This window comes from Saccopteryx leptura, chromosome 6 (assembly GCF_036850995.1).
Source record: "Saccopteryx leptura isolate mSacLep1 chromosome 6, mSacLep1_pri_phased_curated, whole genome shotgun sequence".
In the NCBI taxonomy this organism is placed as follows: Eukaryota; Metazoa; Chordata; class Mammalia; order Chiroptera; family Emballonuridae; genus Saccopteryx; species Saccopteryx leptura.
The window spans coordinates 133,082,738-133,154,119 of NC_089508.1; the positions used below are offsets into that span (position 1 = coordinate 133,082,738).

General features: G+C 44.4%; 1 protein-coding gene across 7 annotated transcripts; it reads left to right on the forward strand.

Annotated features, from left to right (window-relative positions):
• Nucleotides 1-12,761: 12,761 nt before the first annotated feature.
• P4HA2 (prolyl 4-hydroxylase subunit alpha 2) lies at nt 12,762-60,001 on the forward strand. Of its 7 annotated transcripts, XM_066341811.1 has the most exons (18): nt 12,869-13,219; nt 13,401-13,538; nt 15,033-15,199; nt 22,242-22,341; nt 23,018-23,114; nt 23,903-24,054; nt 26,531-26,668; nt 37,381-37,620; nt 38,944-39,137; nt 39,949-40,125; nt 44,944-45,014; nt 45,242-45,341; nt 51,051-51,104; nt 51,542-51,601; nt 51,651-51,716; nt 53,463-53,531; nt 53,903-53,999; nt 55,948-60,001. In XM_066341811.1, exons 3-18 carry the CDS (start codon nt 15,143-15,145, stop codon nt 56,016-56,018), a joined length of 1,743 nt encoding a protein of 580 aa, XP_066197908.1. In that variant the 5' UTR covers nt 12,869-13,219; nt 13,401-13,538; nt 15,033-15,142; the 3' UTR covers nt 56,019-60,001. The 7 variants fall into 7 exon arrangements, with proteins under 7 accessions (XP_066197904.1, XP_066197907.1, XP_066197908.1 ...); XM_066341805.1 differs by lacking the exon at nt 51,542-51,601 and having other exon boundaries at nt 12,870-13,219; XM_066341806.1 differs by lacking the exon at nt 51,651-51,716 and having other exon boundaries at nt 12,870-13,219; nt 55,948-60,000.
• Nucleotides 60,002-71,382: the final 11,381 nt, after the last annotated feature.

The window sequence follows — 71,382 nt, forward strand, 5'->3', positions numbered from 1 at the left end:
ATCTAAGCTGCAAGGACAAAAGTAGATTCAAAGGGAAAGGTTGGAAAACAATACTCTAAGCAAATAATATCCAAGGAAAAGCAGGTGTACCCATACTTATATCTGGCAATGCTGACTTCAAGACAACAAAGGTCACCAGAGACAAAGATGGACCTAATGATAAAGGGGACATGGTATAAAAAAGACATAACACTTCTTAATAGATATGCACTGAACCTGGGACACCAAAATACATAAGACATCTAGTAACTGATCTAAAAATAGAAGCAGACAAAAACACAATCATACTTGGAGACCTCAACACACTATTGAGGGTAAAAGCCATCAATGATGGATCATCCAAACAGAAAATCAATAAAGAAATATTGGCCTTAAATGACATTCTGGAGAAAATGGACATAGTAGACATTTATAAGACATTTCACCCCAAAACATCAGATTATACATTCTTCTCCAGTGTGCATGAAACATTCTCAAGGATAGACCATATGTTAGGTCACAAAACTAACATCAACAAATTCAGGAAGATTTAAATTATAACAAGCATATTTTCTGATCATGAGGCTTTGAAATTAGAATTCAACTGTAAAAGGAAGTAAAGAAACCCACAAAAATGTGAAGATTAAACAACATACTTCTAAAAAATTACTGGGTCAAAGAAGAAATAAAAGCAGATGTCAAAAGATATATACAGACAAATGAAAATGACAACACAACATATGAAAATTTCTGGGGTGCAGTGAAAGCAGTAATAAGAGGGAAGTTAATATCATATAGCTTTATAACAAGAAACAAGAGAGATCCCAAGTAAACAACCTAACATCACATCTTAAGGAACTAGAAAAGGAAGAACAAAGGCAACCCAAATTAGCAGAAGAAAGAAAATAGTAAAAATTAGAGCAGAACTAAATGAAATAGAGAACAAAAAAAGAGTATAGAAAAAAATAAATACAACAGAGAGCTGGTTCTTTGAAAAGATCAATAAAATTAACAATACACTGGCTAATCCACTAAGGAAAGAAGAGGAAGGACTCATATAAACAAAATCTGAAATGAAACAGGAGAAATTATCACAGACATCATAGATATACAAAGGATCATAGTAGAATATTATGAAAGATTATGTGCCACCAAATTCAACAACCTAGAAGAGATAGATAAATTCTTAGAACTATACAATCTCCCTAGACTGAACCACAAGGAAGTGAAAAACCCAAATAGACCTATAAGCAGGAAGAAAATAGAAACAACTATCAAAAACCACCTCCAAAACAAAAGTTCAAGACCAGATGGCTACACTAGTGAATTCTACCAAACTTCAGGGAAGATTTGGTACCTATCCTTCTCAAAGTCTTCCAAAAAATACAAGAAGCAGCAATATTCCCCAATGCATTTTATGAGGCCAACATAACCCTCCTACCAAAACTTGGCAAGGACAACACAAAAAAGAAAACTACAGACCAATATCTCTAATGAATACAGATGCAAAAATCCTCAAAAAATAGTAGCAAATCAAATACAACACGTTAAAAAAATTATACACCATGATCAAGTGGGATTCATTCCAGGAGCACAAGGATAGTTCAACATACAGAAATCGATCAATGTAATACACATAAAAACAAACAAACAAAGAACAAAAATTATATGATGCTATCAATAGATACAGAAAAGGCATTTGATTAGATACAACATCCCAGGGAGAGAGAAGATGGCGACAAAGTAGGCAGATATTCCAACTCCCACCTCCCAGAAACAAAGTGGATTACAACTTAACTTGGGAACAATCATCTTAAAAAAAACAACTTTGCACTAAACTAAGAGGAATCTATAACCAAGGATCACCGAAGAAACCACACTGAGACTAGTAGGAAGAGCAGAGTTGTGGAAAGGGTGGCCCCACTCCCAGGAATGAGCGGCAGCCTGGAGGGTCTCTCACAGCAGGGTGGGAGGTTGCCCAGAGAGTTGTGGGTCCTCAGTCCCAGGACTGGAGCCCAGCATAGAGCCCCAGAGACTAGAAGAGGTGTATGGACAGTATTTAGCTGAAAGAAAAGCTAGGTTACTGTTTGCAAGAGGGAGACAGAACTCTCAGACACAGGCTCCGTCTTAAAGGGACCATGCAGAAAACCTTGTTCATAGCCACTTACCCGAGGCTCCTGGAGTGAGGAAACTGAGAGGACTAGAGTTGCAAGAGGAGAGTGTAATCTCAGAGGAACAGGGAGGGACACTGTGGGGGACAGCCACCCTAACCCCTGTGCTGAGTCACTCCCCAAATCAAAAGTGGCCATTTCTCCTGGGAGAAGCAACACCAGCAAAGGGAAGCAATTACCCCACCCACTGGAGACTCTCCTACTCCAGCCAGAGCAGGGAGTTGGTTGGAAGCAGGGGGCACATCAGGGACACAGGTTTTGAGTGCTGAGGTTGGGGCTGCACCTCCCCCCTCACACTGCTGAATACCAGTCAAAGATGGGTGGGTCCAGCAGCGGCATGGGCGGTGGCAGCAGCAGTGCCCACACCAGAGTGCTCATGGTGGCAGTGCATCCTGCGACCAACCCGCGCACCCGGTGGGTGGGGCCCACACCCAGTGAGTGTGGCCCACAGTGGCAGTGGGCCGGCACCAGCAGTGCCCATGACCAGACACCTGAGGAGGTGGCGGCAGTGGGCCAGAGGCAGACCAAACCTCGAGAACACAGAGGGCACGCCAACTGGCCAAGAGTAGATAAAAGCCAGCCTAGGAGTGCAGCTGATATTTACAATGGCACCTGAGCCTAGCAGAGGCAGCCACAAATTCTGGATCGCCTGTAGCTCCAAGAAGGTTGCTAAGGGCCAGTCATAGGCAGTGACTCCCACTGGTCTGCACCAGGTTGCAGCCAGGGAGGTCCAGCGCTAGAATATTCAGTGGCCAGATATGGAGAGCATCAGTTCAGGATCTAACAACCCTTGTTAAATGGTGTCTTAAGGAAGGGCTCCTCACACCTAACTCAGCTTAGGCATAGAAAAAGCTGACACAAATAGCAAAAAGAAAAGTAGCAGCAGACAAGTAACCCACAATGGATTACAAACAACAGCTGAGGCCAACCCTAGAAGATCAAGAATCAACACAACAGAAAGCTGGAGGCAGAGAACACCAACCCTATACTCAGGTAGCTACACAAACAGCACACCTAAAGGAGGAGTCTATACACAGACAAAATGGGAAGACAGAGAAATGCAATCCAAATGAATCAATAAGAGAAATCCCCAGAAAAAGAACTGAATGAGATAGAAATAACCAAAATACCAGATGCAGAGTTTAAAATAATGATTGTTAGGATGCTTAAAGATCTTAGAGTAACAATGGACAGACATAATGAGCACCTAAATAAAGAGATAACAAGCATCAAAAACAACATTGAAATCATAAAAAAGAATCAGTCAGAAATGACAAATACAATATCAGAAATGAAGACTACACAAGAAGGAATTAACAGCAGACTGGATGAAGCAGAGGATCGAATCAGCAATTTAGAAGACAAGATAAGCAAAAGCATGGAAGCAGAACAGTAAAAGAAAAGAAGCTCAAAAACTCTGAGGAAACTCTAAGAGAGCTCTGTGACAATGTGAAGAGAAACAACATCCGCATCATAGGGGTTCTGAAAGGAGAAGAGAAAGAACAAGGGATAGAAAACCTGATTGAAGAAATTATAGCTCAAAACTTCCCTAAATTGATGAAGGAAAAAGTTACACAAGTTCAAGAAGCACAGAGAGTCCCTTAAAGAGAACCCAAAGAGGCCTACACTAAGACACATCATAATTAAAATACCAAAGCTAATAGATAAAGAAAGAATACTAAAAACTGCAAGAGAAAAGCAGTCAATCACCTACAAAGGAGCCCCATAAGGTTGGCATCAGAGTTTTCAACAGAAACACTTGAGGCCAGAAGGCAATGGCAAGAAATATTCAAAGTAATGCAAAACAAGAGCCTACAGCCAAGACTTCTCTATACAGCAAGGCTATCATTTAAAATTGAAGGAGAAATAAAAAGCTTCCAGACAAAAAATACCTCAAGGAATTCATTACAACCAAACCAATGCTGCAAGAAATGTTAAGGAGCCTGTTGTAAATAGAACAAAGGGAAAAAAAATCTAAATCTAGAAAAAGAGAAACGTAGATTTAAAGAATAAAATGGCAATAAACAACTACATATCAATAATAACCTTAAATGTAAATGGATTAAATGCTCCAATCAAAAGACATAGGGTAGCTGCGTGGATAAGAAAACAGGACCCGTACATATGCTGTCTACAAGAGACCCACCTCAAAACAAAAGATACACATAGACTGAAAGTGAAGGGATGGAAAAAAATATTTCATGAAAATGGAAATGAAAAAAAATAGCTAGGGTAGCAATACTTATATCTGACAAAATAGACTTTAAAACAAAAGCTATAGTAAGGGATAAAGAAAGTCACTACATAATGATAAAGGGAGCAATCCAACAGGAAGATATAACCATTATAAATATCTATGTGCCTCATATAGAAGCACCTAAATATATAAAGCAGATTTTGATCAACATAAAGGGCGAGATTAACAACAATACTATAACAGTAGAGGATTTTAATACCCCACTAACATCAATGGATAGATCCTCAAGAAAGAAAATTAACAAAGAAACAGCAGCCTTAAAGGACACATTAGATCAACTGGATTGAATAGACATCATCAGAACCTTTCACCCTAAAGCAGCAGAATATATATTCTTTTCAAGTGCTCATGGTACATTCTCTAGGATAGACCACACTTTAGGACACAAAACAAGTCTCAATAAATTTAGTAAGATTGAAATCATATCAAGCACCTTCTTTGATCACAATAGCATGAAACTAGAAATCAACTACAATAGAAAAACTGAAAAACTTTCAAACACTTGGAAACTAAATAGCATGTTATTAAATAACAAATGGATTAACAATGAGATCAAGGAAGAAATAAAAAATTTCCTTGAAACAAATGAAAATGAACATACAACAACTCAAAATTTATGGGACACAGCAAAAGCAGTCCTGAGAGGGAAGTTCATAGCATTACAGGCACACCTTAAGAAGCAAGAAAAAACTCAAACAACTTGACCGTGTATCTAAAAGAACTAGAAAAAGAACAGCAAGTAAAGCCCAGAGGAAATAGAAGGAAGGAAATAATAAAGATCAGAGCAGAAATAAATGACATAGAGGCTAAAAAAAAATACAGAAGATCAATGAAACCAAGAGCTGGTTTTTTGAAAAGGTAAACAAGATTGGTGAACCTTTAACCAAACTCACCAATAAATAAAGAGAGAGGACTCAAATAAATAAAATTAGAAATGAGAGTGGAGAAGTAACAACTGACACAGCAGAAATACAAAGGATTGTAAGAAAATACTATGAAGAACTTTATGCCAAAAAATTAGACAACCTAGGTGAAAAGGACAAATTCCGTGAAACATATAGTCTTTCAAAAATCAATCTGGAAGAATCAGAAACATAAACAGACCAATTATAACAAATGAGATAGAAATAGTTATCAAAAAACTCACAACACACAAAAGCCCTGGGCCAGATGGCTTCACAGGTGAATTTTACCAAATATTCAGAGAAGGACTAACTCCCATCCTTCTCAAGCTTTTTCAAAAAAATTAAAGAGGAGGGAAGACTTCCAAGCTCCTTTTATGAAGTGAGCATAATCTTCATTATAAACCAGACAAAAACACTACAAAGAAAGAAAACTATAGGCCAATATTCCTGATGAATTTAGATGCTAAAATTCTCAAGAAAATATTAGCAAACTGGATCCACCAATACATGAAAAAAATCATACATCATGATCAAGTGGGATTTATTCTTGGGAGGCAAGGCTGGTACAATATTCACAAATCAATCAATGTGATTCATCACATAAACAAAAGGAAGGAGAAAAATCACATAATAATATCAATAGAGGCAGAAAAAGCATTTGATAAAATCCAGCACCCATTTATGATCAAAACTCTCAACAAAGTGGAAATACAGGGAACATACCTCAGCATGATAAAGGCCATTTAAGACAAACCCACAGCCAACATCATACTCAATCGGCAAAAATTAAAACAATTCCCTTAAGATCAGGAACAAGGCAGGGGTGACTCCTTTCACCACTCTTATTCAACATAGCTCTGGAAGTCCTAGACACAGCAATCAGACAAGAAGAAGAGATAAAAGGCATCTAAATTGGAAAAGAAGTAAAACTATCATTATTTGCTGATGACATGATACTGTACATAGAAAACCCTGAAGTCTCAGTCAAAAAACTACTGGACCTGATAAATGAATTCTGCAAGGTGATAGGGTATAAAATTAATATTCAGAAATTAGAGGCATTGTTATACACCAACAATGAACTGCCTGAAAGAAAAATTAAGAAAACAATCCCCTTCACTATTGCAACAAAATAAATAAAGGACCTAGGAGTAAATTTAACCAAGGAAGTTAACAACTTGTACTCAAAAAATTATAAAACATTGATAAAAGAAATCAAGGAAGATACACACAAGGAGAAGCATATACCGTGTTCATGGATAGAAAGAATAAATATCATTAAAATGTCTATATTACCCAAAGCAATCTATAAATTCTATGCCACTTTTATTAAAATAGTAATGGCATACTTTAAAGATATAGAGCAAATATTCTAAAAATTTATATGGCACCAAAAAAGAACACGAATAGCCTCAGCAATCTTGAAAAAGAAGAATAAAATGGGTGGTATCACACTTCCTGATATCAAATTATACTACAAGGCCATTATACACAAAACAGCTTGGTCCTGGCATAAGAACAGGCATATAGATCAATAGAACAGAACAGAGAACCCAGAAATAAACCCACACCTTTATGGACAATTGATATTTGACAAAGGAGGTAAGAGCATTCAATGAAATAAGGACAGTCTCTTTAACAAATGGTGTTGGGAAAATTGGACAGGTTCTTGCAAAAAAAAAAAAAAAAAGAAACTAGACCACCAACTTATACCATTCACAAAAATAAACTCAAAATGGATAAAATACTTAAATATAAGTCATGAAACAATAATAATTTTGGAAGAAAACATAGACAGTAAGCTCTCCAACATCTGTCGCAGCAATATATTTGCTGATTTATCTCCATGGGCAAGTGAAATAAAAGACAGGATAAACAAATGGGACTATATAAACTAAAAAGCTTTTGCACAGCTAAAGACCATATGAACAGAATAAAAAGACAAACCACACAATGGGAGAACATATTCGACAATACATCTGATAAGGGGTTAATAACCAAAATATTTAAAGAACTTGTAAAGCTCAACACCAGGAAGGTAAACAATCCAATCAAAAAATAGACAAAAGAACTGAATAGACACTTTTCCAAAGAGGACATACAGATGGCCAAAAGGCATATGAAAAAATGTTCAACATAACTAATCATCAGAGAAATGCAAATTAAAACCACAATGAGATATCACCTCACACCTGTCAGAATGGCACTCATTAACAAAACCACACAGAATAAGTGCTGGAGAGGGTGTGGAGAAAAGGGAACCCTCCTACACTGCTGGTGGGAATGCAGACTGGTGCAGCCACTGTGGAAAACAGTATGGGGATTCCTCAAAAAATTAAAAATGGAACTGCCTTTTGAATCATCTATCCCACTTTTAGGAATATATCCTAAGAATACCAAATCACTGATTCAAAAGAAGAAATGCACCCCCATGTTTATTGCAGCATTGTTCACAATAGCAAAGATCTGGAAACAGTCCAAGTGTCCGTCAGTGGACGAGTGGATTAAGAAGCTGTGGTACATATGCACAATGGAATACTATGTGGTCATGAAAAAGAAGGAAATCTTACCTTTTGCAACAACACGGATGGACCTGGAAACTATTATGCTAAGTGAAATAATCCAGGCAGAGAAAGAAAAATATCATATGACTTTACTCATTTGAGGAAGCTAATGAACAATGTGAACTGAGGAATGGAATAGAGGCAGAGGAGGGATGAAAGGGACCACAGGGAAAGCTGTCAGAGGAAAGGGAATGAGAGGATGCGATCAGAGAATGGAAAGAGATTAGTGAAATTATGTATACATAACACAGCATTATAGAGAGCAGGACAGCAAATCCTGGAGGGAAGGGGGGAAATGTGTTGGGGAAGGGGGGCAAGAGGGGTGTCAAGGGGAACACGGGGTTGGGGGGGATATATTTGGTGGGACACTTGAATCTATGTAAACACAATAAATTAAAATGAATAAAAATAAAAAAATAGATACACCATCCCTTTATGTTCAAAATACTCAATAAAATTGGAATAGAAGAAAAGTACCTCAACATAATAAAGGCCATATATGACAAATCATACGTTAATATCATATTAAATGGTGAAAAATGAAGGCTTTCCTTCTAAAATCAGGAAAAAAGATAAGGCTGCCTACTGTCTCCACTTTTATTCAACATAGTTCTGGAAGTTTTAGCTAGAGTGATCAGGCAAGAGAAAGAAATAGAAGGCATTCATATCAGGAAAGAAGAAATAAAGGTATCACTTTTTGCAGATGACATGATCCTGTATATAGAAAACCCCAAAGACTCCACTAAAAAATTATTAGAAGTGATAAGCCAATGCTGTAAAATCACAGGATACAAAACCAATATAAAAAAGTCCACTGCTTTCCTATATGTCAACAATGAAACATCAGGAAATGAACTAAAAAAACCCAATTCCTTTTACAATTGCAACAACAACAACACCAAAAAAAAAAAAAAAAAAAAAAAAATACCTAGGAATAAACTTAACAAAGGATGTGAAGGACCTATATACTGAAAAATTACAAAACATTATTGAAAGAAATAGAAAAAAGACACAATGAAATGGAAAAATATTCCATATTCACGAATTGGAAGAATCAACATAGTTAAAATGGCTATCTTACCCAAAGCAATATATAAATTTAGTGCAATCTCCCATCAAAATCCCGATGTCATATTTTTTTTTATTTTTTTATTTATTCATTTTTAGAGAGGAGAGAGAGAGACAGAGAAAGAGAAGGAGGGAGGAGCTGGAAGCATCAACTCCCATATGTGCCTTGACCAGGCAAGCCCAGGGTTTTGAACTGGCGACCTCAGCATTTCCAGGTCGATGCTTTATCCACTGTGCCACCACTGGTCAGGCCTGTGATGTCATATTTTAAAGAAATAGAACAACAACAACAAAAATCACCCGGTTTTTACGGAACCATAAAAAACTCCAAATAGGCCCTGGCCGGTTGGCTCAGCAGTAGAGCGTCGACCTGGCATGCGGGGGACCCGGGTTCGATTCCCGGCCAGGGCACATAGGAGAAGCGCCCATTTGCTTCTCCACCCCCCCCTCCTTCCTCTCTGTCTCTCTCTTCCCCTCCCGCAGCCAAGGCTCCATTGGAGCAAAGATGGCCCGGGCGCTGGGGATGGCTTCTTGGCCTCTGCCCGAGGCGCTAGAGTGGCTCTGGTCGTGGCAGAGCGACGCCCCAGAGGGGCAGAGCATCGCCCCCTGGTGGGCAGAGCATCGTCCCTGGTGGGCGTGCTGGGTTGATCCCGGTCGGGCGCATGCGGGATCTGTCTGACAGTCTGTCTGACTGTCTCTCCCCGTTTCCAGCTTCAGAAAAACAAACAAAAAAACCCTCCAAATAGCCAAAGCAATCCTGAGGAAAAAGAATGAAGCTGGAGGTATGACATTACCTGACTAATTATACTACAGAGCCATGATATTGAAAACAGTATGGTATTGGCAGACATACAGACCAATGGAAGATAATCGAAAGCCCAGAAATAAAGCCACGTATATATGGACAAATCATCTTTGACAAAGGAGCCAAAAACACACAATGGAGAAAAGAAACCCTCTTCAATAAGTGGTGCTGGGAAAATTGGAAAACCACATGCAAAAGAATGAAACTTGACTACAGTTTGTCCCCCTGAACAGAAGTTAATTAAAAATGGATCAAAGACCTAAATATAAGACCTGAAACAATAAATTAGATAGAAGAAAACATAGGTACTAAGCTCATAGATCTTGGCCGTAGAGAACAATTTATTAATTTGACCCCAAAGGCAAGGGAAGTAAAGGCAAAAATAAATAAATGGGACTATATCAAACTAAAAAGCTTCTGCACAGCAAAAGAAACTGACAACAAAACAAAATTAGGCAGCCAACTAAATGGGAGATGATATTTGCAAACAACAGCTCTGATAAGGGGTTAATATCCAAAATATAAAAAATGAACTCACAACGCTCAGCAACAGATAAGCAAACAATCTAATTAAAGAATTGGGAGAAGACCTGAACAGACACTTCTCCCAAAAAGACATACAAATGGCGAACAGATATATGAAAACATGCTCATCTTCACTAGCTATTTGAGAAATGTAAATCAAAATTACAATGAGATACCATCTCACACCTGTTAGATTGGCTATTCCCAACAAGACAGGTACTAACAAGTGTTGGAGAGGCTGTGGAGAAAAAGGAACCCTCATTCACTGCTGGTGGGGACACAGTTTAGTACAACCACTATGGAAGAAAGTATGGTGGTTCCTCAAAAAATTAAGAATAGAATTATCATATGACCCAGCAATCCCTCTATTGGGTATGTACCCCCAAAACTCAAAAACATTGGTACGTAAATACACATGTAGCCCCATGTTCATCGTAGTATTGCTCGCAGTGGCCAACACAGGGAAACAACCAAAGTATTTCTTGATAGAGAGATGAATAAGGAAGATGTGGTATATACATACAATGGAATACTACTCAGCCATAAGAAATGATGACATAGTGACTTTTACGACAACATGGACAGACCTTGAGAACATTATACTGATTGAAATAAGTAAATCAGAAAAAACTAAGAGCTGTATAATTTCACACATAGGTAGGATATAAAACTGAGACTCATGGACGTAGATAAAAATGAAGTGGTTACCAGGGGCTAGAAGATGTGGGGGAGGGGGAGGGTAGATAGGGTGCGGGGAAGGTTGTAAAGAAGGACAAATATATGGTGATGGAAAATGATTCAACTTTGGATGATGGGCATACAACATAATCAACAGTTTAAATGCTATAGAAATGTTTACCTGAAACCTATGTACTCTTATTGATCAATTTAGTTAATTGTTAAAGTTAACTTAACTTTACTCATCTCATGTTAAAATGAATATTCTAAATAAAATTTAAAAATTAAAAATTAAAAGTAAAATATCACTCTGCTTGTGTAGTGCAGGAGGGCTGGAGGGAGGAGCTGAGTAGAAGCAGTGGGCCAGGCTGGATTGTCTAGGAGGTGGAGGTGGTAGTGTCCTAAATGTGGGCTGAAAATGTCTGAGAGATGTTGATTTCAGTTCCTGAGGTAAGGGAAATGCTGAAGCAGAAGTATTTTGGGTGGTGTGGGGTAGAGGTAGCATGTGGGAAGATGATGAGTTCTTCTATTGAATGGCCACGAAGAAAAGGCTATGTGGGTCTACAAGGGAAGGATCCAGTTGAGAGGGGGAGTTGACCCTTCAGGACAGAGAAAGGGTGATCCACATGGCAAGACCAAGGATGGCTAGGATGTAGCAGATGCAGGACGGTTTCTGTTCTGTTTTACCTAAGCTCTGGCTGGTGGCTGACCCAGGCCGGAACAGTGGCTCACTCCGTATTTTATGTGTTGTGTGTATTTCTGTGAGTGTGCTCGTGCCTCCTCCAGATCTGGGCTGCCAGCTCGGACAGTGTGTCATAGGGAACATCCCCACAGTGCCAGGGCAGAGGCTGGGCACCTCCCATTCCAGGCGAGTTCCCTAATGAGATTTTCAGATGAGTTTCCTCTCATTCATGACCAGGAAGGTTCACAGAGCAGGCGTGGGAACCTGCTTGGCCACCAGGGCCTCCTGCAGCTCAGGCTGAGGTTTTTCTGCATCCCTGCCTTCATTTGCTCCCAGGCTGGACTGGCTAAAGGGGGCATCCACTGTTTTTGGACGGTGTAGTATGGACAGGTTTGGGCAAACCGAAGGTTGGCGCCAGTGTGCCAACACTCTCTCCCTTCCTCCATCAACCCATCACCTACACATAAATCAGGGGGAGTGCCTGACTGAAGAGCTGGGGACAGTCTGAATCCCTTTGGGAGTTTGGCCCTGGGGGTGGACACCAGGTCCCCCAGTTTTCTTAAGGGCCTTTTTCACTGGACAGTCTCCTTTCTCCCCTGCTATCCCGGCTCCTGCCTCAGGTGGCATTTCCCACCCCACCTCACCCCCTACACACACGCAGCCTGCCGGGGATACAGATGGGGGGGGCAGTAGCAGAGCCCAGTCCCCTGCAGGACCAGCAAGGAAACAGGCATGAGCTGAGCCGGGGGAGTACACCGGCATCCAGGGACGCTCCCCCCACAGCTCAGGGGGCAGGACAGCGTCGCGGGCCCCTCCCGGCCGCGCGAGGGCAAGGGAGGAGGACGGGCCGAAGCCCACAGGTGGGAGCCGGTGAGGGGCGGCCAGCGGCGTTTACGTGCGGCCGGCAGCGGGCGGCATGAGGGGCGGGCAGCCCGCTCCCGCCTGGCCTGAGGCCCTCTCCCGGCTCCCGGGTGGTCGGGTGGCCCGAGCCTTCCCGGGGGGTCCCTGGCTGTGGCGACCTGAGGCCGAGGCTCTCCGGGCGCCGAGCCAGAGGCCGGGCCCGCCCGCGGGCGGGAGGTGGAGACGTGGCTGTGGCTCAAGCGGGCGGAGCCCGGCTGCGCGGGGGCGGAGCCGCCCGGGGAAGAGGCGCCAGGAGGGCCGGTCGCCGCCGCGGGAGGTTCTGGAAACGCCGGGAGCGGTGCGTGTCCAGGTGAGCGCAGTCCCTGCTCGGGAGCCGGGTGCGGCGCGGGGCTCGGGCGCAGGTCGGGGACGCGGGGCCGTGCGCTCTGTTCCCACGGGACAGAGGGTCCCGTCGTCGCAGCGGAGCCCCGCCGCGGCCCCGCGCCCTTCGCCGTTTCTACACCCATCTGGGTTCCTGTCCCGCCGCCTGCGTCCCCTCTCCGGGCCCAGGGTGGTGAGGTCAGCGGCGCCTTTCCTGCCTGTCCCCTCGGCGGCCGCGCCGGGCGGGGAACTTGGCCGCCCTGGCGAGTCCGGCTCCCCGGGAAGGGGAGGCCTGGCCCCGAGGCTGCCTGAAGTTGGACACAGTCGGGAGCGTCGGCCGGGCCCCTAGGGGCCGCTGCTTGTAGTGAGTTCCACCTCCCTTCCTCCACGGATCAAACGCCTGGGAGTCTGTGCTCTGACCCACCGAGGTCTATCTAGCTTGGGGCTGATTAAAAGACGGGCTGTTGGACGAGAAAGTTTTTTCCCCCCGTCCCTTGCACACATCCCTTTCCAATTTGCGAATCAGCGTTGTTTTTCCTCAACAGCTGCGGAGACCTGTGAGAACTAGTTAATTGATTCAGCGAACGGACCCTTCTTTGTGTCAGAAACTGTAAGGAGTTGCTAGCCCAGGGGGAGACTGCCTGGACTGAAAGACAAGGAAAGCCCAGGCCCAGAGCAGTGTGGTGAGTGCTGTGCTGGGAGGGAGCACCAAGCTGTGGGCAGTTGGTAGAGGACAGGATGCTTCAGGCCAGAGGGCTTCTTGGAGGAGGTAACTCATTAGCTGAGTTGTTAGATGAAGACTGAATAAAGGATAACCTGGGCAGAGGAACAGCCTGTGTGAGAGGGAGCAGACCCTGGTACTTTAGTGGAAGCAAGGTGATGGAGGAAGGGACACTTTAGAGCAGGGGTCCCCAAACTTTTTACACAGGGGGCCAGTTCACTGTCCCTCAGACCATTGGAGGGCTGCCACATACAGTACTCCTCTCACTGACCACCGATGAAAGAGGTGCCCCTTCCGAAAGTGCGGCGGGGGGCCGGGTAAGTGGCCTCAGGGGGCCGCATGTGGCCTACGGGGCTGTAGTTTGGGGACGCCTGCTTTAGAGGGTAGCTGTCCGTGGACCCTGTTCACAAGAACTTCAAGTGAGAGGACAGTGCTAGTACTGTGTCTTGCATGTGGAGGGTGCTCAATGAACCCTTGCAGCATGACAGTGGATCAGGACAGCTGAAGTGGACCCTTGGCCTCTGACACCTTTAAGATAGTGTAGACCAGCGGTTCTCAACCTGTGGGTCGTGACCCCGGGGGGGGGGCGTCAAACGACCAAAACACAGGGGTCACCTAAAGCCATCGGAAATGACCAAAACACAGGGGTCGCCTAAAGCCATCGGAAATACATATTTTATTTAAAAATGTATTGTATAATAAATATGTATTTTCCGATGGCTTTAGGCGACCCCTGTGTTTTGGTCGTTCGACCCCCGCCGGGGTCGTGACACACAGGTTGAGAACCTCTGGTGTAGAAGAACATTAGAAGTCCCTTCCATGACTGAGATTTGTGTCTTCTGCTGAGAGTGACACCTAAGGCTTGTGCTTCTGATGGAAACTATCTGAAACTTGACAGCTTCAGTCCTCCAGGAGGAGATCTTGGCCCTGAGAATAGGGTTGGGGAATGTCACTTTGTAGCTTAGGGTATTCTCAGATGTCTCATATTTTGCAGAGATTCACTGTCCACCTAAGAATTTATAGAATGTTTTTGTAAGCTGCTGCTTTTTTTTAGCCCATGTCACATCTGGTGCAATAGATTCCATGGTTTAGTTCTTTGTTAAATGAACCAAGATTTCCTTTGGCTTGTACTTAAACTACTTCTGAAGTGTCCAGGGTACAGTTCACTCATTGAGGTTCAGGGCCTCAGGGCTCAGCCTCTTTGTTCATTTCTACTCACGATATCTTTGGGTGGTGAATCCTCTTCTAGTGCCTTCTTATTCTCAGATGGCCAAGCATGTCCACTGTGCGGCCCTGCCAAGGAAGCCACATAGCAAGGATGGAGTGAATTGGCTGGGGCCTCATCCTAGAGATGCTGTCATACTGGGCTACAGTAGTTCAGCGAGAGCTCAGCAGGCAGACATGGTGACGATTAGTCAGTCTGTGGCTTATGATAGGCCTTTCTGCTCTGTTGCAGGCTCTGGAATGGGGTGCCTAAGAGACTACTTACTTTGCTGGTTTAGTCTGGCTCCAGCTGATCTGTTTATTCCCTGAGTACCTCCTGTGTGCCTGGATTCTGCTTAGAAGATGCCTGGGGCCGGAATGGGGGAGGAGGAGGAGGAGGTGGCAGCACTATTCTTGCCCGTGAGTAGCTCATAATCTCTCTGAGATTGCTGCTTCACACTGGCAGCTGGCCATGTGCTGGGGGAGGAGCCCAGCATGTGAGTGCTTATCAGAAGGAAAGACTGCGAGGGTGCAGCCCTGAGGAATGAGTGGGGTGAGGGAATCTGGGGTCCACTCATTTCCAGAGAGAGCCTCACTTTTTTTACTCTGCCCTCCTACATTGTTGGAGGCCCATTTGTGGCCATGCTGGCTGATAGTGTGCATTGGGCTGGTGGGTGTGTCCCTGGCTCTAGGGATCTTTCAAGAGTTTAATTTAATGCAGATGGAGGTTGGCAGGAAATGCTGTGATGCAGGCACGTGCAGGCCCAGAGTGCTAGAGTGAGAGCTAAGCTGAAAAAGTTGCTCAGATCTAGCAATTTCAGTTTTTGAAGTGCTCCAGGGTGGGACATGTCCTAGAGCAGAGGAGGATGGTGGCTCTTGTGGCCTTGGGTTTGTGCTGGGGATGTGGAACGAGGGCAATGGGTTTTTATTTTTAGAAAGAGCAGAGGGGAATGAAAAGGAGCTGTGAAGAAAGTTTTTATTCAAGTGGTGTTATTGCAAGGCCGAGTATTAAGTGTTTGGATAGTGAGTACTCCAGCTCAGATAGGGTCTGTCTGAGCCTGATCACACGCCAGCATCTGCTCTAGACTTCTCAGGAAGTGCTTGCTAGAGTATAGCCTGTTTTGTACCTGGCATTCCTGAGGGCCAGGGTGTGACCAAGATCCTGAGGCCTTGTACTGGTAGAAACTGGGAGTGAGCAGGTAAGAGGCATAGAAATCTGTGAGCTCCTGGTACAGTGCCCTGCCTTTGGCCAGGGAACTTCCCTTACTTGGAGAGATTTAGAGCCAGAAATGGACTAGTTCCAGGGTTATTCCCCCATGGCTAGTATGCTGTGTTACCCCTGACTCCACACTCTCCTGAATTAATGTTTCACCTGTTCCAGCACTCCTGGAATCTGGACATTGCTGAATTTCTGCCTTGTTTCATCTTCACTGTCCCCTACACTGGACCTTCTTCCTCTCTAAGGATCAGTTAGCAGCTGGCTGCTTCAGGTCCATTGATGTTCCTTCAGTACCCTTGGTGCTGATGGCCTGCTCACTGACACCTGTAATCTCATTCAGTCCTTACATCAGCCCTATGAGATGTAGGTCCTACTATTATCACCATTATAGAGATGAGAAAACTGAGGCTCAGGGAGACCTGTAAATTGTCTAAGGTCACAAAGCCAGGAAATGATGGTGGAGCTGAGATTTAATTCTGGTGCTGTCTGACCCCAAGATGGGTGTGCCTGTTTAATGGACTGTACTGCTTTGCCTTGACCTTGGCTGGTTGGTCACTCATAAAGGCTGTGATGGATGGCTGGGATAGATGTCTGTCACCTGATCTAAGGGCACCATGTTCCTGTCTTTTGGATCCATATTACTGTCTGCCATCTGACAGGGTCCAGCCAGGGATGTCATGAAGTTGCTTTGTGCACCACAATAAAGTCCTTGACCTGGGCATGCCTGCTGTGCTGGGACAGTGTGGTTCCCGTCTTTGGGAGACCCTTGTGCTATATGCTAGCAGATGTCAGTGAGGAGGATTGAATGGCAGCAGTATTGAGTAGGAAGTATGTTTTGGTTTTGAGTCTCAGTTTTGCCAGTGAGGTCAGGTATGCAGGATGCTCTCAGCCTCAGTTATCTATCTATATCTGAAGAGGAGATGACTGTCTTGTTTACAAAGTTTGGGTGAAGATTAGAAGGTAGAAATGAAAGATTGTTAGAAACATAAATAGTGGTTACCTTAGTCTTGTTTCCAGAAAACAGCCTGAGGCAGAGCTTAAGTGCTGAATGCTTTATTAGAGGGTGCACTTGCAGGGCAGCAACAGTGAAGAAAAGGAGAGGGGGGCAGAGAAGGAGGGGAAGCAAATCCAGGGGGACTCTCTAGCAAGCTGGCTGTTGGCATAGAGCTGCAGTGGTGGTTCAGCCCGCAGGCTCTCTGGGTGAGCTACAGAAAGTCCTGGTCACTGAGCAGTCTCTCAGAGGAGGCCTGGAGAGGAAATTTATCTGCTGACCTCTTCTTGTCTTCTGCCCGTCACTGGTCAGAGCTGCTTCATGAGGCCTTAGCTCCCCCCGCTGCTGGGATGCACTACTGGGGCCTGCCAGCAGCTTCAGGGGAGACAAGTGTGGCATGTCATTGGAGTCCAAAGTAGTGGGAGGAGACAGATTTGGGGCTGGACAGTCTCCCCCACTGGGTCGGAGGCGAGCTAGTGGCCCAGGAGATAGGTGAGGCTAAGAGAGTACGAGGCAGAATGTCAGATGCATCCAACACAACGGCTTGTAGACTTTGTCCTTGTGTGAGTTCGTTCTTGTGAGTTAGTCTCACCTAGACTGCCATGTCTCTGCCAAAATGGTAACTGAATACCCAGTTGGGCTTTTGAGGTTGATTTTTACAGGCTTCTCGGCTGTTTCATTTTTTGTTGACTGAAGCAGGAAGCTGCACGGTACCCAAGTGGGAAATGCAAGTATACGTGTTCATGGACTGGACAGAGAAGGTGTAAGGATAAATCTAGATGAACACGTGGGCTTTGTTAGGTTTGCAATGAAGGAGACTATTTTTCATCTAAGGTAGTAAGTTGAAGGTATGAAACCTGGAGTCATGGGATGGGCCTGGAGAGTTAGTGGGGCCAAGTCACGCAGAGTCCAACAGGCCCTAGGGCTGAGGAGTTTAGACTTATGTTGAGGGTGGTGGAGGTCCTTTGAAGGGTCCTTAGGTAGCGGGAGACTGAAGCAGGGGCTGCGGTAGGTAAGTCATGCTGGCTGCTTTGTAGAGCAGAGGTGGGAGGGAGGCCAGGTGAGATGAGAGAGCAGTACAGGCTGGGCCAGCGTGGCTGCAGGAAGGATTGTGGTGGCTCAGACCAGGTGAGGACTAAGACATGACACCAGGTCAAGGGAGCACGGTGTCTCCCACCCTCCCCTGGGTGCAGTGCCAGCAGCCCAGGGGCCTCAGTGGACATGCACCTGCGTACCTAGCGGGGCCTGCGGGAACCTATGCACAGCTCCTAGTGTGAGCACGCCTGTCCCTCTTGGCTTTGCCATCCCAGAGTTGGCCATACCACTGGGAGGCAGGGCCACTGGGGGGGGGGGAAGCCCTGTTCAGGCAGGTTTGACTCCTTCACAGGAGGCAGGCAGCCTCTTGTTCAGTGCCAAGCAAGACCTGTTCTCAGCAAACCCATGTTCTGTCTCTGTGCTGTTAAATACATTGTTAAAACACAAGCTGTTGCATTTGGGTTACAGCTGGGAGCTTGGCAGAGGATCCTGCCTGATGAGGTAAGGGGAGAAGCTGAGGACGCTGCTGGTTTGCAGCTGGAAACATCTTTTTATGGCCATTTGGCCAGGCTGTCAATGTCCTTTCCAAAGAGAAGGCTTGTTTGGGACTCTGATTGTATGTCTTGGAATTGCCCTGTGCTTAGAAACAGTGCCGGTCACCTGGTGGGTGAATCATGTCACTGATTGTTGGCAGGATTTGGAGGACCTCCCTATGGGGGTCCAGACTCGGGCTGCCAGGGCCGCTTTGGATTCCATTTGAGGGGGCCTGCTTTGTTTTCTTTTCATTTTAAGCATAATTAGAAGATATTTTCAAATTTCCCATAGAGCTCCTTGTATAGACTTTGGGAAATATAAATAAACATAAAAAGGCAAATAAAATTATCTTGCCAAGACACAACTAGATTTATCACTCTCCTTTTGCATATATATATATGTATATATATATTTGTGTATATATGCAAAAAATTTTTTCCTTGTAAAAATTAAGTCATAGGGTGCATACTGTTTGAGAGCCTGCTTTTCTCGCTAATGGTGTGCTTTGATCTTCACTCCATGTTAATATGCATGTGCTGTCTGTTCTTATACAATCCACAACAGTCCACTGCAGGGGAGAAATGTCCTATATTCGTTTTGGTAGTTTATTAACTTGAACAGGACTGTGGTGAAGTTTTTTGTTTTTTGTTTTTTCTTTTTCTGAAGCTGGAAACGGGGAGAGACAGTCAGACAGACTCCCACATGCACCAGACCGGGATCCACCCGGCACGCCCACCAGGGGGCGATGCTCTGCCCACCAGGGGGCAATGCTCTGCCCCTGGGGGGGGGGTCGCTCTGCCATGACCAGAGCCACTCTAGCGCCTGGGGCAGAGGCCAAGGAGCCATCCCCAGCGCCCGGGCCATCTTTGCTCCAATGGAGCCTTGGCTGTGGGAGGGGAAGAGAGAGACAGAGAGGAAGGAGGGGGTGGGGGTGGAGAAGCAAATGGGCGCTTCTCCTGTGTGCCCTGGCCGGGAATCGAACCCGGGTCCCCCGCACGCCAGGCCGACGCTCTACCCCTGAGCCAACCGGCCAGGACCTGTGGTGAAGTTTTATTTGTTGAATGCCTGATATAGGCCAGATGCACTTCTAAACTTGGGATGCAGCTCAAATAAAATCAGTGCTGGTTTTCTGCCCAGGCTTGGTGCCACTTTGTTTTTCATAAAAAGAGATTTGACATTGCCCTCTTCCAGGCCTGTTCAGCATGAATTTCTGAGGGTGCCCAAGAGGGCTTTCAGCAGCCCTGGACACTTGGTGGGGGCACGGAGCAGGCACATACACTCCTGCCTACTCTCTTCCAAGTAAGCTCTGATAACAGTGTGAGGTGGGATGGTCGGTGTGTGGGACTGTCCTTTTCCACACTGTAGGCACAGTCTGTTTCGGATGCTGCCTCTTCCCAACCTCACCCTTTTTGTACAAAGCCTTTAGTGTTCAGGGGCCCAGGATCAGGAGAAATGGGGTGGGCTGCAGGGCACCCCTGCCTGCAGTGGCGGTGTTGAGTGTGGCAGCCTGGGTGTCTAGCTCTCTGCACCAGCAGAGTTGTTGTCCCCCTCCTCCATCAGAGCAGGACTTTGCTGGCTCTTGGGAAGCCATTTCCCAGACCCTGTCTGAGGGTCTCTGGAGTTCTGCCACCAGTCTGAGATTTGTGCATGTGTTCAAGCTAAGACAGGTAGTACTTTCCAGAGAAATGACAGCTGGTGTCCACATAATAAAGGAACCTGGATGCCTCTCTCATGTGCTATATGGCATGAACCATGGACAGTATCACTAGGGTGATTTTAAAGGAATGAAGAAGCTTCTCCCTCCCTGGAATTTGTTACCTGTTCTCTGAAGAGGTTTGCCGTTGCAACTGATGACACATAGGGGAGAAGCGCCAGGATCCCCCACTTCCAGCTATGTCTGGGCTGGTCTCCTGCCTGTGCCCCACCCTCCTACCAGCCAGATGGGCAGTTGGCGGGTCTGTCACTATCCACAGATAATCGTCTTCTGGCCTTGAGTTTTTACTGTCCTGTTCCTACAAACACAGAATGTGTTCTCCTGAGCTAGTCAAGTCTCTTAAGAGAGAAGAAACAGAAACCATGCCTAGTGAAAGGGGCTTGTATAAACAACAGGAAAGGCCTTCTGGAATCCTGGGGACAGATGCAGTGTAGTGAGCCTGGGAACAGACCCGTGGCTGGAACAGGAAGGACCTGAACCCCACCGCAGAGTTTGCCAGCCTTGCTCCCATCCTCTCTGTGCCTGCCTTCGCTCGCTGCCCTCCCTCCATGAGTCACTCCTTAGCACAGTACTTCCTAGCCTGCAGCAGATCCTGGGCTGGAGACCTTGTCCCATGTAGCTCAGGGCCCCTAACACCGAGGGCACTCTGGATGTGCTGCTGGCTCTGTAGACATTGGGCTAGGCCATGCACAAAAGAGGTCATTCACTTATTCTCTACTCTTCCTGATGCAAGAACCCATTTGATGGTTGGGCTTGTGGTGGGGTTTCTTCGAACCTAACCTGGAACCGCAGTGGATTGGAATTTCTTCTGAAAGAGTGAGGTGAGGATGGTGGGTATGACTGTGTCTAATCCCCATGGTGGGCCAGAAAAAGTTGATGAACTGCTATTAGTCAGCTTAGATTTAGAATTGTTAGATAAGGCTTACATTTTGAGGGGGAAGCATTGGTATTTCCTTTCTTTTCTCTTAGTAAATTTCCTGTGGGGCTTGGCTGAAGTAGAGCAGGAAGAGGCGGTTCTGGCCAAGCTGGACTCAGATGGGTGCTGGTCCTCCAGCATGCCCCAGGCTGTGTGGCTTAAGCTAAAAATGGTGTCCGAAACTTCCTATGTGTATGTAGGTCCACTGCCAGTGGGGTTTGCCCCAGGTTGTGCCTGCTGCCTTCAGAGCGGGTCTGGCTATTCTGGGCTGATGAGAAAGTAGTGGCTGGCCTCCTACCTATGTCAATAGCACAGTCCCCACCGGCCTGGGATGTTGGCCCTGTGTGGCTGAGTCTTTTTTGTATCTGGAGTGCCTAGCTCAGTGCTTGGCATATGTGGGTCTTTAGTAAATATTTGTGAATGGACTCGCCAGTGTGGACAGAGTGTGCCGAGGAGCCTCACAGCAGCAAGAGCAGCTCTGCCCAGAGTGCCTGCTCCCAGACTGCTCTAGCGGAGGCTGGCGCAGACTGGAGGGCACCGTCTGCTGTATGCTGAAGATTAGATATAGGTCCCCAGGAGCATATTGTGTCAGTTTCTTTTTCTGTCATTGTTTCCCCTCTGAGGTCAGTCATCTTGTGTGCAGGGGCTGCATGTTACTGGGTCCCAGCACCTGGCACTGTCCTGGCACATGTGTTAGAAGGAAAGACAGAAACAGACAAGCAATCTGTGAAAGAAAAGGGGTGAGCCAGAATCTCTGACTTAAAACTATTAGACAAAGAAGCGACGGTCTCCCTTGCAATCTAGCCTTCTTGTGTTACCAGCTGGCTATCAGAAGCCAAGAGGGCATGTGTCCTCCTAGAACAGGGGCCAGAATTGAGCACACATCATTGGTGTGCCCCCTGGGAATCCTGAATATCTTTAGTTTCTGTGTGCTAGGATTTTGGCATGTTTCGATGTGCGTATATGTTTACATGTGCCTATGTGTGTGTTTATCGAAGTTGCTTTTTTTAAAAAAAAACTGTTGTTCCAGTAACTGTCACTGATACCTTGCAGATGCTGCCCTCTGCAACCATGAAACTCCAGGTGTCCACCTTGCTGGTTGCCTGTTTTGCTGTCCTGGCCTGTGTGCAGGCTGAATTCTTCACTTCTATTGGTATGTGCTCATAGGACTATCACCTACTTGAGCAATATTTGGCTCAGGTGCTGGGGTGCCCTGGCTGAGATCTGTTCTCATTTAGCATAGGGTGGCCTCACCCACTGTTTTTGACCAGTTCTAGGGAGAGTGGGACTTGCAGCATTGCTGTTCCCCACCCTGAGTCCCTGATGACCTGGATGTCTTGGGAACCAGCTGTCTCAACTGGGTCCCCCTCTCTGGGAAGTGCAGGCTGTTCCTGGGCTGCCAGGCATTCCTGACTGTCTTTCTCCTTGACTAGAGAACATTCTATGGCTGGTGGTTCCAGCTGCTCTGCTCCTTCTGACCTGCAGGCTCAGAGCTTGCTTCCATGTGATGAAGCTTCCAAGGTGCCCACGACCCAGTGACATGGCCCATCTGGGTGATCATGGAAGATAAGATGTGGGGTTCCTTCCTAAGGTGCCCTAGTGCACTTACCTCACCATCCCCTTGGGTCCTCTGCTTCTTTCTTCCTGAAGCTTGGGGCCAGGACCATGTGAGTGCCTGGGTCACCTTTAACTCCAAGTCCCCATGACCCCAAGAGAGCTGATGTGGCCCAGGAAACTTGCCTCTGTGCTAGAGCTGTGTGCCCCAGGGAAGGGGGCTGGATATCTGTCATGTGTTTCTTCTCAATGGCCCTTTCTCCTCTCCCTTGCAGGGCACATGACAGACCTAATTTATGCAGAGAAGGATCTTGTGCAATCTCTGAAGGAATACATCCTTGTCGAGGAAGCCAAGCTCTCCGAGATTAAGAGGTGTCTGATGTCTAAGTACCTACCCCCATCCTGCGTTGGCCCTCCTGCTCCCTGAGAACCCATCCAGGGTGCCCATAAGAGACAGCCACTGAGACCGCACTGCATGCTGGCCAGGAGGCTACTTCATGCCAGTCCTCCAGAGTGGGTCTGTGTGGGCTGAGGACTCATTGCTTGTTCCTTTCTATTTAAGAGCCTTCTTTTTTTTTTTTTTTCATTTTTCTGAAGCTGGAAACGGGGAGAGACAGTCAGACAGACTCCCGCATACGCCCGACCGGGATCCACCCGGCACGCCCACCATGGGGCGACGCTCTGCCCACCAGGGGGCGATGCTCTGCCCATCCTGGGCGTCGCCATATTGCGACCAGAGCCACTCTAGTGCCTGGGGCAGAGGCCACAGAGCCATCCCCAGCGCCCGGGCCATCTTTGCTCCAATGGAGCCTTGGCTGCGGGAGGGGAAGAGAGAGACAGAGAGGAAAGTGCGGTGGAGGGGTGGAGAAGCAAATGGGCGCTTCTCCTGTGTGCCCTGGCCGGGAATTGAACCCGGGTCCTCCGCACGCTAGGCCGACGCTCTACCGCTGAGCCAACCGGCCAGGGCAAGAGCCTTCTTATATACACTGGGGCCCCCAGCTCTATTTAGATTAAAGGGCTGGAAGGGTCCATGGGAGTTACTGTTTCAGTTTTTTATTGTCTCTTGATGAAAAGGGTCTTAAATCTCAACAGGAAAATGATTACAGGTCCAGACCTGTGTGGGTGGGTATGTTAGTCTTTCTTTACCTCTGGTTCTGCAGCTGGGCCAACAGAATGGAAGCCCTGACCAGCAAGTCGGCCGCTGACCCCGAGGGCTACTTAGCCCACCCTGTGAATGCCTACAAACTGGTAAAGCGGCTAAACACAGAGTGGCCCACGTTGGAGGACCTTGTCCTGCAGGACTCGGCTGCAGGTGAGGGGCAGTGAGCAGGTGCTTGGGTGAGCTAGTATGTTCACGTGCTTGTGCCTAGGAGTGTGTGTCTGAGCCTGTCCTGGATCTGAATGGGCACGTGTGGTGTGGACCCTCCTGGCTCTGTCCCTCCTCTGTGGGGACTTGGCGATTGACTCTTCGTGTTTTAATACGTATCAGTAATCAACTCTTGCCTCTTCCTAGTGTTTTTACTTCTCTGTTTTGGTAGTGATTTTTTAAAAACTATACTTTAGAAATAATTTTTATAGAAAAGTTGGAAAATATCATACAAAAGCAATCACATAAGGAAATTACAGTTCTTAATCCAATTGCCTAGTGATAAGCACAATTCAAATTCCATTGTTTTACTCACACGTGTACATTTTTTAAATAAAATGGAACGATACATATATACTAGGGAGGCAAACTCACTCCTTTGTGGAGCCAAATGAACTAGTAAAAGTGACTTAAGTGATCTGATGGTGGAACCAGCGCAAGCTGGGGAGCATGGGCCTTGTCTAAATTCATTCCTGTTTATCTTTTAGAAATAAGATATGTTTATTGGCAGGTTTGTGACATAAGAATATACTGTTTTCCTGAATTTTGTTGTTTCTCTATATGTCCATTAAATGTTCTGAAACATCATTTTCATGGCTGGGCAGTAATACGTTATACTGATGTTTTAAAAACTGGTCAAGTCATTGGCTGCGTCATTGGTTCCAAATCATCTGCAATCTTGCACATGCATCTTTGGTTATTTTCTTAGGATACATTCCTAGAAGTGGTATTTGCAGGTCAGTGCATAAACTTTTTTAAAGCTTTAATTGTGCTTGGTGCTTTCACTTTGATAGCTTTCTATGCCCTAACATTTCCCTTTCAACCTGGGATGGTAAGGAGGGCCCTCCTGCCTCACAGCCCTGGACTGAGACTCCAGGACTCTCCTGCTTCTTCTTCCTGCTTTAGGAGTGCTCATTAACCTCGGGCTAGTTGTTTCTCCAGCCTAGGCATTTCAGCCCATGTGGCCAGACTGGGCTGGGCTTGGCGGGGACAGGGTGGCCTCTGGGGAGGGATTGGTGAGCTCAGCCAGGTTGGAGCTGTGCCCAGTGAGCTCACTGCCTCCAGGAGCTGTGTGGCTGCCTTTCCCAGACCCCTGCCTCCCAGCCTCGGCCTGGAGCTCAGAACTGACTGTTCTGCCTATCCTGTGGGACAATAAGCCTGCTCAGATCACCACCTACTTGGCTGACTCCTGCTTTCCATTCCTGTTTTCCATGCCTCACCTCCACCATCAACATCTTTTTTCTTTGGAAAACCTTGTAATTACCTGGAGGAGACAGGATAGGCCCATAGAGACTCTAACTTTCAGAGTTCTTGCCCCTGAGATGATGGACATGCTGACAGTGTGGCTTTTCCTGAGGGTATATTTTCTTTTTCCTGGATTTTGAACTCTTTAGAGTCCCTGACCATGTTAATCATGAGGAAGACAGCATGGTAACTTCTTGGTCCCTGGGTCCCCACGCATGGCTAGGACTGGGTGTTTGACTTGAGTTGTGATAATAGGTGGCTGTGGGTGAAGAGGCTGGGGAGAAATGGCTTTGGAGTTTCCATCCCAGTTCTCAGCTCACAGGTAGAATTGCAGCTCCTGAATCAGCATGGAAGGGCCTGGCCCCTACTGGAGTCCTGAGATGGCAAGAGGTGCCTCTCTTGCTTTATAACAAGGGCTTAGAGTCCCAGAACAGCCTCCTTGGAGTGTTCCTGAGCACCACAATTGGGGAGCTCCTTCCCTAAGGTCAGAGCCGCTCTGAGTGGTAGAGGAGTATCCTAATGCAAAGCAAGGCCCAGTGAGGTCTCTCAGGGGATGAGGCTAAGCTGGTATAGCCCTACCTGCTTGGCCTGGCCACATGGTGCCCTGGTCCCTCATCCGAGGGGATGTAGACTGTCATCATCACTTTTCTGGATGATAAGGACCAGTTGCCAGTAATGAGTGGCCAGCTGGGCTCCCTGAGTTTACTACCTCTGTCCCTTGGGTTTCTCAACCTGCGATATGGGCTGGAAGTCTTACCTGGTCAGCCCAAGAATTCTGGATCAAGGTTTTCCATGTGATTTATTTCCCACTGAGGTGTCAGCAAGCCCTCCCTGAGTCCTCTCCTTTGCCCCTCTCATTACCCTCTCTGACCTCTGTCCCTTCTGCCTCCACTGGTCTGAGTGCTTTGGAGCCGGGACTCTCAGATGTTAACCAGTGGATGGGGCCATTTCTGTTCAGTTGCAAATAAGCAGCACAGTGAGGAGTTAGAAAGGAGAGATCTCTGTGGTCTGGAGCCATCAGAAGGGCTTCTTGGTGGAAGGGAAACAACCTTTGATGGAGGAGGCAGGGAAATTGCGCTAGCCAGAGACCCTCCAGTGAGTACCTTTCTGGTCCCAGGTGGGATTCTATACCTGTATCAAGGGTGTAACTTCTTGTTCTCACTCTCTCACTTGGAAGGTTTTATTGCCAACCTCTCGGTACAGCGACAGTTCTTCCCCACCGATGAGGATGAAGTAGGAGCCGCCAAGGCCCTAATGAGGCTTCAGGACACGTACAAGCTGGACCCAGACACGATTTCCAAAGGGGAACTTCCAGGTAACTCACCACTCCAGGCTTTGCCTGTGCAGTGTACACTGTGATTCCGCTACAGTGTCTGGACAGGGTTGGAGCCACTGTCCACTCTTGTCTCTACCCCCAGGTGCACTGTCACCTCTGGTGGTTAGCCTCTCTTGGGTTTCCAGTTGGTGCCATTTCCCCCTTCCCATGACAGCTGCCTCCCACATCCTCCCTCCATATATCAGCTGAATCCTTCTCTTCTTCATCTCAGAGATAGCTGAACCTGCTGCCCACAACCCCCCCAGCATCTTCCCCGACCTGCTTCTGTCCCCTTCCCTTTGATTTCTTCCTGCCCAAGACTGATCTCCTGACTCACAGACCTGTGTCCTGTGTGCCCTCAGCTGTGGTCCCTGCCCCATTCATTCTGGGTGTACCTGTCTGGGCTCTACCCCTGAGCTCACACACAGGCTCTGTTCTTGCTCATCTTACAAACCTCACCCTCAGGGTCAAAGGCCCTTTTGAATGTCAACTGCTTATCAAGATATTCTCCCTCCTGGGGAGGCTGCTGAGCAGTCACCTAAAGATCTTCTCCACTTCCATGATTCCAAGTCCTCCTGAATGTACCAAGTCTGGCCTTCCCCTCCTTCCTGTCAGTCCTGCAGCTGTAAGGTCACTGGGTCAGCTGGTAAAAGCATAGGACAGGTTTCAGGCACAATGTTCTTTAACTTTTCTGCAGCATTCGGTACACTGATTGTCCCTTTCTTCTTGATATTCTTCCTCCCCTTGTATTCTAGGATGCTGATCTTGGCTATTTCTCTTTTGGACTCTGTGGTCATATTCTCTCATTTCTCTTTCTTTCTCTTTTTCTTTCTCTCTCTTTCATTTTCCCCCCAGGCCCCTTATTCACTGATTACTCCAGTGTATTTATAAGAAGATATATTGGATTTGGGGGACTGTTAGAGGCCAAGGGATTCAGTTAGACCCCATTGTCCTTGGCTGCTACCTCACCCAGTGGGCCCCGGAGGCAGTACAAGCAAAGGAATCGTGTGTGGGGGGAAGAGGCTAGAGTGGTGGGTGGTCAAGGCCTAGAACCCTGATGCTGAGGAATCTGAACCAGTACAAAGGGGTGTAGACTCCTCCTTATTCCTGCCTTAGTCAGTTCTTAGATCAACCAGGCTGTGAAGCCAGAGGGAGAAGGCAGCCTGGGGCACCTACAAGATCATTTCACCCTGTGGCTGTGAGAATGATTGGAGGGAAGAGGGAGCCACACCCAGGCACTGATCTTTTACATTCAGTAACAGACCCATGTGCGTCTGGAGGAGTGAGAGGTGAAAGGGGGTTACTCCCAGGATTCCACCCCTGCCTCACATTCTCCCTAGACACCTGCAGGTGAGCCCAGCCATTTCCATCACTTGAGTTATCACCTGTACATGATGACATGTAGATCTGTGTTCTCTGTCAAGGCTTCTCCCCTGAGCTTTCAGCCAGTGTAGAGAAATGCCTGTAGGATATCATTACTTGGATGATCCATTGGGCTCCTCAAAATTCACAAGTTCCAAAAACTGAAATCCTCATCCTTTTTTGGGCTGCCACCCATCTCCTTCAGACCTCATCTCTGCAACAAAATATCCTCCATCCATTGCTGCCCAAACCAGAATCCTAAAACCTGTAGAGTCTACCTCCCTACTGTCTTCTGTGCTTGGAGGCCCCGACTCCAGCCTCATGATCACTTCTTTCTCAACTGGATTATTGAAATACCTTTGTGATTTGTGTACCTCCAACTCACTCCTGAATATCATCCACCATGTGGTCTTAAATACTTATCTGTTTATGTGAGTTTCTGTTCACAATGCTTAACTTTCATGGCTGAACCTAAATTCCACCTGTGTGTGGTCTCTGAGGTCCTGCATGGCTTCATCTCCCTGGCCTCCTTGCCCATGGATTGCACTAAACTTCTTCATTTCTCAGCTCCTTTGTTCAGGAGTTCCTTTGTCCATATCAGCTGGGCTCCATGTCTGATTGTCCTCCAGCACTCAGTCGGCTCAGCTGGCATTCTCCAGGGAGCACTTTGCAGGGGTAGATACTTGAGTTGGCTTCTGGGGAGGATGCTGAGTGTCTGAGAGCCATTCATGACACTCTTGGGATCAATGAGATATGCTGATAAAAGCTGCAGATTATTTGAATCATGGGAATAATAGATATCTTTATACAGCATCTCCTTCAATTCTTGGCACAAGTCCTCTAAAATTTATGATATTATCACTCTTTAGAGATAAGGGGACTAAAAGTCAGAGAGGCTAAGTAACTTGCTCATAGTCACACAGCTGGTGGGTGCCGAGTGAAACCTACCCTGACGCAGACCCAGAGCCCCAGCTCACTTAGCTGTGTTGTACTGCCTCCATCGCTTTGGGTTCCTGGGCCTGCAGAGCCATAGGAGCTCTTTGGAGGCCTGTGGAGCATGGACAGGGGCTCAAGGAACCCCCTAATCTCTGGCATGCATACTAACTCCATCTTGTATTTACCATCCACAACTTCTTCATTGTTCCTGAGCCACCAGGGGGAGCAGACTCTGGTGTCTGAAGCAGCCAACCCATTGCAGCAGGAGTTTCATGCCATGCAGAGCCCCATCTTGGACATGAGCCAGAAGGAGCCCACTCAGAGACAGCTCTTCTGTGTCAGCCATGTCTCAGTTACTGTTAGCAGGGCTTAGGGAGACACATTTGTTTTTCACTGGGGTCACAACCCCTTTTTGCTCTCCACAGGACCTTGTTTTCATTGTTCTCTGAGGAGCACTCCCATCGTGCCCCCACATTAAACCCTGCATCTCCCCGTGGCAAACACACTACATCTTTTTCTTGACTTGAAACTATCTTGATGGCCACTTTCCAGGGCTCAGCCCACAGCAGATGGATGACCTTTGGCCAAAGGACTTGCTGAATTGTTGCTCAGCAAGGTTCCTGCCCCCCTGATGGCCAAAGCTGGTACTGCAGCCTTGGCTCTTGGCCTCCCTTGGTGTCTGTCCTGTGGTTCCTGCTCCTGTTTCTTTTACCTCTTAGGTCCTTCTCAGTGTTAGTCTTCCTCTGTCCTTTCTGTATAGGTGCTCTCTGGGGCTCTGGTCTCAACTGTTTTCTCTACTCTTTCCTCAGACTGTTCCTGGAAGCAGTTGTCCTCATCTATGGCTTTAATGCTATCTAGGCTCTGTTTTTTACATTCAACTAATTTTCTTTCCTGTTTGCAAAGTAGTGTTTATTTTTTTAAAAATTTACTTTTAAATTTATTGGGTTGACATGGTTTACCAAACTATACAGGTTTCAAGTGTACAACTCAATATAATGCCATCTGCCCACCGTATCATGCACTCAGCCGCCCCCAGTGGCCCCAAGCAAAGTCTCTTTCTGCCAGCATACCCCCCCTTTGCACTCCCCCCTACCTCCACATCTCCCCTTTCCTCTGGCTGTTGCCACTCTGTTTTCTGTATCTATGTGTTAGGTATATATGCTTTTTGGCTAATTCCTTCCCCTTTTTGAATCAGCCCCCACTTCCCCCTTCCCTCTATTCCCTGTGTCCATGCCTCTTCCAATATTGTTCCTTAGTTTATTGTGTTCATTAGATTCCACATAGAAGTGAGATCATTTGGTATTTGTCTTTCTCTGCCTGGCTTATTTCACTTAGCACAATAATCTCCAGGTCCATTCATGCTGTCATAAAAGGTAACATTTCCTTCTTTTTTATTGCCATGTAGTATTCCATTGTGTATATGTACCACTGCTTTTTTATCCACTCGTCCACGGACAGACACTTGGATTGTTTTCAGATCTTGGCTACTGTAAATAATGCTGCAACTGAACACGGGAGTGCAAATTTTCTTTTGAATTAGTGTTTTGGGATTCTTAGGATATATTCCTGGAAGTGGTATAGCTGGGTCAAAAGCAGGTAAATTTTAAATTTTGAGGAAACACCATACTGTTTTCCACAATGGCTATATGAGTCTGTATTCACACCAGCACTTGCTGTTTGTTGATTTGTCAATAGCTATTCTGGCAGGTGTGAGGTGATATGCATTGTGGCCTTGTAGTATAGCTTGATGTCAGGTAGTATGATACCTTCCATTTTGTTCTTCGTTATCAAGATTGCTAAAGCTATTCGGGTTCTTTTTTGGTTCCATATAAATTTTGGGGATATTTGTTCATATAAATTTTTGGAATATTTGTATTTTAATAGAAATTGCGTTGAATCTGTAGATTGCTTTGTGTAGTATGGACATTTTAATGAAATAAATTCTTCCTATCCATGAACAGGGTATATGCTTCCACTTGTTTGTATCTTCTTCAATTTCTTTTTTCAATGTCTTGTAATTCCCCATGTACAGCCTTTTATCTCCTTGCTTAAATTTATTCCTAGGTACTTTTGTTGTTGCTGCTATAGTAAATGGGGTTGTTTCCTTAATGTTTCTTTCTGACAGTTCATTATTGGTTTGTAAAAATGCCACTGATTTCTGAATATTAATTTTGTATCCCACTCCTTTGCTGAATTCATTTATCAGGTCTAGTAGTTTTTTTGGTGGAGACTTTAAGGTTTTCTATGTACAGTATCATGTTGTCAGCAAATAATGACAGTTTTGCTTCTTCCTTTCCAATTTGGATGCCTTTTATTTCTTTTTCTTGTCTGATTGCTGTGGCTAGGACTTCCAGTACTACATTGAATAAGAGTGGTGGAAGAGGGCACCCCTGTCTTGTTCCTGATCTTAAGGGGATTTTAATATTTGCCCATTGAGTATTATGTTTACTGTAGGTTTGTCATATTTGGTCTTTATTATGTTGAGGTATGTTCCCTGGATTCCCACTTTGCTGAGAGTTTTGATTGTAAATGGGCACCGGTTTTTTTTTTTTTTTATCAAATGCTTTTTCTGCATCTGTTGATATGATCATGTGATTTTTATCCTTTATTTTGCTTATATGATGAATCCCATTTATTGGTTGTGAGTATTGTACCAGCTTTGCATCCCTGAAATAAATCCCACTTGATCATGGTGTATGATCCTTTTAATGTGTTGCTGGATCTGGTTTGCTAATATTTTTGTTGAGAATTTTAGTATTTATGTTCATCAGGGATATTTGCCTACACTTTCGTTTTCTTAGAAGTGTCTTTACCTGGTTTTGGAATTAGAATAATGCTTGTCTTATAAAATAAACCGCATAAAGTTTCCTCCTCTTGAACCCTTTGAAATGGTTTGTTAGTTCTTCTTTGAATGTTTGGTAAAATTTTCTTGTAAAGCCATTGAGTCCAGGACCTTATTTTTGCTGGGAGTTTTTTTGATAACTGTTTCAGTTTTATTGGTTGTAATCAGTCTGTTCAGGTTTTCTGATTCTTCCCAGTTCAGTTTTGGAAGATTGTATGTTTGTAGGAATTTATTAATTTTGCCCAGTTGTCCAACTTGTTGGCATATAGTTCTTCATATTATTTTCTTAGAATCCTTTGTATTTCTGGGGTATCAGTTGTTACTTCTTCTCTTTCATTTCTAATTTTATTTATTTGGGTCTTCTCTATTTTTTTCTTGATGAGTCTGGTTAAAGGTTCATCAGTGTTTATCTTTTCAAAGAAATAGCTCATGGTTTCATTGATCTTATGTATTTTTTTATTCTCTATGTCATTTATTTCTGATCTTTTATTATTTCCTTCCTTCTGCTTCCTCTGGGCTTTGTTTGTTGTTCTTTTTCTAGTTCTTTGAGATGTAGGGCTAGATTGTTTATTTGAGACATTTCTTGCTTTTTGAGATAGGCTTGTGATGCTATGAACTTCCCTCTCAGGACTGCTTTCATTGTGTCCCATAGATTTTGGGTTGTTATATGTTCATTTTCATTTATTTCAAGGAAATGTTTTGATTTCATTGTTAACCCATGTGTTATTTAATAACATGCTATTTAGCCTCCAAGTTTTTGAATATTTTTCAATTTTTTTCATTGTAGTTGATAACTGTATGTACATCAAAATCTTCTTTATAGATTTAGGTGATCCTATATTGGTTGCGTAAATGTTTACAACAGTTATATTCTCCTTATGAATTGTTCCTTTTATCATTATGTAATAACCTTCTTTGTCTCTTACTATAGCCTTTGTTTTAAAGACTATTTTGTCAGATAGAAGTATTGCTATCCCAGCTTTTTTTTTTTTTCATTTCTATTTTTGTGGAATATTATTTTTATCTTTTTACTTTCAATCTATGTGTATCTTTTGTTCTGCGGTGGGTCTCTTGTAGACAACATATATATGGGCCTTGTTTTCTTATCCATTCAGCTACCCTGTCTTTGTGTGTGTGTGTGTGTGTGTGTGTGTGACAGAGACAGAGAGACAGAGAGAGGGATAGATAGGGACAGACAGGAAGGGAGAGAGATGAGAAGCATGAATTCTTCATTGCGGCACCTTAGTTGTTCATTGATTGCTTTCTCATATGTGCCTTGACTGAGGGACTGCAGCAGAGCAAGTGACCCCTTGCTTAAGCCAGTGACCTTGGGCTCAAGCTAGTGAGCTGTGCTCAAACAAGATGAGCCCACGCTCAAGCTGGCGATCCTGGGGTTTGGACCTGGGTCCTCTGTGTCCCAGCCCAACGCTCTATCCACTGTACCACCGCCTGGTCAGGCTACCCTGTCTTTTGTATCCCATCCATGTACTAACCAGGCCCGACCCTGCTTAGCTTATGAGATCTGACGAGATCGGGCACGTTCAGGGTGGTATGGCTGTAGACTACCCTGCCTTTTGATTGGAGCATTTAATCCATTTACATTTAAGGTTATTATTGATGAACACTTATCTATTGATATTATATTCTTTAAACCTATAGTCCTCTTTCTCTCGATTTCTTATTTCCTCTTCTTATAGCAGGCCCTTTAACATTTCTTGCAGTTCTGGTTTGGTGGTAATTAACTCCTTTAGCCTTTTTTTGGGGGGGAGGGGGTCTGGGAAGATCTTCATTTCTCCTTCAGTTTTAAATAATAGTTTTGCTGGATAGAGTAGTCTTGGTTGTAGGTTCTTGTTTTTCATCACTTTGAATATTTCCTGCCAATCCCTCTGGCCTGAAGTGTTTCTGTTGAGAAATCAAATGACAGTCTTATGGAAGCTTCTTTGTAGGTAATTAATTGCTTTTCTCTTGCAGCTTTTAGCATTCTCTTTTTGTCTTTAATTGTTGGCATTTTAATTATGTTGTGGTTTACTGTGTGCCTCTTTGGGTTCATCTTGACTGGGACTCTGTACTTCCTGAACTTGCATGACTTTTTCCTTCATGAGGTTAGGGAAGTTTTAAGCTATAATTTCTTCAAACAGGTTCTCTATCCCTTATTTGCTGTCTGCTCCTTCAGGTACCCCTATGATGTGGATGTTGTTTCACTTGGTGTTGTCCCAGAGATCTCTCAGACTTTCCTTGGCTTTCTTAAGTCTTTTTTCTTTTTGCTGCTCTGCTTGTGTGCTTACTGTTACTTTGTCCTCTAAATCACTGATTTGATCCTCTGTTTCATCAAACCTGCTATTGATTCCTTCCTAGTGCAGTCTTCATTTCAGATATTGTGTTCGTCATTTCTGATTGGTTCTTTTTTATAATTTCTATGTCATTTTTAAAAAAGATGTTTATTTTATTGATTTGAAAGAGAGGAAGGGAGAGAGAGAGAGAAGAACCTGTTCCTGTATGTGCCCTGACCGGGGAGCAAACCAGCAACCTCTGTACTTAGGGATGATGCTCTAACCAACTGAGCTCTCTGGCCAGGGTTCTATTTCATTTTTAATGCTTACTATCTCTTTGCTTAAACTTACTTCTTTTCTGGGATTTCTCTTGTCTCATTTGGGACATATTTCTTTTTTCTTTCTTTCTTTTTTTTTACAGAGACAGAGAGAGTCAGAGAGAGAGATAGATAGGGACAGACAGGAATGGAGAGAGATGAGAAGCATCAATTAGTTTTTTTCGTTGCGACACCTTAGTTGTTCATTGATTGCTTTCTCATACGTGCTTTGACCGGGGGGATACAGCAGACTGAGTGACCCCTTGCTCAAGCCAGCGACCTTGGTTCCCAGCTGGCAAGCTTTGCTTAAACCAGATGAGCCTGCGCTCAAGCTGGCAACCTCGGGGTCTCGAACCTGGGTCCTCCGCATCCCAGTCTGACACTCCATCCACTGCACCACTGCCTGATCAGGTGGGACATATTTCTTTTGACTATTTTGTTTGTGTGTTAGGTAGCTCTGCTCTGGCTCCAAACTTGTTGTGATATCTTTATGAGAAAGGTATCTTTTGGGGCTCAGTAATAAAAACCTTCAGGCCACCCCACCTCTTTGCTCTAGGCATGTTTCTTGTGGGTTATATGCATTCTCCTATTGTATATGAGTCTTGAATGCTGTTGGCCCTTTCATGGGTAGAGTTAACCCTTCAGGCTAGCTGGCTCTAAGGGTCACCTTTGGTTACAGTGTGCAGTGGCTGTCCCCTGAGGGGGAGTTATTACCAGCTGGGTCTGGTGTCTGCTGGACTCCCCTCTTTAGGTGTGCTGCTTATGTGGCTAGTTGAGTCTAGCGCTGGTGCGGTTTGAAACCCACTACTGATTGTGTTGGGGTTCTGGATCTTCTTGGGTGGGGTTCAGATTCAGGTTGATGTCAGACGTTGTTTGTAACCAGCCATAGACACTCACTCTGTTCATTGTTTGTGGCTGTGTTTACTGTGCCCGGATATGTGTGGGAAGGGTCAACCTGTGTTTAAGGGTTGATTTCCTCCAGCGAATAGCTGACAGTGGCTATGGAAAAGGGCCCCAACTCTTTAAGATTTGCCTGTATTTGTCAGCTGAGCCTTCTGCAGAAAGACTGTCAGGTGGGCCCAGACTAGCTTCACCCCACAGACCCTTCCACCAGTTGCAAGCTTGGTAGGGCCGGGCAACTGAGGAGGACAACATTAGTGGGACCACTACATGGTGGCGGCAGGGGAGGGGGGCTGTCTCTTGATCACATACTTGGTAAAGAGAAAGTGGACCCTACTTCAGAGTTTAATCCCTCAGCCACTGATGGATACTCCTGTTTTATGTCCCCTAGAGGGGTGAGCAGCAGTTTCAGGTTGAGTGGGGCTGGCAGTCCCCTCTGCAGAAGTCCTCAAGGAACTCACACTTTGAATGTCTGAGCTCTAAGCTTCTCATCCTTCCCCCTGTGGATTGGAGCCCAGCGGGGCTGGGTATCCAGGATTTAGCAGGGTTAATCCCTACAGCTTTGTTTTGTGGGTGATGCCTGCAATCCTGTAGAAAGGGTGGGGAAATTCTTTGTCTTCTGAGGTAGCTTGGGCTGAGCTCTCAGGGGAGACAGGAGTCAGACCCACCCCACTGTGTAGTTTCCATGCACCCCTGTACCCTCCTATCTGGTTCCCAGTCTGGCTCCCAGACCAAACCTTCCCCTGGAAAAGTCCTGGCTCTCTGTCTGGCACTGTGCTCTCCCAGCAAGGCCAGATCCTAAAGAAGTCCTGGCTCTCTGTGGAGTTTTCTGCTCTTTCAGTGCTCTGTGCACTCACTGTGGACAAGCCTGGGTCCTAAAGCCCTGATTCTCTGTACAACACTCTGCTGTCATGCTGTGCTCTCTTCCTAAGGCCCCGCCAACTGTCCCCCTTTGGGGATGGTATGCGCCAGCTTGTAGAAGGGGAACTGGGACTTCTTCCCTTCCCTGGAGGTAGCAAGGGCTGTGCTCTCCAGGAAGATAGGAGTTGTGAATCCTTGGTGACTCCGGACACCCTGCCCCTGCCCATCTGGTTCCTGGACAAAAGCTTCTCTGGAGACAGCTGTGCATTGGGGGTAGGGAGGCTGGCCCTCCTTTCAGGGCCCCCAGTTTAGTCACTGTTTGTGTCTCCCCAGAAGCTTCCCCAGAAAAAGGGCATTGGAAAAGACACTGCCAGGACTGAGCCCTGCAGAGTGGCCCCGCCAGCAGTCGGGGATGGGTGTGCATTCCCCTGGCTGTGACAATAGAAGTGCCGATACTTGGGAAGGTGGCATCTGGGTGTCTGATTTTTCACCTTCAGATGCTATGAGGGCTTCTCTTATCCCTGTTGCTCTGGTTGGGGATCTTTGTGTGGGTTTGGGACTTCACTCTCCTAGGGGGAGGGAGCTCCCTGGATGCAGTATCCCTCTAGCTTTTCAGCCACTGCACGTGGGTGCAGGGGTTATCCTTCTCCACGCCTCCGCCCTCCTTACCAGTCTCTGTGTGGCTTCTTTTGTAAATCCTTGGTTATAATTTTTCAGTTCAGCTAGCCTTCAATTTGTTATTCCAGGTGAATGCTCAATGTTTTAGCTGTGAATCACGTTTGGGGCTGGGAGAAGGTGAGTATAGCATTCACCTACTCTGTAGCCATCTTGGAGTTGCTATACTTAACTAATTTTTTTACCTTTCAGACTCACATGTCCTGCTGCCCAGCAGACATCTTCTGTGTGGCTCACAGGACCTTCATACTTCCCCCAAAACTACTCCGTAGTAGGTTTTCTGGGCTCCTCTGTAACAATGGCCCCTTCCCACTTGGGAGAAGGGGAGTCTGCAGATAGCAGATTGGCTGAGAACCACAGCCTGAGGTAGGGCCAGCCTGGCTGTGCTCACTGTACTGATGGCCCTTGGAGGTGTGTGGTCTGAAGGCCTGGCAAGCCTCTGCTTGGGATGATGTTCCCTTCCAGTGGCCTAGGCTTCCTCCATGTAGGATTCTCTCTCCTTAACATAGGGGCTCTTTGGAGCCTGACTGCTCGCCTCTCCTGTTGCAGGAACCAAGCACCAGGCAGTGATGAGTGCAGACGACTGCTTTGGGCTGGGCCGCTCGGCCTACAATGAAGGGGACTATTACCACACGGTGCTGTGGATGGAGCAGGTGCTAAAGCAGCTCGATGCTGGGGAAGAGGCCATCACCACCAAGGCCCAGGTGCTGGACTACCTGAGCTATGCCGTCTTCCAGTTGGGCGACCAGCACCGCGCCTTGGAGCTCACCCGCCGCCTGCTCTCCCTTGGTAAGGAGGTTCTAGAGGTAGGTCAGATGGGGCTGGGCAGCTGGCAGGAAAACTGGTCACTCTACTGGTCACTGCCTGGCTACTGTCCTGGGACTGAGCCAGTCCAGCCTGTCTGCTAGTCAGTGACTAATGCCTTACTGCTTTCAGACCCAGTCCAGCTGCAGCTAGCTCCTTAACCTGCTCAGTTCTGGCCTATCACTGATGGATACACGGTGGCCCAGGCACACGCCCTTTGCTAGGGAGTCTCTTTCTTAGGAACCTGATGCTGCAGGGGTCCCCAAACTTTTTACACAAGGGGCCAGTTCACTGTCCCTCAGACCGTTGGAGGGCCGCCACATACAGTGCTCCTCTCACTGACCACCAATGAAAGAGTTGCCCCTTCCGGAAGTGCGGTGGGGGGCTGGATAAATGGCCTCAGGGGGCTGCATGCGGCCCGCGGGCCGTAGTTTGGGGACACCTGCTAGCGCCTCTGCTCAGGGTGGAGGCTCCACTGCAGCCCGAGAGCCAGCTGAAGAGCAGTGTTGTTGCAGTGATGACCTGACCTTTAGTGAGGGGCCTGAGGTCCAACTGGTGGACTTGCCTTGCTGGTGTCTTATGTGTCTCGTGCTGTGGGGCTGAAGATCAAAGCATTATGTTTTTACACTTGTCTCCTTTTAGTAATATATAGGAGCACCATGGTCTGGAATTTCACAGACCAGTGAAGACTTTGTTATGCTGATGCTTTTCATGAGTCTGGTATCAGCTAGCACCTCAGAGTTCAGCAAGACTGAAGTGGGAAGAGAGCTTTGTAAATTGTCGTGTCAGTAAGAGCCTTGGACAGGGAGTCAGGAGACCTTCAGGCCTCAGTTTCTTCACTGAGGAGGGGCACAGGAATCCTGCCAGCCTTGCTTTGTGTTGTAGGCCTATAAGCTGAAGCTGTGGTCATGTCAGGTATCTTGTCACCAATATCCACCTGCCTTCTAGCTGTGACCAGCATGTAATGTGGTTGCCAGGGATGATGTACTCTAGTGGACACAGCCAAGTCAGGAGGTGGTGGCAGAACTCTGGACCTGTGTCTGTGGGACCCTGGGGAGGCCTGAGAGGACAGCCCCCTTGGCCAGCTACATGTGTCCTCTTTGTTGCTTCCTTCTCATCACTGATAGCGGGAGAACACTGGCTGGCTTTCTGGTTCTGCCGCGTGAACGCTGGTTCAGGGCTGCAGAGGGCAGGACGGTGTGTGTGAGGGAGCTGCTGGGAGAGCAAACTGCTTATAGAATAATTTCTCTAAATGACCTAACAGATGTTTGTGGTTTCCTTTCCCTTCTTGTTCTTTGCTTTTCCTAGACCCGAGCCATGAACGAGCTGGAGGGAATCTGCGATACTTTGAACAGTTGTTGGAGGAAGAAAGAGAAAAAATAGTATCAAATCAGACAGAAGCTGATAAAGCGACCCAGGGCAGCATCTACGAGAGGCCTGTGGACTACCTGCCCGAGAGGGATGTCTACGAGAGCCTCTGTCGTGGGGAGGGTGTCGGACTGGTGAGCTGTGTGGGTGGGCCAGGCGCGCAGGCGGTGGAGCAGGCTCTGGCTCTGGACAGGCAGATTTGGGGAGGATGTTTCTGTGTCTGTAGGTTATTTTTGCACCTTCCCTCGTCCTTTATAATATCTGCTGAGGCTGACGTGTGGGCATTCTTTGAGGTATAACACAGGAGACTTTCTGCCCTCCTGTCCCAGGTAGATTTTCAGTCCTCTGAGCTATTACTGAGCTCCCCTCCTCACCTCAACATGCCCAGTTTCTGCTTGAGTCAGTGTTGGGAAGAAAACTGGGGATGTGGACATTCCTCAGGCCCCAAGGGAAGTCATGTTCTTGTAGTAAAGACACAACAAGTGCTAGAGCTTGGCAGTTGTTCAAGTTTGGTATCGGGTATCACTGGCCTCTGAGAGTCCGGGATCCCAATGCTTCCTTAAGGAGGTCCAGGTGGGAGGCAGTCTCTCAGCCTTTTCCATGACCCTGACTGCTTGGCTCCCACTGGCCCTTCACCCTGGAAAGGCTTCTCCCCACCCCAGCCCTTTAAAGGTACTCATATAAGTGTGAAAAAGGTCACGGGGTGGGTTACCCTCTGCCACAGAGCTTGTGGGTGTGAGGTATTCTTGGAAAAGAGGAAACATTGCATGATGTGGGGGATGTCATTTTATGCCAGTCAAGCTGAGAGGTTTTGTTTTCTTCCGTGATGGGGTGGGAGGGAGCAGTTGCTGGACACAGGGCATGAGACCAGTGTCTGCAGCCAGCCAGCCCGGGCAGAGGGTGAAGATGCACTCAACTCAGCATCTGTTGCTCTGTGCTCCCCAGACACCGCAGAGGCAGAAGAGGCTTTTCTGTAGGTACCACCATGGCTACAAGACACCACAGCTGCTCATTGCCCCCTTCAAAGAGGAGGACGAGTGGGACAGCCCCCACATCGTCAGGTACTATGATGTCATGTCTGACGAGGAAATCCAGAGGATCAAGGAGATCGCAAAACCCAAAGTAGGTATCTCTGCAGGTCCTTCTGGGGCCACTCATTCCTGGTACCTTGGGCAGTTTGTTGCTTACCCCATTGGCCTTGGTTGATATCTGGCATGAGTCTCCTGTGGGGGTAATGAGGTGCTGCAGAAGCAGTTTGACCTTGTGGGTCCCATGGGGAAGAAAATGGAGGAACCAGTTGTGGTCAGCCAGTCATCTGAGCCAAGCACGGCTGCTATGACAGAAGGGTACTGGGGCAGGGCAGGTCCACTGTGAGTCGTGTCAGCCACCTGGTGAGGCTGATGTGTGGGGGAGAGTCTTTAGGAGGCATGCCGTAGAGTGCTACCAAGCAGGGTCCTGTGGAGCCCATGGTCGGGATTGCAAAGGAGGGGAACGCACATCTTTATCACACTGAGTCTCCTCATCTGAGAGCCTTCTGGGTGTCTTCTCTGGCTCAGAACTCTTAAAACTGTCTTTATAAAGCCTGCACATTTCTTGTTGCATCTATTCCTATGCAGTAACTTTACTTTATTTCTTCATTATTGTATTTTTACTAGTTATCATATTCCCCATGTATAAGACTCACCCTTTTTCGAAAATTTTGGGGTCTGTAAACTGGGTGCGTCTTATACAGTGGTTGTGGCATTTCAAATGCCATAGATGGAACTGAGGACAAGACAATATATGAATACAGTGATTCGTCATCAGACACAGATGAGGACGAGCTAATGGATGGGTGTTCTGACGGTGATGAGAAGTTGTATGAATTTTATGATGAATAATACTTGAGTTCGATAACTTTATGTAATACTTTTTTTTTTTTCAAATTTCGGGCCTCAAAATTAAGGTGTGTCTTATACATGGGAGCGTCTTATACATTATTATATTAATTTACTATTATGTGCTAAGCTATTGATTGTAAAAGTGTATTTTATAGTAATAGCTAATATTTCCAGAATTCTTCAGTATGACAGGCCCTGTTCTAAGTGCTTAATGTATATTAACTAGTAGGTCTACTAGGCAGGCTGCGTCTCTGTGTTCATCTTACCCATGAGGAAACTGACCTGTGCAGATCACAGCTTATTGTTGAGCTTACACCTTTTTGGTTTTTAGCTGATTCTCTTGGCTTGGCCAAATAGTATTATCACCTGCAAATAAGAAAATTTGTCTTTTTCTTCTTTATAGTTATAGTTCCTTTGTTTTTAGTGTCTTACTGAACTGCCCAGAACTTCTGGAGCATTGATACAAGAGGCATCCTTGTTTTGTTCCTGAATTACCTGGAAATTCCTCTGGTATTTCACTGCTAAATGTGCACTAGGCTGTTGGTTTCATATAGATGTCACCATGTTATAAAGTTATTTTTTTGTTTCTAGTCCATAAAAGATTTGCTTCCATGTGACATCTTTTTTTTAATTTTATTTTTTAATGGGGCGACATCAATAAATCAGGATACATATATTCAAAGATAACAAGTCCAGGTTACCTTGTTGTTCACCTATGTTGCATACCCATCACCCAAAGTCAGATTGTCCTCTGTCCCCTTCTATCTAGTTTTCTTTGTGCCCCTCCCCCTCCCCCTTTCCCTCTCCCTCTCCCCCCTCCCCCCGTAACCACCACACTCTTATCAATGTCTCTTAGTCTCACTTTTATGTGCCACCTACGTATGGAATAATGCAGTTCCTGGTTTTTTCTGATTTACTTATTTCACTTCGTATAATGTTATCAAGATCCCACCTTTTGCTGTAAATGATCCGATGTCATAATTTCTTATGGCTGAGTAGTATTCCATAGTGTATATGTGCTACATCTTCTTTATCCAGTCATCTATTGACGGGCTTTTTGGTTGTTTCCATGTCCTGGCCACTGTGAACAATGCTGCAATGAACATGGGGCTGCATGTGTGTTTACTTATCAATGTTTCTGAGTTTTTGGGATATATACCCAGTAGAGGGTTTGCTGGGTCATAAGGTAGTTCTATTTTCAGTTTTTTGAGGAACCACCATACTTTCTTCCATAATGGTTGTACTACTTTACATTCCTACCAACAGTGTATGAGGGTTCCTTTTTCTCCACAGCCTCTCCAACATTTGCTATTACCTGTCTTGTTAATAATAGCTAATCTAACAGGTGTGAGGTGGTATCTCATTACAGTTTTGATTTGCATTTCTCTAATAACTAAAGAATATGAGCATCTTTTCATATATCTGTTGGCCATTTGTATTTATTCCTGGGAGAAGAGCATTTTATGAATTTGACTCCAAAGGCAAGAGAAGTGAAGGCAAAAATTAATGAATGGGACTACATCAGACTAAGAAGTTTTTGCTCAGCAAGAGAAACTGATAACAAAATAAACAGACAGCCAACTAAATGGGAAATGATATTTTCAAACAACAGCTCAGATAAGGGCCTAATATCCAAAATATACAAAGAACTCATAAAACTCAACAACAAACAAACAAACAATCCAATAAAAAAATGGGAAGAGGACATGTGACATCTTTTAAAGAGAACTGCTTGCTGCCATGTCCGTGCCCCTCTCCTATCACTGGTGGTTACAAGGGAGGATTTAACTGGACCCTTTATTGCTCTGCTCCTAATGGAATTGTAGTGGCCAGGAGGCCCAATGCTCATGGGGGACTTGAACTAGGTTCCTGCACTGGCCCCCTGGACCTCATCTTGGGATGACCTTGATCTGAGGACTAGATCGGTGTATCACTGATGTGGCCGAGGGAAGGTCTAGCCAGTGTGTGTGGAGAATGGGGACCAGGACCCACCTGTTTGCACTCCCTGGATCAGTTCCAAAGCCCTCCAAAGGAAAAAACAAAACAAAACACTTTCCTGGTTGCCAGGTGAGAGAGGCAAAGTTTTGTCAGAATGTCCTGAGAAATTTCTCACGTGTTCCTTAGAGTCAGGCAGTAAAACATCTGTGTGTATGTGTGCTGGGAAAAGGGTGAGTTGCATGCATACATGTGTGTGGCAGGGGCGGTGGGGGGGGATGTTGGGAAGACTTGTCTTTGAACAGAAGCCATGTGAAGAGCCAAACATGCTGACCTCTCCTTTTCCGGAGCCTGTGAGGGGCAGAAGCTATGCTGGCTTTGAAGTGGGGCGGATGAGCTTAATTTGGCCTGTGGGGAATGCTTGGCAGCTGCCTGTGAGTTCCCAGTCTGTTTTCAAAATAGCCCTGTCTGTCCCCGGAGCTGTCCAGAGCCCCCTGTGGGTGTGAGGCCAACAGTGAGGCTCAGCTGCTTGGATGGGGTCTAGCTGCAGCCATAGTTGTCATCAGGGAGGAGGTATAGGCAGGCTCTCAGGGAAGCCCTCTGTCCTGGGTGCACTGGCCATCTTACAGAACATGCTGTTGCAGCAGAGGGTCCAGGTTGGTTGATCACACCTCCTGACCAGGTTTCTGGTCCATCTACTCCTCCATCACTGTGCCACCCCTGCCCAGGCTGCCATCATCTCTTGCCCTGACTTCTGCCTTGACTTCCTCACTGGCCTGCTGTTCCCACTCTGGCCCCTCCTTAGTCACCTTTCCACGAGGTGTCCACAGGGACCCTTCTTACAATCAGGTTGTGAGTGTCCCTCCCCCGTGTAAAGCCTTCCCTGTTTCTCACTGGCCACAAGCTCACATCCAGACCTGGCTCCCACTTGCCTCTTCAGCCTGTTCTCTTATGTCTAACGTCTAATCCAGTCATAGCGCCACACCCATTTCCATCCCTGCCCCTCTGCATTGCTCCCCTGTTCCTGCGGTGCTGCCCCACGTGGCTAACTCCTGCTTCCCCTCCAGTCTCAGCTAGGTGGGCTCTCCTGTAGGAGAGCATTCTTGATGCTGTGACAGTCTCTCACTGACGTTAAGCACCTCTCCAGCTCTTCCCCCTTGATGCAGAGCCCCAGTTGGTTTTCTGCCTTCTTCGCTTAAGTGCAGGGGCCACGTCTCAGTCACCAGCATAGTGCCAGGTATGTAGCAGGCATGCATTAGGTGTTTACTGAAGTGAAGGGGGAGTGCTGTTGGGGTGGGGGTATCTGGATCTGTGGCCCCACCCATGTGCATTCATTAGCACAGTCCACAGCTGCAGCACAGGGGGGTGGCCCTGGGCAGCAGGTCATTCCTGGGATGTGTCTGCGCCTGCCTGTGGAGCCCGGGGGAGTGGAGGTAGGGAGAGTGTGCATATCTGTGAAGTGTGTGTGTGAGGTGTGGGCTTCCAGGCAGCAGCTCACTTATTTCAACTTGGGCCCTTTCCTGATTCTATCATCTGACCTTGCGAGACTTTCCCCAAGGGAGGGGAAACTGCCTCCTGCACTTGGGCCTGCAGCAGCAGTGGCCTGTGCAAGCTGGGGCAGCAGGAGAGTGTTTGGGTGGGTTTCTTGGCAGAGGAGGCCACTGAGGGTCAGAAGGACTGAGGTCTTTCTTGACCAGGTTGAGGGGAGCGTGCACAGCTGAGGCTTAGGAATGTGGCCCAGTTTGAACAGCAGGAGTAGCCATGTGTGGGCTGTGCTCCAATAGGGGGGTGCGTGGGCCTGGTGAGAAGGGGGGCTGTCTGGGTGGATGGGGGGAAGGACAGGCGCACTCTATAAGCATAATTCTGCAGACAGCACGGATGTGGGGAGAAGCAGGAGTGGGCAGAGACTGAGCAGGTCAGTGGCTAGGGTCTGACAGCAGAGCCGGAAGGTGAACCTCAGACTACTGTGCTGGCCTGGCCTGCAGGATCAGGGGGCCTTGGCTAGAGCCCCTGACTGCAAAGCTGATTCCCCCACTGACCTGACTGGCAGATCAGGTCCCAGTCTCTCCAGGAAAACACTCCAGGCAAAGAAGGATAAGTCTGCTCTCTTCTTCCTGCCCTCCAGCTCGCAAGAGCCACTGTTCGTGACCCCAAGACAGGCGTCCTCACTGTTGCCAGCTACAGGGTTTCCAAAAGGTTAGCAAAGGTGATGGTGGTGGGGTAACTGCGCAAGCTCAACTCCGACCTCTCAGTCCCTCCCCAAGGATTCCCAAGGGAGGGTAGCTTGGCCTATCCTACCTGCTGGCACGTCTCCCACTTAGAGCACTCACCCCATGCTGCCTGTTAGTGCTGGGGACAGAGGCAGGCCCTCATCTGAGCCTGTCTTCCCTACCTCTCTTTCTCTCCCTCTTCTTTTGGCTTAGCTCCTGGCTGGAGGAGGACGACGATCCTGTTGTGGCTCGAGTGAATCGTCGGATGCAGCACATCACAGGGCTGACAGTAAAGACTGCAGAATTGCTGCAGGTATGGCTGGTCCCTGGGCCTTGGATTGGGAGGGGTACTTCTGGACAGATGGTCTTCCAAGGTGCCCAGGGCCAGGCTTAGAAAGGCTTGCTCAATAAACTGTATGACTGCACAATGCTGTGAATATGGAGTGACCTCACACTGGGAAGCCAGAATTAACATGCCCACCAGCATTCAACAGTTACTCAGCAAATACTGATTTATCTTCTATGTAGCTAAGTATCACACTAGGAATTAGGGATCAGTGGTGGCCATGACAGGTCTATTCATGTCTTCATGATCACAGAAGCTGAAATCCTGATTTGTTCCGGGATATCTCAGAGCTTTTTAAGTATCTTCAGAGGGCATGGTGCTAAGTAAGTCCTAGTCAAATGTACTTGGAGGTAAAGTGTTCTGTGATGTATTAGTAGAAGTGAGAGGCTGGGACCAGTTGGCTGGTGAAGGTGGAGTGCTTTTCTCAAAGTACCTGCCCTGTATCCTGGCTTCCTGCCTATTTCAAGGTGATTGTGATGACACATGGCAGCACTATCCTGAGAAGTTTTGGGTGAAGCTCCTAACAGTGAACCCTCAATCTGTTGAGTTTAAGGCAGCACTGGTCCTGGTCTCTCCTGAGACACTGTCAGAGCAGTCACACTGGGAGTTTCCAGAGTCTCCTGGAACTATTTGGCCACTGTTTCTTCATGTCTAAGGCTCTCACTCTCCACCTTTAGGCTTGACATTTGGGTCTGATCAAACACAAATGTCATTATTAGAATTAGCATTAGAATATTGAACTGAAGGTTATTTGGAAAAGATTTTCTGAACTAGTGCCTGGACACCTCCAGGCAAATTGGTTCTCTCTCGCTCTCTTTCTCTTTTGGTCTATAGCTATATCAGCAGTCAGAAAACCAAATTTGAAGGTCAGCTTTATCGATTTGTATGAAGTCAACCACAGCTTTTAAAAAACATGCTGATCTGATTACCTTATAGCAGGGGTCCCCAAACTACGGCCCGCGGGCCGCATGCGGCCCCCTAAGGCCATTTATCCGGCCCCCGCCACACTTCTGGAAGGGGCACCTCTTTCATTGGTGGTCAGTGAGAGGAGCACATTGACCATCTCATTAGCCAAAAGCAGGCCCATAGTTCCCATTGAAATACTGGTCAGTTTGTTGATTTAAATTTACTTGTTCTTTATTTTAAATATTGTATTTGTTCCCATTTTGTTTTTTTACTTTAAAATAAGATATGTGCTGTGTGCATAGGGATTTGTTCATAGTTTTCTTTATAGTCCGGCCCTCCAACAGTCTGAGGGACAGTGAACTGGCCCCCTGTGTAAAAAGTTTGGGGACCCCTGCCTTATAGTCTTATAAAAACTTCATGTAATCTTTTTAGTTCAACTCAACTTAGTGTTGAGTTTCTAAGCTGAATTTTTAAGTAAATTCTGCCGACAAGCTCATAGATAAAGGACTTGGCCACATTTCCCACTTCCTTCTTATGTATGAGAACACCATTTCAAGAGAAATAAGGGCTCTCGATATACTAGGTCAGTGGTCGGCAAACTCATTAGTCAACAGAGCCAAATATCAACAGTACAACGATTGAAATTTCTTTTGAGAGCTAAATTTTTTAAACTTAAACTATATAGGTAGGTACATTCCTTATTGAAGTAGTTGCCTGCACTTGGTATTTTGTGGAAGAGCCACACTCAAGGGGCCAAAGAGCCACATGTGGCTCGCGAGCCATGGTTTGCCAACCAGGGTACTAGGTGCATCCCAGTTGGCTTTGTTGTGATTCATAATTCCTTGAACAGGGTTTTTGTTTGTTTGTTTGTTTGTTTTTGTTGATGTTAAGATATCTGCCAGTGCATCTTGTACATCAGAGCTGGTGTTAGGACTCATGTTCCTGAACAAGTACAACATTTTTCTTAACTGGCTGATTCCATATTCTGGACCAAGGAGCTGAGAGGGTTGGACAGAAGCTGTGTCCTGTCACTCTCCTGGCTGGCCTCCCAGCTGTACCCTCTCTCATATACAGCCCCAGAAGACGGTTCCTTTGTGCTTGGACTGGCCTCTCTGCCACAACCCTGGCTTCATCTTACCTGGCCTCTCGTTATGTTGTATCATGATGGGAATCAGAATGCCAGAACTCCCAGTGGAAGGGCTGGTATAGTCAAGTCTCTTCTGGAAGATCCAGACTACTGCCAAGGAGCTGAGACACCATTTTTGTTTGCTTTATAGTCATCCCTCGCCATATTGCGGTTCACTTTTCGCAGTCTCACTATATTGCAGATTTTTAAATTATATATATCTAATTTTGTATTGTGGATTTTTCACTATATCATGGGATTTTGTGGTATGTCGGTATTTTTTATATTTATTTTAATTATTTTGCAGTAAAATTAGCATTTTTAAAAAATAAGCATTATTTTAAAATAAGCTAATTCATCATCATCTTCATCATTCAAGTTGTAATATATTCACTGGTGAGTACCCATATAGGATTTTATTTTTTATTTTATTTTATTCATTTTTTTTAGAAAGGAGAGAGAGGGGGAGAGAGAGAGAGAGGTGAGAGAGACAGAGAGAAGGGGGGGAGGAGCAGGAAGCATCAACTCCCATATGTGCCTTGACCAGGCAAGCCCAGGGTTTTGAACCTGCGACCTCAGCATTTCCAGGTCGGCGCTTTATCCACTGCGCCACCACAGGTCAGGTCATATAGAATTTTAAATGTTGTTAAAATTACATAGGTTTAGGAGTGTAGAAAGTGTTTACGAGCATAGGAAGTGTTTATAAGAGTGTGAAAAAGGTTAATATTAGTGTGGGAAAGGTTTATAAGAGTGTGGGGAGGGTGGCCCTGTCTGGTTGGCTCGGTTGGTAGAGCATCAGCCCTATGTGTGGAAGTCCCAGGTTCGATTTCCGGCCAAGGCACACAGGAGAAGCACCCATCTGCTTCTCCACACTTCCCCCTCTACTTTCTCCCTGTCTCTTCCCCTTCCACAGCCAAGGCTCCATTGGAGCAAAGTTGACCCAGGCGCTGAGGACGGCTCCATGGCCTCCGCCTCAGGTGCTAGAATGGCTCTGATTACATTGGAGCAATGCCTCAGATGGACAGAGCATCGTCCCCTGGTGGGCATGCCATGTGGATCCCGGTTGGGCACATGTGGGAGTCTGTCTCTCTGCCTCCCCGCTTTTCACTTCAGAAATATACAAAAAAAAAAAAAAAAGTGGGGAGGGTTTATAAAGCCTTAAAATATATATAAATAAAAAAAAATATATAAGGTTGCTACTTCGTGGGTTTTTGCCTATTGTGGGGGTTCTGGAACCTAACCTCCGTGATAGATGAGGGACGTATTCTTCTAGGAGCTCTCTTGGCATTTCCTTTGCTGGCCAGCAGTGTTGAAAGCTTTGGTCAGCCAAGGTCTAGGGCACAGGAACCTGGGCTTCAGCACCTGTCTCTGAGAGCTCATAGCCCATGGGCTACTGCCAGTGTGATAGATGCACACCAGGGTCCCTGTGGGGACACTGCAGGCTTCTGGGAAGGGACTGGGTCTTCTGCTAGCTGCTGACACTCTTTCAGCTATAGATGATGCATTTGCTATAGATCATTTAGAAGAAAAGGGGCAATGAGATTTTCTTGTGAACTGGATGAGGGCCAGATAGACGAAGAGAGGCTACACTGCTAGAATCCTCTAAGATCGAAGATACTTTTGACTCGATCAAGAACCTTCCATGACATCTGCACTATTTGGGGACAGATAGTGTAAGTACAATAGCTTCAGCACCATGTTCAGATGTCATTCCCCGCACCGTTAAAAGATAAGCCAGTTAGTAGGGGTGGGCAAAAGGAGGAAATAGGGGTGGGAAGAGACTTTGCATGGGGCATGGGGGCACGATGCAGGGTGTAGAGGGTGTTATATTGAATGGGATACTTGAAACCATGTCAACACAATAAATTAAAAAGAAAAATTTTAGCCTGACCAGGCGGTGGTGCAGTGGATTGAGTGTCAGACTGGGATGCGGAGGACCCAGGTTCAAGACCCCGAGGTCACCAGCTTGAGCGTGGGCTCATCTGGTTTGAGCAAAGCTCACCAGCTTGGACCCAAGGTCGCTGGCTCGAGCAAGGGGTTACTCGGTCTGCTGTAGCCCCACGGTCAAGGCACGTATGAGAAAGCAATCAATGAACAACTAAAAGGTGTCGCAACGAAAAACTGATGATTGATGCTTCTCATCTCCATTCCTGTCTGTCTGTCCCTATCTATCCCTCTCTCTGACTCTCTCTCTGTAAAAAAGAAAAGAAAAGAAAAGAAAAAGATAAGCCAGTTTGAGAGTGGCTTCTCTCAGTGCCTGGGATCTGAGCACTCTGTCCAACTAGCGGACATGGTGAAACAAGCAGTGATGGAACTTTCCCACATGCAGTGGCACCATAATCACTTGCATTCAGAGTTTCCTCTGAGTTCTTGACGAGAGTGGACCCACAGAGAAAGCATCTGTGCTGCTACCTCATGAGCCGTGCTAGCGTTTCCCTCCAGGAGGCCCCTCCAGCCTCCGGCCGCCTGCTGAATCAGGCCTCCTGCACTGTTGACAGGGTTCCCAGGTGTTTTTGGTGTGGCAGTCTTGAAGGCTGAAACCTTGGATAACAACATTCTTTTATCCCCTGGTTCTTATCAAAATTTTTATTTTTTTGGAAACTGAAAATCATGCTGCCCAAATTCTGCACGTGATGGCATTGGACGAATACTTTGTTTGTGTTCCAGCAGGAGGATTCTCTCTTGTGAAGTCTGCCCTGCCTCTCCCGACCTCATGTTTAAAGGCCTCCATTGTTGCCAGTTTTGCAGCGTTTTTCACCTGATGGTTGGAAGCACCGAGAATACACTAAAAGTACCAATTTTATGAGGAATAACAGCTGAGCCCCATAGATTTCAGTCAGACACAGTTTGCCAAGTGTCACCAGATGGCCTGTGGTGGTACCACTTGATTAATTAGCTTTCATATCAAATTCTGAACTTTATCTTGAACGTCGTCCATCTACTGAAGCTAAAATAACCATTGTGCTGATAAACTATTCTGAAGGGCATTTACACTTTCGAATCCAACTAATGACACTTGGAAGTTGCTGCAGCTGAGGTGGCTCAGGTCCTATTCCAGTTCCAGGCTCTGCTGGTGGTCCACGCAGTAGACCACTGTGGATGGAGAATGGAGAGAGATGTTAGCCCTGCCCGGCCTGACCAGGAGCAGCTCCGGGGCCTTGGCGACAGACATGGTGGGAGCAGCACCAGGCACTGAGTAGCTCCCAAACTAGCATTAAAAAAAAAAAATTCCCAGTCTTGAGTTTGTTGTTGGCTTTCCTTTGGATTACCTACTTTCTCATTACCTTGCAAACGCAGCACTCGGGCCAGGGCCTGTCTCAGGGGCTTTCTCTGCTGCCATCCAGTGTCCCCGGAGGCCTGGCTTCTCTACAGTGGCCACTTTCAAGTGGCCTATCTTGTTGTTTGGGAAACCACATTTGTGCTGCAACATTACTCTTCCTCTAGCTGTAGACATGTTTGCAGCATTTGCTCCACTTGCGCTGGCTGGGCATGGTTATCTTACACCTTAGCTGGTTGGGGGTTCTGGTTGTTTGGGGATCAGATTGTTCTCATTGTGACTGGGGATGATAGTATCCCTGGGGAGGAGGGCTGCTTTGGAGCTGTTCATGCTGCTGACAAGGTCCAACGCTGTTATTTCCTGCCAGGTTGCTAATTACGGAATGGGAGGACAGTACGAGCCACATTTCGACTTCTCTAGGGTAAGGCCTAAATCACAGGAGCTTTCAAAGGGTCCTGTTTCAGCTGGTTTGAGCTTCTGAAAGCACTTCAGCCTCCACATCAGGCTCCTCCTGCCTCACCAGGGCCAACTCATAGTTATCAGAGAAGCCCAAATCTGGAGCCGTGGGGCCTGCTGACCCCAGTGTAGCCTGGCTGTTTTCCCTTGGATATGAGGAGTGTTCCTTCTGCCCAGCCCTGCCATTCTCTGCCCTGACTACAGCAGAGCACCTCACTTGGTCTCTGCGGAAGCTGCTCCTGCCACTCCTCTGAGCCTGCCAGGGTTCACTTGGCAGCCTTGGCCCATCTAGGCTGATGGATGGAACACACTTATTCCCTTCCTTGACCCTTTTGGTCCCAGTCCAGTGGGTGGTGGGTGAAATCAGTTGCAAACTTGGGTGAAAGTGTTTGTTTGTTGCAGCGACCTTTTGACAGCGGCCTCAAAACAGAGGGAAATAGGTTAGCGACGTTTCTTAACTATGTAAGTACTGGGTCCAGGCCCACCTGTTCACTCTTACTTAATTTTATAGAACGATGAGCAAGATGTTTTCAAGCATTTAGGGACGGGGAACCGTGTGGCCACATTCTTAAACTACGTGAGTATGATGTGTGTGGTGTGTGGGCCTTGAGGAGAGCTCGTGTCTGGAAAGCTCTCTTATCTGATCTCCTGTCAGGGCTGATACCACCAGTGTTGCTCCATGGCTGGGCCCTTTGGCCCTCAGTACCCTTCTTGGCTGGAGTGAAGAGTTGGCCTTTGTTTCCACCTGTAGGATCCTCCCGGCCCCCAGGACCTTCACATCCCTGGCTCCTTTTTGATGTGCTAGACTAGAGTTGTGGCGTGGGTGCCTTGGAAGGTTCCCTCCCTGCAGCAGACTGAGGAAGGAGCCATGAGGTGCTCTTAGCTGAAGCTGCCACTGCCTCCCCAGATGTGGTGTCCTGTCTCTCACCGGCTACTTGCGCTCCAGTCACAGGCCGTTCGGTTTTCCTTTCACATGAGCAACAGTTTCCTCTCCCATTTGCTGAGAGAGCCAGCCCTAGAGAGTCAGAGAAGCTGTCAAGAAACTGAAAGACAGATGCCTGTGTCTATTTCTTCCTCTGGTTTCTCATTTAAGTTTTCCTTGTGTGGCTTTTATGTGTTGGAGACTGCCATGAACATGCTGGTGGGCGGGGCTTATGTGGTTCTCTCTTGTAAGGCTGACAGTCTAATATGAGAGCTTACTTTAAACATAGGAGAGGTCATTGTTTCGTTACCATAGTGACAAGTGCTTTGAAGACAGTAATTCAGGGTTGGCATTGAGAGAAGGTCTCTGTTGGGAAGTAACGTCAATATTGAGACTTAAGGTTGAGTGAAAATTAGTTGGTGGAACTTGGTTTCTGGCAGAGGAGAGAGTGTGTGGAGGCCTGGAAGAGGAAAGGAGTGTGGGATGTTGGAAAATAAGAAAAAGGCTGGTGGCTCAGAGCATGAACTGATAGAGGCTAGTAGCAGAGGCTGGTGAGACAGACAAGGCCTTCAGGTTCTGGGAAAGAGTCTGGATTTGACCCAGGGCCGTGGCCATCAGGGGTTTTGATCTTACTTATTTCCATGCTGAGAACCCTTCAGTCTGTCTGGTGTGTATTCTGTGAAAACATTTATTAGCTCTAAATTGTATTACATTATAGTCAAAACACTGGAAGTGAGGAAGCCAGACTAGAGTAGTGGTGCTTTGGGCATGAGCCGAGACACATTGAACATGTGTACAACCTCAGTCCCATGGAGTCTGTTCTGTTTAGTCTGAGACCTCACCATGGGAGGAAGCAGGGCTCTAGAGAGACACTGCCTTACTTGCTCATGTAGATGACCCTCAGAAAGACACTGTTCTGGGAAGATAAGGGTCTAACTAAAGCAGCAAGTTTTTAGATCCAGAGAAACAGCCCACAATGGGGACAACAGATGGTATTAGAAGCATCAAGGAGCTCCTGGTTAGTGCAGCTCATGGCGTATAGTGGCTTGGGCAAGGCCCAGGCTGAATGGGGATACAAGGGCTAGAAGTTGGGCAGGAATTTTCTGAGTACAGACTTAGATTGCTTCCATCTGAGGACAGCTGGGATGTGGGTATCCTGTAGGCCTACAGCTCTCAAGTGCCCATGGCATAGAGACTGTTCTGATGAACCACACAGATTAAGCAGGGTTTAGGGAGGGGAGGGCATGAGAAGAGCTTTTCTTAGCTGAAGGGCTGGCTGTGGAGCAGAGCCTCCAGGCCATGCTGCTCATGCCTAGAGGAGGTTGATCTGCGTACCTTTGTGGCTCAGTTGCTTTGAAAGCCTAGGGTCAAAGGGCCAAGCTCTATGCCTTGTATTCCCAGATGAGCGATGTAGAAGCTGGTGGTGCTACTGTCTTTCCTGATCTGGGGGCTGCAATTCGGCCTAAGAAGGTAAGTTCTTGTTCTTATGGCTTAGGTGTTGAAGCAGGACTTTATGTCCTCCAGTCTGTTCCCTGACCTACTTGAATGTCACTTGGAGGGGCCTTAGCCCCTTCTTGCCTAAACTCTGACCTTGTGCCCTCAGCTTCCATCTGGGAGAAGGGATGGGGAAGGAGGTCCCTTATGGGCAGGTGGGTTTTTACATATCCACCTCACCGTGAAGGGTAGGAGCTTTCTGGGGAACTCTTCTATCACTGGAGTCCATAGCTCTGTCCCCTGTGCATAGGAAAGTGAGGGTGTTTCTGCTCGTGGAGTGGCTCTGTGGTGCTAGGGGTCAGATTCTGGAGCCCAGAATGTTGTCTGACAGGCTCTCTTTTTCCCAGGGCACGGCAGTATTCTGGTACAACCTCTTGCGGAGTGGGGAAGGTGACTACCGAACGAGACACGCTGCCTGCCCTGTGCTTGTGGGCTGCAAGTGGGGTGAGTGGCTGAAGAGTAGTGTTGGCATTGGTGGCCTCAGTCTGGGCATTAGGAGTCCTTCTTAGATTCTGAGCTGGGAGACAGCTGCTGCTAGAGTTTCACAAAGCCAAGACTGTATCCCTTTTTGAATTTCTGGGTTGTTTTTTTTTAATCCTGCTAACTGGTAGTCCCATCCAGCCATATAGCTATTCACTCAGTGGGGTATGTGCTAAGACCACCATTTGAGATTGCTCTCAGAGATGCCTGGAGGGTCGAGGAAGCTCTGAGGAAAAACAGCCAGATAAGCATTGGAAGTCAAGATGGACTCCTCAGAGTGATGGACTCTGGCAAGGATTCTGAGGGAGGCCGGGGGGAACTGGAATCAGAGAGGGGCAAGAAGTGTCCCAGGCAAGCAAGGCCCACATGGAACAAGCACCATAGGATTGGGCACTGGCTGCCTTTGTCACTTGGATAGGAGGTAGCCTGTGGCACAGGGGCCAAGAGATGAGGCTGGAGGCTGGGACCAAACCACAGAGGCCGAAGCTTGAGCGTCGTCTGGAGGGAGCTGTGGTGAGCCATGGAGAGGCTTGAACCAGCATGTGATAGGAAGTCATTGCAAAGAGTTTATAGCCCTCTTGGGGAATTTGGGGGATAAACAGTGATAAGTTCACAGAAAATTGAACAAATGAAAAAGAAATTGAGGTAATTGCTGACCAGGGAGAGGAAAAAGTGGAACAAGAAAGGACATGTAAGTATTATAATCTATTAGGTGGCTCATGTGTGAACAATATTTACATGACATACTGATGTAAACCTGAATTGAATATTTATTTAACTAAGATGTGATCTAAGTAAATTAGACACAGAGGAGGTAATAAGTATGTGTTTTAAGAGAAGTGTAATTCCAAAATTTAAAGTCAAGAAATAGCACTGTAAGTATGTTATTTAGAAAAATGAGGATAAATATCAGAAGAAACAAGTTGAATGTCCTCTGGAAGTGGGGACAGGTGGTAGGAAGGAGTAGGTACGTGATTGCTATTTAGTATAATAAGCTTTGTAGACAATTTGATTTTTTCAACTAATACCTGTATTACTTATCTTTGAAAAACTCTATGACTTCTGTAGTGCACTAGAATAATTTTCTTATTCATTGTGAAAGGGTCTGTGTTGAGGAATGAAATCATGGTTCATGTCCATCTGAGACACAGCTTTAGCTGACAGCGTGGCTCCCCACAGCACACAGACGGGATCTGCTGGCCCATAGCTTCTGAGGTTCACATCCAGGCCCTCCACCATCTTTTTTTTTTTTTTTTTTTTTTAATTTACTTATTGATTTTTAAAGAGAGAAGAAAGGAGAGAGAGGGAGGGAGGGAGAAACATGAAGATGTTCCACTTATTTATGTATTCATTGGTTGATTCTTGCAAGTGCCCAGAACAGGGATCGAACCTACAACCTTGGTATATTAGGATGATGCTCTAACCAACTGAGCTTCTTGGCTGAGGGCCCCTGCACCATCTTGAGTGGCTTCCTCAACCTCATCTTCTACCTTTCAGTTCCCACCTACCACTTTCCAGTAATATCAGCTGGCTGGAATTCTTAACACACCCCAGGGTATTTCATGTCTTGATGTCTTTCTCATTCTATCCATCTTCTTCCCTGGATAACTGCTCTTCAGCTTTATGCTCAGCCCTCGGGTTTCCTCTTCCCTCACATTGGTTAGATGCCCTTTGACTCTGTTTCTGTGGCAACCTTACACACATATATCATCTGTCACTGGCAGATTCTTGTACCGTTATCTGTTGATTCATATGTCCTCCTCACTAGCTCCTGAGCAACTTGAGATCTGAGACCATGTCATACTCACCTTGGAATCCACAGGCCCAGTACAGGATTCATCCCGAAGGAGTCATTAGTTTTGGGGGCTGATTTAACCAACATGATTGTAACATACTTTTTGTCTGTTCACAGTCTCCAATAAGTGGTTCCATGAACGAGGACAGGAGTTCTTGAGGCCGTGTGGATCAACGGAAGTTGACTGACATCCTTTCTGCCCTTCTTCTTCCTGGCCCTTCAGCCCTTTGTCTTCAAGTTCAACATGAGAGACACCTTTGTATGTTCCAGCCGCTGTCAGGCGGGTCTTTGGAGTAGTAAATGTTTGTCTGGAGCAGACCAAGTGGCCAGGGAAAGGTCCTGGGTGATTTCGGTACCAGCCTTTCTGTCAGCCTGTGCCATCTTGGGTCAGAGTGGCTGCAGCAGAGTCAGGCTGCCTGGCGCCTAGCAAGGTGCCTTTTGTACCTCAGAAGCTTTCGATATGAGATGTCTCAGTGAACCAAAGTTCTGATACCTTGTTTACATGTCTGTTTTTATGGCATTTCTATTAATGTGGCTTTAACCAAAAAATAAAATGTCCCTGCCAGAAGCCTTAAAGAGCCTTCTTTGGAGTATTTTTTAAGACATGGGAGCTTTTACCAAGTTTTCCATCTTGTGTCCTGTACATCTCCTTTTGGAGGCAGACTCTGGGTATTGACTACTTGAGTGGCAAAACCCTGACCTTGAGGACTAGATCTGGTTTAAACACTTACAGCTCCTCCAAGCTTTGGTGTCCTTTCTGGAAAGTGAGGGAAATAGTCTCTCCTGATCTCCTAGGAGCATCGAGATCATGTATGTTAGTGACTGTGATGCTGTTACAACATGTTATTTTTAAATTATGAGATATTCACACAGAATTGTTCATGATACACAGATGTACAGTTTAAAGAATTGAAGGTAGGTGCGAGCACCACCACCCAGATGATTTTCCAACCCACAGCTCAGGCACCCATGAGAGCCCCTGGATCATGTCTCCTATCGCACCCCAGTACGTTGGTGGTAACCATTTTCTAATAATGTGTGGCAGTCACTCCTTCGCTTTTCTTTATAGTTTTACTGTGTCTGCATCCCTAAACAAGTAGTCATTTTGTTGTCCAGGATTTTGAAATTTTTGTAAATGGAATCAGAGAAATTTTTTTTGGTGTTTGGCTTCCTGCATTCAATAGTTGTTTTTAAGATTCAACTATGTTGTTTTGTAGCTGTAGATTGTTTTATATAGTTTGTATAGTTTATTCAGTTTTGTTACTGGATATTCTAGGGCAATACCATAATATTGCCAGTATACTGCTCATAGACATTTGAGTTGGTTTTAGTCTTTGTACATGATGAATAATGCTATTTTCAGATTTATACATGATTCCTGGTGTTCATAAACACATATTTCTGTAGTATGTATATCTAGAAATGAAAATGCTGAGTCTTAGTAGATGAGTCCTCAGCTTTACAATATAATGTATTCCAGAGTGGTTATGCACATTCTCACCTGGAATAAGTTCTTATTATCCCAGCCTTCTCCAATGTCTGATATTGTCCCACTTTGAATTTTTACTAGTGTGTTACATGTATAGTATTAATTTTAACATGATTGTTAATGACATTGAATGCCTTTTTGTATGTTTATTAGTCTTTAGGTTTCTTTAAATGTTTATTCCAGTCTTTTTCTTACTGGTTCATAGGAATTTTTAATATATAATACACACAAGCTCTTTGTTGGTTGTATGTTTTGTAAATCATATCTTTTTTCTAGTTAGTCTTTTCATCCTTAGTTCTGTCTTTTGGTGAACAGTTCTTAATTTTTGTCAAATTATCAAGTTTTTCCTTTTTGATTTATGCTTTTTATGTCTTAAGAAATTCTTCCATACCCCAAGATCATGAAAATATTTCCTATAGTCTTTTCTAAAAGCATTATCACCTAGTCTTTTTCTTTTAGGTCTTTAATACACCTGGGTTTTAATTTTGTATATGGTATGAAGTGCAAGGGTCCATTTAAAAAAATTCTTTTTTTTTAATTTTTAAAATATTTTTTAATTTTTTTTTACAGGGACAGAGAGAGAGTCAGCGAGAGGGATAGATAGGGACAGATAGGGAGGAAGAGAGATGAGAAGCATCAGTTGTCAGTTTTTCGTTGTGACACCTTAAGTTCATTGATTGCTTTCTCATATGTGCCTTGACCGTGGGCCTTCAGTAGACCGAGTAACCCCTTGCTCGAGCCAGCGACCTTAGGTCCAAACTGGTGAGCTTTTTGCTCAAGGCAGGTGAGCCAACACAGAAGCTGGCGACCTCAGGATCTCGAACTTGGGTCCTCCGCTTCCCATTCCAATGCTCTATCCACTGTGCCACTGCCTGGTCAGGCTAAAAAAAATCTTTTTTGCATATTTTATTAGGATAGGATAGACTTATGCTGCAGCAATAAAGTAATCTCTAAATCTCACTGCCTTAATATATAAAACTGTGTCTCATGTAAAAAAAAATTACTGGGTTAGGGAAGTTGCTACCTACCTGCTGTCATCTAATTTTCCTCTAGTGCCTTCCATTGGCAGAAACTGAAAGAAGGACAGCAGGCCAGGAAATCTGAAAAATATAGTTTATGGAGTCACAACTGCAATATAACAGCAGAGTAAAGAAGGAGGAGCTTAGAGCTAAGAAACAACAGAGAAACGACTGGCATGCTAGGTGGTTTTATTCTTTATTATTATTATTTCTTGTTTGAGAGTCTTGTTTGTGGCCTTCTTGAATCTGTATAATAGTATCTTTAATCAATTTTGGAAAATTATTAAATTATTTGCTCTTTCAGTATTTCCTGTGTTCTTTCTGAGACTGATTAAATGTAAATTGGACTATATCACACTATTCTTGTTTCTTAACCTATCTCATGTGTTTTATATCTATGCTATATTTTTGGGTAATTTTTACAACTGTATTTTAGTTGACAAATTTTCTCTTTTATTAACTACACTTAGGAGTTTTTATTTAAACACTTTAAAGATGTAATTCCATTATTTTCTGACTTACACAATATTTTTTTAAATTTAAGTAGCTTGTCCTTTTGTTGTTCCTTTGGAACTGATTCCTTCTCCTCCCCCATTCCCAGTTGTCTGCTTTTTAAGATTTTTCTTTCTTTTTTTGGTTTCAGTGATTTTACTATGATAATACTCAGAGTGGGTTTCTCTGTTATTTTTCATATGAAGTTTATAGAACTTCTTGAATTTGTGAGTTAATGTCTTTGATCAATTTTGGAAATTTCTCAGACATTATTCAAGTATTATTTCTGTCCCATTTTATGTCTCTCTTTCCAGGACTCCATAATCTGGATGTTAGAAATTTTTATTGTATCTCAGGTCCATTTGTCTCCCTTCCTTTTGCCTCAGATGCTTTTTTTTTTTTACAGGGACAGAGAGAGAGAGAGAGAGAGGGATAGACAGGGACAGACAGACAGGAATGGAGAGAGATGAGAAGCATCAATCATCAGTTTTTCATTGCGAGACCTTAGTTCATTGATTACTTTCTCATATGTGTCTTGACCGTGGGCCTTCAGCAGACCGAGTAACCCCTTGCTCAAGCCAGCGACCTTGGGTCCAAGCTGGTGAGCTTTTGCTCAAATCAGATGAGCCCGCACTCAAGCTGGAGACCTCGGGGTCTTGAGACCTGGGTCCTCTGCATCCCAGTCCGACGCTCTATCCACTGCGCCACCGCCTGGTCAGGCTCAGACTAGATATTTTCTATTGATCTGCCTTCTACTTTATCTCTTCTTCTACTGAACCCATCTGCTTAGTTTTTAATTTCAGTTCTTGTATTTTTCAGTTCTAGAATATCCATCCAGTTATTTTTAATCAGTTCTAATTCTCTGGGTAATTTATGTCTTGCTTTCTCCATTTTTTTGAACTAATGAATCAGTTATTTAAAATTTCTTGTCTCATAACTCCATGGTTTAGATTATCTGTGGATCGTATTCTATTGTCTTTCTTCCCCTTGGTATCTGGTCATTTGTTCCACTCTGTTTGTATGCCTGGTAATGTTTAACTGAATGTTTGATAGACACTGTATGACAAATTGCAGAGGCTCTGGATGGTAATAACCTCCTCCACTAAGGGCTCACTGTTTCCTTTACTAGGTAGAGTAGGGATTAATCAATTTATTCCAAATCAGAGCCTGAGTTCATTAAGGCTGGGTTGTAGTTTTCTTAAGACTCTACCTCTGGTTTACCCTCATTTCCCCCATTACAAGATATAGTCCTATAAGAGTTTTCCACTTGAGAGCCTAAAATATTCACTGGATCTTTCCCCCCACCCCCAAGCAGTTCTGCAGTTCTAATCCTTTTAGTTTCAGGATCTAAAACTCATTGTTTTATTCAGAGGTTTTTCTGCTTAGCTCAGTGTTTCCCAACCTTTTTTGTGCCATGCCCCACCTTAACCTTTCTAAAATTTTTATGTCCCCCCCTATGTAACATACATAATTTTTAACATTAAAAAATTGATTTGTTCACTTAATAAACATAAATGATAGGTTCTAGGAAGAAATCACTATGAAATTGTTAACAAAACACAGTAAGTAAAATTTCCAAACATATAATGAAAAACAGAAATTTAAATTCCAAATAATTTTAATAGATTTTTCTATATTAATTTATTAATTTAATTTAGTGTGATCCTTGCGCTTGCTGCTTGCTGCACTGAGATTTTATATTAGGTTCCAATTTGGTTAGCTTTAGTCTCAAGTCTCCACGTTGTGTTATATCCAGCCGATTTCTTTTTTTTACCAGTAAATCATTTACAGCACTAAATCCACATTCAGCTAAAAATGAAGATGGAAATGGTAGCAATAGTTTTCTTGCACATTTGGTTGAATTTGGGTATTTGATTTCTGTTTCCTCACAAAGCCATGCCATCGCTCCTTTGATATTCAATAAAGCTTTAACTGACTCATCATTTTGCAATTCTGCAAGTTATTCTTGATACTGCATATTTGATATATCAGACAAATCTGATTTAAAACAAATTGATTTCCCATGCATCATCCATGTTGGGAAATCAATTTGTTTTAAATCAGAAAATCTTTCTTTTAAATCAGCCGATAGAATATTCAAATGATTGACAATAACAAGTAAAGCGGTAATATTCAAATGATTGACAATAACAAGTGAAGCGGTATCAGTTACTTCACATTTTTGGAGCCAATGAAACTGTTTCAAGTTTTTGTTGTTAATATGTTTCTGACATAACTCAATATTGGTAATGAAACCAAATACCTTTGCTTTTGCATCAACAAGAGTTTTATTTGTTCCTTGAAGTTGCTTATTTAATATATTTAGTTTTTCAAAGATATCGGCTAAATAACTCACAAATGCTTTACCATCTATTGTTAACAGATACTTCATTTCAGGTTTGTCGCTTAAAAAATCACTAAGAGTATCAAACAGTCCCATAAATATTTTCAAACAGTTTCCTTTAGATAGCCATCTTACTTCAGTATGAAGTAAAAGTCTCACATGGTCTTCATTTTGTTCTTCACAAAATAGCTTGAAAAGACGCTCACATTTGGCATTAGCTTTAATAGCATTAACACACTTTATTACTGTATGTAATACTTCATTCAGAACAGGCGAGATGTTTTTAGCTACCAAGTTTTCCCTATGAATAACACAATGCACAAGAATCATTTCTGGATTTGCATCTTTCATCAATTTTAAGCAGCCATTTTTCTTGCCCATCATATTGGGAGCACCATCTGCAGCACAAGATGTTATATTTTTCATTGGTATATCATTGACATCTAAGTAGTTTTTTAGCTTATTATATATATCTTTGGAGGTGGTGGTGCTTTCTGATCTTTTACAGAACAACATTTCTTCAGCAAAATGTCCTTTATCAATATATCTTACATAAGTTATCAATACTGCCTCATTGTCTCTCAAAGTTGATTCATCCATTTGCAAGGAGAATTTTCTTGTTTTCAGCTTTTCAATAAGTTGTTTTTCAATATCCTCACTCATTTCGTCTATTCTTCTGCTAACAGAATTGTCACTGAGTGGCATAGCTTTTACATCTTTGTCATCTTTTTCAAGAACCGTTTTAAAAAATGCTGATATTGACGGTTTTATTAAATTCTCTCCTATAGTGTGATTTTCTCCAGTTTTAGCGGTGAATAAAGAAATTTGATAACTAGCCTCAAGAACACAATTATTAGTTGAAGTATGAGCAGTAAATAGAGACTTTAATGTTGTTCTTTTTTCAAAAATTTTCTTTAAAGTTTTAAAGTAACTCAAATCTGAATTAATATGAGCACTATGTTTCGCCTTCAAATGCGCCTCAAGACGACCTTGCTTCATTGATTCGTTGGTCAAGCATTGCTGGCATAAAAGACAAAAAGCAATCCGCTCATCGTGAACAGCGGGTATGAACCCAAATTTTAAATATTCCTTCGAATATTGACGAGTTTTTTTCTTGCTTGCACCACTCATTTTACTATGGGCTATAATAAAAATAAGATCAATTAAAAACTAATATTAAAATATGTGTTAAAATATATTCAATGTGACATAGAGTAAACGTATACTAAAAATGTATATTTATTTAAATGTATATAACACATTTACTACACTACCACCGCAAATCAAAAGGTATCTATATTTTTTCCACTTGACAAAATTTTCTGGAAAGTTATGCTTCTAAAATTAAAATTGTCGTGCATGCACTATTATAGCCCCAATAATATTTATAAAATATTAGTGCTTTCTAGCCCCGATGCAAGAAGTACGTAATAAAGAGTTTAATATTGATAAAAATAAAATCAAATACTTACCAATTATATCTATACAATATATATATGTATATTTATTAAATCAACGAGCTTTTACAACAGTTTTGACTGACACTTATTTCAAATTAACACCAACTGAATGATGTGAAACACTACAGAAGTTGCGATGGGCCAATTAGGTGAGAATAACTGCGTTGTTTAGCGAGTTTTTAAAACGTCCGGGGTTCCCTGTGGCAGACGGCACGCTCCGCGGTGAACCCAGGACGAAGTTTACTTGACGACGCCAATCACCCAGTTGATATTTTGGTCTCGTCAAACAAAATTATACTTAATAATTATTTACTGCAATTATTTAAGAATTGCATTTTTTGTTAAATTTGGCACCGATATCTAGCATTGCATTTAAATGGCCCGGGCGAAAAAGTTAAAGTCATGTTGAGTCCATTTTCAAATTGCCCCCCTTAACTATCGAATTGCCCCACTTTGGGGCGTGGGCCCCACATTGGGAAACACTGGCTTAGCTTCTTGACCTTCCACTCTGCATAGCTTCAGAATTCAGAAATTTTTTTTTTCTGAAAAAATATTTTATTGATTGATTTGAGAGAGAGAGGAGAGAGAGAGAAAAAGGGGGGTGGGGAGGAGCAGGAAGCAACTACTTATAGTTGTTTCTCATATGTGTCTTGACTGAGCAAGCCCGGGGTTTTGAACTGGTGACCTCAGTGTTCCAGGTTGACATTCTATCTACTGTACCTCATAGGCCAGGCAGAATTCAGAAAATTTCTTAGTGAGTAAACAGGCTGAGTGGTTGACTAAACTTGTCACCTGTACTTCTTGTTTAATATTCTAACAAACTACAGTCTAATTTTTGTCTTTTAGTGCCCCTTGAGACTGCCAAGGTTTCTCTGCCTTTTGGCAGTTGCCCATTGCTTGGGTCGTCAGTCTCTTACCCCATGTCTAGACTCAGTAAATGATCTAAGGATAAAAGAGGCTACAGACTTTGGCTCCTCAACCTGAGATTCATCTTCTCCAGGATCTTGATGCACAAGCCCTTTTTGCCTTAAACAGATTTCTAGGAGATTTTATCCAGCTCTCATGGTGCTTTTGATATGAAAGTTGGTCTACCACAAGTTATTCCATTTTACTCAGGAGTCTTGTTTATTTGAGTTTTTAAAATTCATTTTCATGTGAAAAATACAGAAAACCTTGTGTTTGATATCTTCCTTAGTTATCTAGTGTAACATGTTCCCCTTCATCTTGGACATTTCTTTCATTAAACATGGAATCACCCACTAATGAATTTGTTATGTGTTGGTGCCTGCCAGCCAATCCATTGTGGTCCTGGAGACAAACACAGGATAACGTTAGAGAAAGAGCACTGTTTTCAGTAATCTTTATTAACCTACTTAGTGTTTAACATGTTCAGTCTGGTACCAAAGAGGTGAGTATTTCAGTATGCTTTCAATAGTGTGTGAGATTATACAATCTGTTTCAAATTCACAACTCTTTTTTTTAAATTACATTTTTAAATTTATTGTGTTAACATCGATTCAAGTGTCCTGCTCAATATAACACTGTCACCCCCCAACAACATGCCCCCCATTACATCCCCTTTGTCCCTCTCCCCCCTTCCCTCAGGGATTTTCTGTCCTGTTATCTGTATCTATGTGTTATGTATATATAATTTAGGTAATGAAGAAGCTGAAGGTCAGAAAGGTTAGGTAATGTACTTGAGATTGTACAAGGTCTCTTTGCTTGTTTAGTCCAAGGCCTAGGAATCAAACGCTGTTCTGGCAGTTTCCCAAAGCTTTTGCTCTAAAACCGTAATTTATATATTTTTATTCAGTAGTTATTAAAGATCAGATGTGGACATGATGATAAAATACTGCTTTAATTTTAAATTATTCAGAGTGATGAGGGAGATTCATAAATAGATATGTGGAATGTGAGAGGTCTGATCATGGACGATCTAGTGCTTGAGTAAGAGTGAGGGTCTAGACTTTTATACTGTAATAGGCAACATTAGATTTGGGCTTGAAGCATAAGTAGAAATTGCTTTCTCTGCTACCCCAGTTTAAAATACACACACATGGCTTAAAAAAGAAGAAACAGAAGAGCTTACCATAAGTAATTCTTCCTACCTACTGGTCTTTTCCCTTAGCACCCCCCTTTTGTGACCTCTTTTAACTTTGTTTTTAACTGTTCTGACTATAAATTATATACTTACAGAATGCTGTCTCCTGATTTTTCTACTTTAGAAATTTGAGAAATGATCATCTAGATATATTCACTATCCTTCTATTTACCTCTCCCTCCCTTAGCTATTTTGATAGTTATATTATTTCTAGTTGCCTCTTGGTTGCCTGATTGTTCTGTAAACCTCAGGTAATCTCTGACAATGTGTGAGAAGAAGATCTAGACTAGTGTTTGACCAAACAACTGATCACCGTTACCTAAGTTGGCATATAAAATTATCATGTGCTCTTCTACTTCCCAATCTTTGTCAGTTAAAATACTTTGGACATGATAAGTTGATTCTAAAAGTTGAAAGACCAAATACTGTGTTTTTTAATTTAATTGTATGTATAGTCATTATAAATGTTGCTGTAATTATTATAAAAAGGAATCTGTGCCTTATTTATCTAATAAAATTAAAAACAAATTTACAATGTGTATTAGTTTACTAAGGTTGTCATAACAAAATATTACAGACTAGATGGCTTAAACAACTGAAATTTTATTCTCACAGTTCTTTTCTTTTTTTCCCATCATGTTTGTTTTTATTAAATTTAATGCAGTGACATTGATAAATCAGGGTACATATGTTGAGAGAACATATCTCTAGATTATTTTGACATTTGATTATGCTGTATACCCCTCCCCCAAAGTTAAATTGTCTTCTGTCACCTTCTATCTGGTTTTCTTTGTGCCCCTCCCCTCCCCTAACCCCTCTCTCCTTCTTCACCCCATCCCCCCTCCCCCAACCCCCCGCCCCTGTTGCCATCACATTCTTGTTCATGCCTCTGAGTCTCATTTTTATGTCCCGTGTATGTATGGATTCATCTTAGTTTTTTTTCTGATTTACTTATTTCACTCCGTATAATGTTGTCAAGGTCCATCCATGTTATTGTAAATGATCCGATGTCATCATTTCTTATGGCTGAGTAGTATTCCATAGTATATATGTACCAAAGCTTTGTAATCCACTCGTCCTCTGACGGACACTTGGGTTGTTTCCAGATCTTCGCTATTGTGAACAATGCTGCCACAAACATGCGGGTGCATTTCTCCTTTTCGAGTCGTTCTATGGTGTCCTTGGGGTATATTCCTAAAAGTGGGATAGCTGGGTCAAAAGGCAGTTCGATTTTCAGTTTTTTGAGGAATCTCCATACTGTTTTCCACAGTGGCTGCACCAGTCTGCATTCCCACCAGCAGTGCGGGAGGGTTCCCTTTTCTCCACATCCTCGCCAGCACTTATTCTGTGTTGTTTTGTTGATAAGCGCCATTCTGACTGGTGTGAGGTGATATCTCATAGTGGTTTTAATTTGCATTTCTCTAATGATTATTGATGTTGAGCATTTTTTCATATGCCTATTGGCCATCTGTATGTCCTCTTTGGAGAAGTGTCTATTCATCTCTTTTGCCCATTTTTGGATTGGGTTGTTTGTCTTCCTGGTGTTGACTTTTACAAGTTCTTTATAAATTTTGGTTATTAACCCCTTATCAGACGTATTGTCAAATATGTTCTCCCATTGTGTAGTTTGTCTTTTTATTCTGTTCTTGTTGTCTTTAGCTGTGTAGAAGCTTTTTAGTTTGATATAGTCCCATTTGTTTATTCTGTCTTTTATTTCACTTCCCCGTGGAGATAAATCAGCAAATATATTGCTCCGAGAGATGTCCGAGAGCTTACTGCCTATGTTTTCTTCTAAGATGCTTATGGTTTCACGGCCTACATTTAAGTCTTTTATCCATTTTGAGTTTATTTTTGTGAGTGGTGTAAGCTGGTGATCTAGTTTCATTTTTTTGCAGGTAGCTGTCCAATTTTCCCAACACCATTTATTAAAGAGGCTGTCTTTACTCCATTGTATTTTCTTACCTCCTTTATCAAATATCAGTTGTCCATAGAACTGTGGGTTTATTTCTGGGTTCTCTGTTCTGTTCCATTGATCTATATGCCTGTTCTTATGCCAGTACCAGGCTGTTTTGAGTACAACGGCCTTGTAGTATAACGATATCAGGAAGTGTGATACCTCCCACTTTATTCTTCTTTTTTAAGATTGCTGAGGCTATTCGTGTCCTCTTTTGGTTCCATATAAATTTTTGGAATATGTGTTCTATATCTTTGAAGTATGTCATTGGTATTTTAATTGGTATTGCATTGAATTTATAGATTGCTTTGGGTAATATAGACATTTTAATGATGTTTATTCTTCCTAACCATGAGCACGGTATATGCTTCCACTTGTTTGTATCTTCCTTGATTTCTTTTATCAATGCTTTGTAATTTTCCGAGTACAAGTCTTTAGTCTCCTTGGTTAAGTTTATTCCTAGGTACTTTATTTTTTTGGTTGTAATTGTGAAGGGGATTGTTTCCTTAATTTCTCTTTCTGACTGTTCATTGTTGGTGTATAAAAATGCTTCTGATTTCTGAGTATTGACTTTATATCCTGCCACTTTGCTGAACTTATTTATCAGGTCCAGTAGTTTTTTGACTGAGACTTTAGGGTTTTCTATATACAATATCATATCATCTGCAAATAATGATAGTTTTACTTCTTCTTTTCCAACTTGAATGCCTTTTATTTCTTCTTCTTGTCTGATTGCTGTAGCTAGGACTTCCAGGACTATGTTAAATAAGAGTGGTGAAAGGGGGCACCCCTGCCTTGTTCCTGATCTTAAGGGTATTGCTTTTAATTTTTGCCCATTGAGTATGATGTTGGCCGTGGGTTTCTCATAGATGGCTTTTATCATGTTGAGGTATGTTCCCTGTATTCCCACTTTGCTGAGAGTTTTGATCATGAATGGGTGCTGGATTTTATCAAATGCTTTTTCTGCATCTATTGAAATTATCATATGGTTTTTCTCCTTCTTTTTGTTTATGTGATGAATCACATTGATTGATTTACAAATATTGTACCAGCCTTGCCTTCCCAGAATAAATCCCACTTGATCATGGTGTATGATTTTTTCCATATATTGTTGGATCCGGTTTGCTAATATTTTGTTGAGGATTTTAGCATCTATATTCATCAGAGATATTGGCCTATAATTTTCTTTCTTTGTGTTGTCTTTGCCTGGTTTTGGAATCAGATTTATGCTCGCCTCATAAAAGGAGCTTGGAAGTCTTCCTTCCTCTTGAATTTTTTGAAATAGCTTGAGAAGGATAGGAGTTAGTTCTTCTTTGAATATTTGGTAGAATTCCGTTGTGAAGCCATCGGGCTCCGGACTTTTCTTTGTTGGGAGTTTTTTGATAACTGTTTCGATCTCATTTGTTGTAATTGGTCTGTTTAGGTTTTCTGATTCTTCCAGATTGATTTTTGGAAGATTGTATGTTTCAAGGAATTTGTCCATTTCATCTAGGTTGTCTAGTTTTTTGGCATACAGTTCTTCATAGTATTTTCTTACAATATTTTGTATTTCAGTTGTGTCAGTTGTTATTTCTCCTTTCTCATTTCTAATTTTATTTATTTGAGTCCTCTCTCTCTTTTTCTTGGTGAGTCTACTTAAAGGTTCATCAATCTTGTTTACCTTTTCAAAGAACCAGCTCCTAGTTTCATTGATCCTCTGTATTGTTTCTTTAGCCTCTATGTCATTTATTTCTGCTCTGATCTTTAATATTTCCTTCCTTCTACTACATTTGGGCTTTACTTGCTGTTCTTTTTCTAATTCTTTTAGATGCAGGGTTAAGTTGTTTATTTGAGCTTTTTCTATCTTCTGAAAGTGTGCCTGTAGTGCTATGAACTTCCCTCTCAGCACTGCTTTCGCTGTGTCCCATAAATTTTGAGTTGTTGTATGCTCATTGTCATTCGTTTCTAGGAATTTTTTTATTTCTTCTTTGATCTCATTCTTAATCCATTCATTATTTAACACCCTGCTATTTATTTTCCATGTGTTTGAGAATTTTTGAGCTTTTCTGCTGTGATTCATTTCTAGTTTCATGCCGTTGTGATCGGAGAAAGTGCTTGATATGATTTCAGTCTTCTTAAATTTGTTGAGAGCTCTTTTGTGTCCTAACATGTGGTCTATCCTAGAGAATGTACCATGAGCACTTGAAAAGAATGTATATTCTGTTGCTTTAGGGTGAAAGGTTCTGAAGATACCTATTAAATCGAGTTGATCTAGTGTTTCCAATAAGTCTGCTGTTTCTTTGTTAATTTTCTTTCTTGAGGATCTATCTAGTGATGTTAATGGGGTATTGAAATCCCCTACTATTATAGTATTGCTGTTGATCTCGCCCTTTAAATCCATCAAAGTCTGTTTTATATATTTGGGTGCTCCTATATTAGGTGCATAGATATTTATAATAGTTATATCTTCCTGTTGGATTACTCCCTTTATCATTATGTAGTGGCCTTCTTTATCTCTTACTATATCCTTTGTTTTAAAGTCCAATTTGTCTGATATCAGTATTGCTACCCCAGCTTTTTTTTCATTTCCGTTTGCATGAAATGTTTTTTTCCATCCTTTTACCTTCAATCTATGTGTGTCTTTTGTTCTAAGGTGTGTCTCTTGTAGACAACATATGTATGGGTCCTGTTTTCTTATCCACGCAGCTACCCTATGTCTTTTGATTGGATCATTTAATCCATTTACATTTAAGGTTATTATTGATATGTAGTTGTTTATTGCCATTTTCTTCTTTAAAGCGTATTCCTTTTTTTGTTATATTCTTTTCCCACTTTGATCTGTTTACAACAGGCCCCTTAACATTTCCTGCAGCATTGGTTTGGTTGTAATGAATTCCTTGAGTTGTTTTTGTCTGGGAAGCTTTTTATTTCTCCTTCGATTTTAAACGATAGCCTTGCTGGATAAAGTAGTCTTGGTTGTAGGTTCTTGTTCTGCATTACTTTGAATATTTCTTGCCATTCCCTTCTGGCCTCAAGTGTTTCTGTTGAGAAGTCGGATGTCATCCTTATGGGGGCTCCTTTGTAGGTGATAACTTTTTTTTCTCTTGCAGCTTTTAATATTTTCTCTTTATTGCTTAGCTTTGGTATTTTAATTATGATGTGTCTTGGTGTAGGTTTCTTTGGGTTTCTCTTTAATGGAGTCCTCTGTGCTTCTTGGACTTGTGAGAGTTTCTCTTGCATTAATTTAGGGAAATTTTCAGCTATGATATGATTGAACAAAGTTTCTATCCCTTGTTCCTTTTCTTCTTCTTCAGGAACCCCTATGATGCGGATGTTATTTCTCTTCATGTTGTCACAGAGCTCTCTAAGAGTTTCCTCTGACTTTTTGAGTCTCTTTTCTCTTTTCTTCTCTGCTTTCATGCCTTCATTCCAGTTGTCCTCTAACTTGCTGATTCGATCCTCTGCTCTATCTATCCTGTTTTTAATTCCTTCCATTGTGGTCTTTATTTCTGATATTGTATTTGTCATCTCCGACTCGTTCTTTTTTATACTTGCTATTTCTTTATTTAGGTTTTCAAACTGCCCCTCCATTGTTGTTCTAAGATCCCTAAGCATCCTTACAATCATTATTTTGAACTCTGCATCTAGAAGTTTGATTATTTCCATATCACTCAGCTCATCTCTCAAAGGTGTCTCTTGTGGTTTCATTTGGGTTGCACTCCTTTGTCTTCTCATCATGGTGTTTTAGTCTGCCTCCAGCTTTCAGTTGTGTTATTTCTAGGTCTTCTTGGGTTGGTATCAGCTATTATTTGTAATCCACTTTCGGATTTGGGCAGCTTTGAAGTCTTGATTTGTTTGTTTTCTTAACAGGTGATAGTCTTGTTAGCTGATCTCAGCAGGGGGCTTCCTTGAAACTGTAACCAGGAATGCTGTGGGTGTAACCTGAGATGCTGAAGGTCTCTTCCACCAACTAATCTCACTGGGGGCAGGGTTTTTTCTCAGCTTCAGTAGGGGGAGGTGTATCTCAGATCTCCATGGAGACCTGAGTTACTGCCCCTCCTCCCCACTTCTTGTTTTCAGCTGTGTCTTGTTGCGCTGATTGGAGCTGGATAGATGTCTGGAGATCTCTGATCCGGAAGCACTTCAGCTCTGTTTTGTGAAAGGTTCAGTCCCTCCCCCAGCTATGGCCACCTCCAGCACAAATGAGTCAGCTTTTTTATTTTGTTTCTTGCATACCTTAGGCCCTCACAGTCTGTCCCTCTCCCTGTCCTTTCCACTTGGGAGATAAGCTGGTCTTTTCAACCCACCTTGCTCCCTGGTCACCAGGTAAGTGGCTGTGAGCAGTAGTTTCTGCTCTTTTTCCTCTGTGAAATCCTCTCTGGGCTCTCAGCCTCACCCCCCCCTTCTGTTCCTGTAAGTAGAGGAGATTCAGGCACTCTTTACCAGGATTATTGTGTCTTCCTCTTTGCTCCTTGGTTTTTGAGAGCTGTTCTTGCAGTTCAGTGTTGGTTTTTCACGCTGATTTTTCCTAAATTGATTTGTATTCCAGTTTGGTGTTGAGAGCTGGGCGTCTGTGCGTCCGCCTACTCCGCTGCCATCTTTTGTATCCTCTCACAGTTCTTGAGGGTAGAAGTCCAAGATCAAGGTTTGATTTCTTCTAGTGTCTCTCTCTTTGGTTTGCAGATGGTGACTTTCTTACTCTGACCTCTCATGA

Excerpts from the sequence above, each read along its gene's own strand:
- P4HA2 (XM_066341811.1), top strand. The coding sequence starts at position 15,143 with ATGCCTGGGGCCGGAATGGGGGAGGAGGAGGAGGAGGTGGCAGCACTA. Across the intron at positions 26,669-37,380 it reads TTCCAAAGGGGAACTTCCAG|GAACCAAGCACCAGGCAGTG; the intron begins GTAACTCACCAC and ends CTCCTGTTGCAG. Across the intron at positions 39,138-39,948 it reads GTGGGGAGGGTGTCGGACTG|ACACCGCAGAGGCAGAAGAG; the intron begins GTGAGCTGTGTG and ends TGTGCTCCCCAG.